The sequence below is a fragment of the Erithacus rubecula genome (assembly GCF_903797595.1).
Source record: "Erithacus rubecula genome assembly, contig: scaffold_209_arrow_ctg1, whole genome shotgun sequence".
In the NCBI taxonomy this organism is placed as follows: Eukaryota; Metazoa; Chordata; class Aves; order Passeriformes; family Muscicapidae; genus Erithacus; species Erithacus rubecula.
The window spans coordinates 134,112-199,221 of NW_027636105.1; the positions used below are offsets into that span (position 1 = coordinate 134,112).

Genomic DNA, 65,110 nt, shown 5'->3' on the forward strand with positions numbered 1-65,110 from the left:
ACGCTGCCCTGGGCTGTCCAGCGCAGTGCGGATGGATCAGCCCCTGCTCTGCTGCTCCTTGCCAGGGTCTCCCCCTTGCAGGGACCTTGCAGAGCACCAGCCATGCTGTTTGCCCCCAGCCTGCCCATGGCCAGCCTGGGGCTGCTCACGGGGGTTTTCTCTGCTAAGCATTGGCATGGTCAAGTGTTGTAGAGAGAGCCTGGCCAAGGAGCCTGGAGCCCCCAGGCCCTGCCCTGAGGTGTCAGCGCTGCCCCAGCAGTGCCCATGGCCTGTCCCTGCTGCAGCCCTGGCACTGCCACCCCCAGGGCTGTGCCCTGCCCTGAGAGCACTCAGGCCCTGCAGCAACACGAGGGGCAGGAGGGCAGCAGGGCAGTGGCACAGGAGCAGCACTGGAACACCAAGTGCTGCTGCTGCTGGGGACAGCTGTTGTGCCAGCACTGAACTACCCCATTTCTGCATAGAGACGCTGCTGCTGTAGCTCCAGAGGAGGTAACGGAAGGGGGATCTCTAGAGAAATCTTTCTTGAGAGGAAGATCCTTTGGTACACAGCTTCTCCTAGACCCAGTTTGTGGGCCACACCAAAGATAAAGAGAATAAAAATTTCAAAAAGGACAGAAAAATTGGCAATGCTTTGGGAACATAAATGAAAAAGTAAAATAAAGATAAAACCACAGAGAATCATACCAACTAGTTTTTTCAGAGGTGACTTTTATTACAAATGATTTGCAGAAATAGACCAGCATTATAATGGTTCTGAAATGCCCCAGTCATCCGTCTCCACACTGCAGCCTTGAGCTCCTGGTTCCTCAGGCTGTAGATGAGGGGGTTCAAGATTGGAGGCACCACTGAGTACAGAACTGACAGGGCCAGATCCATGGATGGGGAGGAGATGAAGGGGGGCTTCAGGTGAGCAAATGTGACAGTGATGAAAAACAGGGAGACCACAGCCAGGTGAGGGAGGCAGGTGGAAAAGGCTTTGTGCCTTCCCTGCTCAGAGGGGATCCTCAGCACAGCCCTGAAGATCTGCACATAGGAGAAAACAATGAACACAAAACAACCAAAACCTAAACAAATACTAACAGCAAGAAGCCGAAGTTCCCTGAGGTAGGATTTGGTGCAGGAGAGCTTGAGTATGTGTGGAATTTCACAGAAGAACTGGCCCAGGACATTGCCATGGCACAACAGCAGGGAAAATGTATTGGCCACGTGCAGCAGAGCATTGAGAAAGCCACTGGCCCAGGCAGCTGCTGCCATGTGGGCACAAGCTCTGCTGCCCAGGAGGGTCCCATAGTGCAGGGGTTTGCAGATGGACACGTAGCGGTCGTAGCACATGACGGTCAGGAGGAAATACTCTGCTGAAATAAAGAACATAAACAGAAACACCTGTGCAGCACATCCTGTGTAGGAGATATTCCTGGTGTCCCAGAGGGAATTGTGCATGGCTTTGGGCACAGTGGTGCAGATACAGCCCAGGTCAGCGAGGGCCAGGTTGAGCAGGAAGAAGAACATGGGGGTGTGCAGGTGGTGGCCGCAGGCTACGGCGCTGATGATGAGGCCGTTGGCCAGGAGGGCAGCCAGGGAGATGCCCAGGAAGAGGCAGAAGTGCAGGAGCTGCAGCTGCCACGTGTCTGCCAGTGGCAGCAGGAGGAAGTGGCTGATGGAGCTGCTGTTGGACATTTGCTGTGGCTTGGCACAGGGATCTGTAAAAAAGTTAATCATGGAATAGTTCAGTTTGTAGACAATTTAAAATATCCCAGCCCAGCTTGTTGACTCTTTCCCCCCTCTTCCTGCCCAGAGTTCTGATGCTTGGAGCTGTCCCTGCCAGCAGCTGCTTCTCTGTGCCAGGGCTGGCTCCTGCCAGTGCTGCCAGATCCCAGCCCAGCCCTGGGGGCTCAGCTCTGCTCTGCAGACCCCTCCCAGCCCAGGGCACTGCCCAGGGCCAGCTCTGACTCTGCATGGTCTGATGGCAACATCAGAGAAACCCTAAGGAGGTGGGAAAAGCAGCACTGATGCTGCCCGTAAGGGACTCTGTGCTGATTCCTGTCTTGTGCTGGTTTATTGAGATCTGAGATTTTTTTTTTTTTTTTTTTTTCTCAACCTGAACTGTGAGATGAATATCAGTCTGCTATTTCCCATCCAGGCAACCCAGAGCAGTAGATTTAATAACAGCTCCTGCCTTGCTATGCTCCCTGTATAATCTAATTCAAAATATTCGGGAGTGAAATGTCATGCTAGAGTCATGACACACGAGTCCTGAACAATGCAGCATCCTCACCACACAAGGAGAACACTTCCAAGCCTTACCAGCTGTCTTCTTCAACCAAGACCTTGTTCCCCACTGCTGTCAGCAGCTCCCAGGGCTGGCTGAGAGCTGTCCCTGGCTGGCAGCAGAGTCTCTGTCCCAGCACAGTGCCCTGGGCTGCAGGACCCTGCTCTGCAGGACAGCCCTGGGCACCCCTGGCTGCTCTAGACAAGAGAGAATCAGAGAATATATTCACAGAGTCTGTAGGCATTGGGATGTTCCAGCTTTAGGAGATCACTGCAGGAGCTGCAGCTGCCTTGTTCTGCAGCCAGAGGCTTCCCGTGTCAAGGGCTGGGAGTGATTCTGCCCAAATCACTTCTGAGCATCTTCCCAGCCCTGACTGATTGAAGCTCTCTGTGCCTCTGTGCTGTGCCTGGGGTGGCTGCAGGCAGTGCCCCATCCCTGCTGGGCTGGGAAAAGAGCTGCTCATCAAGAGAAATGTGCTTTTGAAGCTTTTCTTAATAGCTAGGATGGCACTCTGTTCCAGGAGCCCAGCCCAGCTGAGCAGCACAGACACAGCACAATGACTTTTAATGACCCTCTTGGGGTTTGTGCTGAAGCCCTGAACATCAATCCCTGAGAGGGAGCTGGAGAAACTTTCCAAGAACTCCAAGTCAGAATCAAACTACAATGTTTCTTTAAGTTTTAATGGGTCCCACTGAGGGTCACAACTGAGAAAGTGTCTCCAAACCACAATGGGAGTCAAGAACTGGAGGCAGAGATGACAGGTGGGGACAAAGAGAAGCCAAGTCTTGGTGCCCTGGGGCACAGCAGGATCTGTGCCACCAAGTGCTCTGAGGAGACACCTTGTCCTGAGGCACTGGGGCCTCCTGGCACAGCCCCAGCCAGGCTGGGCACTGTCACCCCTTGTGCTGCCCTCAGCATCCCCCCACATCCCAGTGGCCTCAGGGATCTGCTGGGACCAGTCCCTGGAGAGCCTTGGTCAGGAATGGCCCTGGGGCTCCTTCATGCTCCCAGGGACTGCAAGTTTTTCCAAGGACTTTGGGTTTTGCTTTTGCCTTGGAGTTTCTGAGAGCTTTGTGCAATCATGGCCTCCAATTATCTGCTTTAATTAGTCTCTTGAGATCCTTTGTCAGTAACAACACTCAGTGGGGCTCATTAATGCTTCAAGGTACTTTAGATTTTTAGGGTACTTTCCTTTTTCCTTCCTTTGAGTCTCTGAAAAAAATTTGTGCAATCATGGCCTCCAGTTCTCTCCTTTAAGGAGTCCATGAGGAACCTGTGTTGGGGATGGACCTCAGAGGGACCCATTAATGCTCTGAAATGCTTTGGGTTTTTCTTCTGACTTTGATTCCTGGAAAGGTTTGTGCAATCTCCTCTCAGGTGTGAGGTTTCAATATCTCAGCACCAAAGGCACCATGAGGATCACTGGGATCAAGCAAGTCCTGACAAAGCAAGTCCTGCCTTGATTTCCCTCTGGTCTTGTATTCTTCATTTGGGAGATTCCCCGATACTGTTATGAAGAAATATTTCAAAGAGCGTCTAAGAAATTTACATTCCTGTTTTAAGGGGTATAGTTTATTACTGTTCTCTTTAGAGCAGAGGTGATGCAGCATTCTGTGATTGGTATTGAGTCCATGTTCTCTCCTCAGGAGTTCTGTCCTGCTCAGAGAAGCTGTGTCTTGAGGTCTGACCCACTGTGGACAATCTTGCTCCACATTCCCCAACCCCATGTTGTCTGTCTTCATTCACCTGGGACCTGCTTTGCTGGATAACTGACTGCAGTCGGGCCAAAAGATGTTTTCTTGGTTTTTTTAAGTAATCCAAAACTTTTTAGTTTCCCCATCAAAAAGAGACAGACTCCTCAGGTGTGTGCCAAGCCCAAGGTGCCACCAAGGATGTTCTCCTTCTCCAAGGCAGAACCCTGCAAGGACTGTTTGAGACCTTTGCACTCCTTGGTTCCATAAGGCATTGCTGTATCACCATGGACTCTTGGTTCCATGAGGTTCCATACATTTGCAATGGATCTTTGGTTCCATGGGTCCTTACAGTGTCACAATGCTCTTTTTGGTTCCATGACACTTTAATCTGTCAGGTGGACTTTTGGTTCCTTGACATTCAGTACTTTAAAAATGATCTCTGTAGTTTCAAAGTCTCACAAGGTTTGGTTCCATGAGGTTCCTCAGTATCAAAAAGGAATCTTTGGTTCCATATGGCCCCACAGTGTCACCACAGTGTCTTCTTGGTTCCACAAGGCTGTGCAGTGTCACAATGCCCCGTAGGTTTCATGAGTCCCCACAATGTCTCAATGGACCCTTGGTTCCATGAGTTTCTTTAGTGTCACAATATTCTCCTTGCATCTGCAGTGTCACAATGGTTCCTTGGCTTCACATGGCTCTGCTGTGTCACAATGAACGCTTGGTTCCATGTGGCCCCACGGTGTCACCTTTTTCCTGTGACAACCACCAGCAAACCCCACAGCCAGGTCCAAGTGCCTGGGAAGAAGGAGGAGGATGGGGGACATTTGGAGTGATGGTTTTTGTCTTCCCGGGGCACAGTGCTGTGGGGTGGAGTTCTGCTGTCCTGGAGATGGCTGAACACTGGCCTGACCATGGAAGGGGGAAGAGACAACAACCTCCTTCCTTGGAACTACAACAGCAGAGAGGTCAGGCTAAGGGCTGGGTTTAAAAGACTGTCAGCAGCACAGGAAATCTCAATCTGAGAGGAAAGATGTGTGCTAATGTCTTTACAAATCATGATGGGTGAAGGGATGCGTGTTTAGGCCTTTGAAATAGATCATAAGGTTTCTATTGACTTTTGGCAGCAGGTTTGTTACTGGGCCCAGACAGTTTGGCTCCTGAAACAGACAAGGGTCTGCACAAGGATGAACTTCTGAAAATTGGGGTGGAAATGCCAGGTTCAAGGGGGCATATGGAACAGCAGGTTTGGGGAGGCTGTACCTTCCTATTACCTCAGCCAATGGGGAAAGGAAGAGGGCAACATGCAGCCAGGAGTTTAGGATAAAAGGAGGCTGCACCCTCTGAAACCTCAAGAGAGGAAAACCCCGTGGGTGTGTGCTCCAATGAACTCTCTCTGTTTATTCAAAAGAAGTTGAAGGATTCCTCTGTCTCATTTTTGGACATAAACTTCTGGCATTTCTGGATTTTCCTGACAATGGCAACATGGAATCTCATGGAACCAAGTGTCCACATTTCCATGGTGCAACCTCATAGAGCGCTGGAGACCATTGTGTCACAATGGGAACACATGGAACAAAGGCTCCATAGTGACACTGCAGGGCCTCATGGAATGAAAGAGGTCATCCTGATGGAATGGAAACTCATGGAGCCAAGTGTCCACTGTTTTACAGCAGGTCCTCATGGAATCCAAGAGACCATTGTGATGCACTAGAAATGCATGGAATGCATTGTGACAAAGCTGGGCCTGATGCAACCAAGGAGACCATTGTGATGCAATGAAACCTCAAGGAATCAAGAGTCAATTGTCAACACATCAGGCTCTCATAAAACTAAAGAGAACATTGTGACACAAAGGATTCTCATGGAACTGAAGCCCCATTGTGAGAAAACATGGCCTGATGGAAACACTGGGACATCTCCAGCCTTGGAGGAAGCAAGTGTCCAGTGTGGCACAGCACAGCCTCATGAATCACAGGAGAGCACAGTGACTCCATGGGATCTTGGGGAACCAAGAGTCAGCTGTAAACACAGAGGAGACTCATGGAACCCAGGAGGTCATTGTGATTCCACACTGTCACAATGGAGCCTTACTTCTGTGAGAATCCATTTCCCCACAATGTTCTCCTGGGTTCCAAGCTGTGCCTCGATGGCCCCTTGCTTCCACAAGCCATGGCACAGTCCCACTTGTCCCTGGGTTCCATGAAGCTGTGCCATGTTCACAACTGGCACTTGCTTCCATGAGATTCCATTGTGTCACAATGGTCCCCGTGTTTCCATGAGGGCTGTGCTGTGTCACAATGGACACTGGATTCCACAAAACCTGGCAATGTCCCAGTGGCACCTGTGTCCCATGAGGGCCCACTTGGTCAAAGCAGATCCTTGGATCTGTGAGATTCCAGGTTGTCCCAATGGTCTGCTGAATTCCATGAGGCTGTGCTGTGCCACAATGCACACTGAGTTCCACGTGCCCTGGCACTATCCAAGTGGCACCTGGCTTCCATGAGGCCCCACTGTGTTTCCAGCTGACACTTGGTTTCCCCAGACTGCCTTGTGTCACAGTGCTCTCCTGGCTGCCATGAGGCCCTGCTGTGCAATAATGGAGCCTTGTTTCCACTGGGCCTGGCAATGTCCCAGTGGCACCTGTGTGCCATGAGGCCTCATTTGGTCAAAGTGGATCCTTGGGCTGATGTGGATGAGGGTCCATAGTGATGCAGAGTCCTCAGGCAAGTGCAAAGGTGAATACTTTATTGCAAAAACCAGGCCTTTTAAAGCAATGAGACCATTATCACTTGCACTGTTTTAAAGCATAACAAACATACTGGCTTACCTTCTGTCCATCTGTAATTAAAGCACCCTCAATTGTCATCTCACCTTTTGCTGCTTCTTTTGCCTCTCTGCCTCCCCAATAATTTCCTTCCTGCAATTCCGAGCTCACCTTCAAATGTGCCTTAATGTGTATAATTGGTACCTGCTCAGGTAGCTGAACTGCTTCCAGCAGCTGCAATATTTCCTGCGCATTTGACTTTTTTCCCTTGTGAGTTTAACAGTCTGCTTTCTATCCAGATGGCTCCATACGCATGTACAACTCAAATGCATGACTCTGTGTAAATTTTTATTTTTGTTTCTTTGTGATTTCTTAGATGTGGGTTAGAGGGATTATCTCAGCTTTTTGTTCAGAGGTATCTATTGACATGGGTCCAGACTCCATTACCTCTTTGCAGGTCCTAACTGCATACCCAGCATGTCGCTTTCCACTGATGACATCGCTGCTTCCATCAGTGAACCAGATTTCTGTGTAATCCAAAGGGGTGTCCTTCACATCAGGGAGGCTGGAGTAGGAGGCTTCAAAAGTCTCCAGGCAGCTTTGGTGTACTGGTTCCTCTTGATTTCCACTAAGGAAAAAATCTGGAGTGATAATGTTAGTTACTACTACCTCTATATTGTCTAGTTCCACCATGGTGGCTTGGCATTTCAGGAATCTTTGTGGGGAGAGCCAGTGCCTGCCCTTTACTTCCAGGACCTCAGACACTGTGTGAGACACCAGTACAGTCATTTTCTTGCCCAAGGTGGATTTGTGTACATCTTGAATATTCAGCACCACTGCTGCAAGGGCTCTGAGGCATCCCGGCCATCCCTTGGTTGTTGCATCCAGTTGCTTGGAAAATTAAGCAGCTGCTCTCTGGTATGGACTCAGGTCCTGGGCCAGTATCCCCAGGGCAATTCCCTGCTTTTCACAGGAAATCACAAAGAATGGTTTGCTTACGCCTGGGAGTCTGAGAGCTGCAGCATTACAGCATTACAGCATTCTTCAGCTGCTGAAAGGCCCACGTGGCCTCTTTTGTCCACTGGAGGCCTCTGTTCCCATTTGCAATGAGCACATACAGAAGTTTTACAAGCAACCCATAGCTGTGTATCCACAGCCTACACTACCCTGTCATTCCTAAGAATGTCCACAGTTCCTTTGCTGTCTGAGGTTTTGGGGTTTAACATATCGCTTCCTTGTGATCTTGACCTAGAGTCCATTGTCCCACACTAATTTCATAACCCAGATAAATTATCTTTTGGTTCACTACCTGGGTATTTTTCTTTGATGTCCTGTATCCCTGAAGTCCTAGAAAGTTTAGGAGGCTTACTGTCCAGGCTACACATGCCTCTTTCATCTGGGTGGCTACGAGGATATTGTCCATGTACTTCAGTAGCTTTCCTTCTTCTGGGGAAGCCTCCCAGGATTCCAGATCTTTGGCAAGTTGTTCCCCAAATGGGGTAGGAGAGTTCTTAAATCCCTGAGGCAACACCATCCATGTGAGCTGGGATCTGTGCCTACTTTTAAGGTTTTTCCATTCAAATGCAAAATTTTTCTGGCTCTCCTCATTGAGAGGGAGGAAAAAGAAGGCATCTTTCAAGTCTAAAACCAAGTTAGCTCTGGTGTTAGGCACATTAGCCAAGTGTATGGGTTTGCTACCATGGGATAGAGATCTCAGTTATTTTGTTAACAGCCCTTAGATTCTGTACTGTCCAGTTGACTCATATGGTTTTTGGACTAGTAAAATGGAAGTGTTCAACTCAGATGGGAACTCTTTAAACAACCCAAATTGCAAGAAGTTTTCAACTATTGGACTAATTCTTTCCCTATCTTCCTTTTTCAAGGGGTACTGTTTAATTCTAACTGGTTGTTTTCCTTCCTTCAGTTGAATTACTACAGGAGGTGCATTTTTCACTCTCCCTGGTATTTTGGAAGTCCACATTCCTGGAAACACTTGATTTATTATTTCTTCACTAATTTCTCCCTCCATATCAGCAGCTGATAACATCAAAATTAATCCCTCTATGCACTGTTCATTTACCTCCAGAATAACTTCCACATTTTAAAATGTAATGGTTACTTGTAATTGTTCTAACAATTGTCTCCCCAAAAGTTGTCTCAGGAAACTGGGCAGATAGAGAAATTTATGAATATCCCATTGCTTTCCAAGCCTATGCCTTAATGGTTTGCAGAAATATACCTTTTAAAGTTGGCCAGTCCCTCCTATTACTGTAATATAATCCTTCTCCACAGGTGCCATAGTTTTATTCAGAGCTGAATATGTCGCCATCGTGTCAACTAGAAATTTCACTTTTTTTTCCCTTTCTCCCCAGCTTTAACTTACAACCAGTGAATCTCCTGTGAGATCTCCTGGTCCTCCTCAGTCTTCTTTCACATGTGCAATCACTTTCCCCTTTTCCCAGTCTCCCTTTTCCTGAGGGTCACTCCATCTTCATTCTGGACATTAATTTTTCCAGTGACCATATTTCTTACAGACCACACACTGCTCTCTGCCCAACTGGAACACACCTTGTCTAGGTGATCCCTGTCTGCATCTTCCTCTCTCCCTCTCTCTTATGATAGCCACAAACTTCCTCATTCCTTGTTTATATCCTTCTTCCTGGTTACTAAAGACTCTCCACACCTTGTCCACCAGTCTCTCTAAGTTCCTCCCATCGTCCCCCTGAAGTTTTGGAAGTTTATATCTTATGTCATCCATAGATTGTCCCAGGAATAAATTGACAAGCTGTTGTATCCCTACATCAAACCCAGGATCCAGTGATGTGTGGCAGCCCATTGCATCCCTTAATTCATCGAGAAATTTGGATGGTGACTCAGAGGGCCCCAGCTTGATTCAATATAAAGCTGACCAATTAATAGTTTTGGGAATGGCCTTTTCCATCCCCTTTGCAAACCACTCCTGATAGCTTTCCAACTCTCTCAATTCAGCTGATGTGTTTGGGTCCCACTGTGGATTTTGGAATGGGAAATAATCTTTCACATCCAATTGCTGTGTTTTGTAATAATGTTCTGACAGATCCACTGCTGTTTTTATAATTAATTGTTTTTTGGTCTTGGTCACTGCATCCACTAATTGCATATGGTGCCAATCTGGATTGTGTTGTTTTGTTATATATTGCAGACATTTAGCAGTGCTCACTGCATAATTTTTAGCAACCTTTTCCCATGCCTCCACTTTGATTGTGGAGAAGGGAACTTTAACCAATATCATTTCTCCCTCTGGTCCCACTGTCTCTCATACAGGTGCCTGAAATATCTGTGTCTGTTGTCTAGTCCAGTGTGTGGTCAGAGGAGAGTCTGCATCCTCATCCCTTTCCTGTCTTATGTGGGGAGACTTGAGCAAACTGTCCTCCAGATCTCATTCCTGAGCCACAGTCTGGTAAACCTCATCTGATTTTGTACATCTCTGCCCTATACTGCACGCTGAACAACACCACTTAAACTTTCCTCTCTTATTCTCCTCCTAGGGCCTATACCAGAGGGTCAGTTGGAGCCTTGATCCCACAGTCCCTCTGCCATTCAGGGTCATCTCACATGGAGAGAAGCGTATCGGCATATGATAGCTCTCTCACTTCTCTCCTAAGAAATAGCAAGAGCTGTAATAGTGTGTTACAATCCAAAGTTCCACTAGGTGAATACTTTGCTCCATGGTCCACGAGTCCTTGCAGAATCTAATAAGGTCTCTCTGTTTGCTGTACCCCCTTGCCCAGCAACATCTTTCCAATGTGCAATAATACAGCCTAGAGGAATTGCTTTAGGGATCCCCTACTTTGTTCAGTTCCCAGTATCTCCTCCTTCTTGTCCTGTCCCTTTTCCACCCAAATCTCTCTCTGCAAATTCTCACATTTCTTTCCCAATCTTCCTCCCACACACACGCCCAGGTTGCAGGGATTGAATGTGATTTTCCACACACAAACTTTAGGATCTTAGGTTCAAAATCAGCTTGGTTAGGATGCCTCCATTTACACTGAAGGTAATGAGCTTGCCATCTGTCAGAGGAGCAATACCAACGTTTTTCACAAGTCCTACACTGTAACAGTAACCATGCCAACCTCCAGAAGCTCCAAAATGCCCCCAAAACACCAGCAAAAACAAGCTATTTTACTTCTTCTCTCTTGAATATCCATATCCTCTTACACAGCTTGTTCCCAATCCAGTTACCAACCTCCCTGCTGAAGTTCTATATATACTTTCCAGATAAAATTGAGCATTTCCTCTTTCTGTACAATAGTTCACTGGATTCAGAAATTCCCAAGGATCCGGCCCAAACCACTGAGGGAGAGGGATCCTTTCTATTCATCTAGCCACAATTCAAAATATGCTCAAACCACCACACTGTAACTCTGACAGTCCACAAATATGAGCCCCTTGTATCTTAAATTCCCAAGGGTCAAAGACACAGCACTGCAGGTAGGAAGTTCTTTTAATTTCTCTTGCCAAGCTTACATTGTCCTTTCACCCTACAGTGGTCCGGTTCCCCTCTGTATTCAAAACTCTCCTGGTTCACGCTGAAGCCACATGGAAAGAGCCTGCCTACACAGCTGGGCTCTTTCAGCTTGGGGTTGATCTTCAACAGCCACTTCTGAGCAAACTAAAACAAAGCAGCCAACAACACAAAACAGAAATTACCAGTTTGTTGCAATCATAACTTTTGTCACAAGTTGTCTGCATTACTCTAAAATACACAATCACCAGCAGTGGCAGGGGACCGGTTAAGCCAGAACACCGAGTCTTACAGGAAATATCATCCCCCACAAACAGGCATTCCCCCCACACAACCCAAATCCCAAAGCCAAAATCACTGCAGGAAAGGATATCTCTCTATTAAGGGACTGTGATGAATGTTATTAGTGCTAATTAAATTGTAATTATATTAGCAAAATTGTTGCTTCATATTAATGGAAAATAATGGTTACAAAGAAAAAAGGAAAAGGAACAAAGTAGATCCTCCAGATGTTCTGTGGCAATATTAGAAGAAGCATGTAGATTTAATAATAGCATCTAGAAATAAAAAGTTTAGACCTTGGAATGGGCCAAATTGGGATGATTCCAGGCATTGCACACTTGGATGTGGGAACATATGCTTAGTTACATAACCCCAAGCATAGTGTGCTTGTGCTACCTGAAAGGTTAAACAGCAGACACGAGGAAGACACAGAGACTTCACTGTAAATAAAGACCCCTGAAAGGATGAGAGACCCCTAACTACTAGTGGAGCATGCACAACACAACATAATGATGTTGATTTTGGGTATAGAAACCAGGAGGAGTTTTCCAGAACGTTCTTTATTAACATGTATTAACATACAGTATGTAAGTGAGATTTTTAGCTTGATTGTTTTGGTATGGGAGGAAGGGCTAACCCCTACCCGTACCCCTGGTCAGTGTAACCCCAGTTGGTTTTGCTTATGCTTTATTTGAACCTCAATTATACTAAATTACTCACTACAAAATTTTGTATATACTCAATTATATGCATGTAATATACTTTGGTTATATTAATTTATATATAATTGCTGCTCTTTAAAATTGCAGCTAAATTTAATCTTGTTGTTTGGTTTATTGGACAAATAGAACATCATTCACAATTTGGTGTCGAAACCAGGGAACTCAGTCCAAAGGAAGAGTAGCTAGTTTTGGGAAAGAGCTCCCCACCATTGGTTAAGGTGGTCCCAAGACTAGACCAGGATCTCTTGGAGAAGGAGTTCCAAATTAAAATAAAGCATAAGCAAAAGAAGCTAGCAATAGGATGCACACTAAAAGAAGGCTCCTGGAGGAGTGCCAGCAAAAGGTAAAGTGCCCATAAAATGTCTTGTACACAAAAACCGCAGGAAAACAGACTGTGTAAGTACCACGGGGTTGGGTAAAGGGGTGGCAACTGTGTGCTTGTGTGTGTGAGGGAGGAATATTTGAGATGGTTCGATAGCCAAAGCCAGTGGGGCCTCCCAGTACCAAGTTTTCAGTTCTCCATGAGGAGGCTGGCCAGGAAAAAAGGGAAGCAAAAGGGAAAAACAAGTGAAGACCCCGGGAGGGACTGGGAGGGAAGGTCCCAGCCCAAGAACTCACAGAAAGAGTCTTTAAGGAGAAGAGAGCTGGCTGACACTCAAAGAGATGATTTTTGAGGGAAATGACTAAGTTCAGTTAAATTATCCTTTAGAAGAAACACAGGTGAAAATTGTATGTGGTTAAAGGGTTTGAAGAAAGTGGCCAGAAAAGTTAGGGAAAATAGATTGAGAAGGGAAATTAGAGAACTAGGAGGGGAACAAGTAGTTGGCAAAAGATAAAATATTGTAAATATTTTATGTGCAAATATTGAGTGAGAAAGTTGAACCACTAAACAAATGAGGGAGAGCATGGGACACGAAGATATAAGGGATTTCTTAGTCTTTTGCCACCAGAGACGGGTCAGAGGAAGAGTAAGACCTCTGACCAAGGGGTTGTGAATTATGAGAAAAATTCACAAGAACCCGGTATGCCTGGGAACCAAGAGGGGGGTTCCCAGTAGGGGAACAGTATTCCTCAGGACAGTCCACTGGGGATCATGTTACAATACTGGGTTAAAAGGGAATCCTAAAGAGGAAAAAGCAAGCAGAAAATGATCCATTATTTTATGTTTGAATAAACAAAGGAAAAAATCTATGCAGACAATTTATATTGGCCAGAGTTTAAATCATTTGAAGATTAGATTTGTCAAGCTTTAAATCTATCCGTGAATTCAAAAGAACCTCCTAACCATGAGAAAAGTAAATATGCAGGCCTGGGGGCGGGTCGTGGAGGGGGGGGGTGGAGTGAAATTGCAGTCTATTTTAAGAATCTTTTTAATATTTCCAATTTACAGAGGAAGAGAGAGAAATTATTAAAGAGTCAGGAATAGAGGCTTGGAAAAGAGATCAGCAGGGGCCAGAACAAGGAGATCAGATATGACCTCTGGCAGATCCAAATTGGAATAATCAGGAGGTGGAACATGGGCAGAATATGAAGGATTTCAGCTGGATGATAATCCAAGGAATTTGGGGAGCAGTGTCTGGGGAAAAAAGTGTGGGGAAAGCTCTGAGTGAGCACCAAGAGAAAGACGAGTTTCAGACAGAATGGCTAGAGAGACTAAGAAAGGATTTGCAATTAGGGCATAGACCCTAATACAGCAGCAGGGCAGGTCCCTTTGAAAACACAATTCATAGCTAAGTCTTGAGGGTATATCAGCAAGAAGCTGTAAAAACTGGAAGATTGGCAGGATAGGGGGCTTCAGGAGTTATGGGAAGCACAAAAAGTTTATGTTAGAAGAGATAAGGAAAAACAAAAACAAGAGCCGGGATTCTAGTAGCAGCAGTCAAGGAAACACAAGTAACCACAAACACAGCAAACTTTTCAGGTGTCTTGGGTTGCAGAAATACAAAAATGTGTATTCTATCACCATGTGTTGAAGCTGGGTAGGGTAGTGACCCTTATATCTGTGGCACATACTATCTGCTAATGGGCAATCTTTAAGACTAGGTGGGGCAATCATCTTTATCTTTTCCACAACCCATCCTCCCTCCAGGAAGATATCATCTGCTGTTGGGCCATTAAGTCCCACTGTATGACTGATAAAATTACATCATCCCATTGGAAGATGCTCCAGCCAAGGGGAGGAGCCAAGCCTTTCCTACCTAGATAAAAACTGAGATTTTGAACAACAAGGTACCTTCTTTCCACTCGATTCCAGTGGAAAGCCCGACCTTCCCACATCATCTCTGGACTTTCAGAGGAAAACTGCACTTTTTCTACAGGAGCACTGCTTCAGCTGAACCACATCTGTCACTCCAGGAGGGCTGCAGCCACCTTTTAATTGGACTGCTACCAACACTCTGACTGATGGGGTGTCAGGTTGTATTTTGACTCTGTCAGTGTTTTGGGATTGTTCTTTGTAATACTGTATTTCTATTTTAATTTTCCTAGCAAAGAACTTTTATTCCTAATTCCCATATCTTTGCTTGAGAGCCCCTTAATTTCAAAATTACAGTAATTTAGAGGGGGGGGGGTTTACCTTCTCCATTTCAAAGAGAAGCTTCTGCCTTTCTTGGCAGACGCCTGTCCTCCAAACCAGGATACAATGGACCCTTGGTTCCATGAGCTTCCCGAGCATCACCATGGTCTCCTGGGATCCGCATTGTCACGATGGACAACTGGTTCCATAGGACCCTGCTGTGTCACAATAAACCCTTAGTGCCATGAGATTCTAGAGTGTCACAATGATCTCCCTGGTTCCACGAGGCCTTGGAGTGCCACAATGGCCCCTTGGTTCCCTGAGTTTCCGTAGTGTCACAATGGTCTTCTTGTTTCTGCAGTGTCATAATGGACCATCAGTTCAATAAGGTTCCTATGTCACTGGTCACTGGTCACTCCTTGGTTCCATGTGGCCCTGCTGTGTCACCACAGCCCCTTGGTTCCAGGAGTTTCTGTGTTGTCAGTAATGGTTCTTTTGTTCCAATGAGGCGCTGCTATGTCACACTGGACCATGGGTTCCATGAAGTTCTCCAGTATCACAGTGGCCCCTTGGATCCATGAGGTCCCACAGTGTCACCATGGTCTCCTTGGATCTACATTGTCACAATGGACCATTGGTTCCCTGTGGCATTGCTATGTCACAATGGTCTCCTTGATTCCATAATTTTCCTCAGTGTCACAATGGAACCTTGTTTCTGTGAGGCTCCAAACTGTCACAATTGTCGCCTTTCCATGAAGACAGTTGGTTCCATGAGGATACAAAAGCTTTGCATAGACACTGAGCAACAACTTCTTAACACACCTGGGGAAAACTGTCTGCATTCAAGAGAGAGGTTCAAGGTGATGATGGCACAATCAATTTCCATCTGCAACAGAGATCGAGGGAAAGGATGGGGACAGAGAATTCAGTTGGAAGACTCAGAGAATTCTGCTTACAGAGATAATTTCTGGTTATACTGTAGCTTGTAGAAAGGTGATATCATTCCAGGCAGCCTGTATTGAGCATTTGGCTCCTGAGTAGAGTTTGTTGTTTAGGCTTTTCCCTGGCCAGCTGCACACGCCCGTCTCTCTGTCCCCCCAGCATTTCTCAGCCCAGCATTGCTGTGCCCTCCCTGGGCTCCCTGCACCCAGCGCTGCCGGCTCCTGGCACACGGAGCCATGGCATGGCCCAGCCTCAGCTGGGACACCTGGGCCACCAACATTCTGCCCTGGCAGGGACTGTGCTGCTTCCTCATCTCCAGGCTGAACCTTCCAGGCTGTACTTTGGGGAGGTTTCCTTCTCTTCCCGCTCCCCAGGAAAGCTCTGTGTCCTGCTGTTCACAAAGAGAGAAGGGCTGGTGGGAGATGTGGTGGTCAGAATCTGTTTGGGGTACAGTGACCATAAAATTCTGGGTTTTTCCATATTCTGTGGAAGAAAGAGAGGCATCAACAAAACTTCTACACTGGACTTAGAGTGCACGGCCTTTGGCCTATTCAGGATGCAGATTTGGGCATAACTGAATCAGATACTGCTTTTGTGTAAGAGTCAGTTCAAAGTTTTCTCTGATCTGCCTCAAGACCATCATCAGAGACTGAGACCCCAGGATGCCACCCCTCCCTCTGGACCTGTGTGGGAGCACAGGGCATACCCCTGGCCTCCTTGGGGGTCTCAAAACCCCCCTGGCAAGGGTCTCAAAGACCTCTGAGTGAGACCCTGGTGTCACAGGTGTGGAATTCTAACTCCTGGGGGAAGGTGTCAGCACAAAGGGAATGGAAACAAGCTACCAAAATTAGTAAAGTGTAGATTAGACCTTCAGAACGTAGATAAATAGATTTTTTGGAATATTTATGATAAGGGACACGTGGCCAAGATGGAGAATTTGGGGGGTGGACACCTTTTCCTCCTTCTTCTCTATGTCATCCATGTTGGGTGATATGTTGACACTCTTGGATTGGACGGGGTCAGGGCTGGACCATTTAATAAAATTGTATTGTATTGGGAAATTGTTGTGAACATGTAACACGTAGTACAAACTATCTAAGATAAGCCCTGCCTTCACCAGGCAGATTCCACCATGGATGCCAGGCTGAGCAGAGTGCTGCTGGCCAGGCAAAAAGTCCCTGAGATATGAAACAATAAACAATCCCCAGAAAAAGAGAAAACTGTCTCCAACAATCTCTTTTCAGCTGCTTCAGAGAAAACCAGGGTTTGAACCACTTCATTTCCCTCTGGGGTGATCTTGGGGCAAAGGAGAAACCCCAGACTGGGGCATCTGGCGTCCCTGGGTGGGCAGTGACATCTGGCATCCCCCTGGCTGGGCAGTGACATTTGTCGTCTCTGGATGCACCACAGTCCACAAAGGTGGGTGCGGACCCCCCGAAGGGCAAGCTCAAGAAGATGCATAGAGATGGAGGAGACCCCCCAGGCAGAGACATTTGGCACGGACCCTGGTGGATCCTTGTAGCCTGCAAAGGCAGGTACAGATCCCCAGAAGACCAATCTTCAGAAGAGGCACACTATTAAAGAGGATTGCGGAGGAGATTTCTGGCCCTCTGCCAAGAAAAGCCAAGTTCCAGACGCGAATCGGAGAGGAGGTGTCCCGGGAAGCCTCGCTCTTGTGCACTGCTGGTCGGTATCAGGAACCTCCGAATCGATTTTGGATGAAATGATTTTGGGTAAGATGGTTCAGAATCAGACACATCATAGGATTCCCACCTAGCCATGAGCAGGGGGAGGGAGGTTTATGGCTGCCTTGCTATCAGCAGGCGGAGAAAGCAATTAAAGTCCCTCAGAGACTGGGGAAAGAGACACATCATAGGATTTTCACCTAGCCATGAGCTGCAGGAGGGAAGTTTATGACTGCCTTTCCAGCAGCAGGTGGTTCAGCAAAGGCCTTGCCAGCAGCAAGGTCAGGGAAAAATTAAGTTAGAAGTATTTCCAAGCGAGTTACAGAATGTAGATTTTTGCTATTTCACCCCTTCAGAAACCCTGACCCCAGAAGGCTGGAGAGCGCTACAGGCGACTCCCCAGGCCGTGGGGGACAGAGGGGAGGGGGACGGGACCACAAAAAATGCGGGCTCGGTGCCGCAGGGATGTCCAGGGAGGGGCAATCTGCGGGGACTGGGACGCAGAAGGACAGGACCATGTGGGCGGCTCTCAGCCGAAAGGGGTAGGGAGTGGCAGCCTTCACACTGACCGGGAAAAAAACAGGGAAAAAGCGCAGGTTCAGTGCGTTCTGCTGCAGGGGTGTCCAGGGAGAGGCAACCTGCAGCAGCGGCCGGGACGCAGAAAAGTGGGAAGTGCGAAAAGACACAGACAGACCTGTCTCCAGCTGTCAGAAATGCTGGGGGAGGAGATGAATGCCCTGTTTCAGGGAAACCTGAGATATCTACATTAGAACTGGCAGATTCTAATGGGGAGAGAAAATTTATGCTTTGAAAACTTAAAGGAGAAAAAATTAACAACTTTGAAGCAATTGCAGGCCGCTGCCCGGACAGAGCCGGACAGAGCAAACCCAGGCACAGCAGCGTGAGGTCACAGCCCAGGCTCACCGAGAGAGGGGGGGGAGGCACAGCCACCCTGCTCCAGAGGCTCCAGCAGCACCCCCACTGCTCCCCCTGTGCCTGCACAGACCCAGTGCTGCAGACAGGAGGGGAATGGGGGATGGAGAGATGCCAAGAGCTGCTTTTTATCTATACTGTGGAGAACAAACAGAGCAAGGGAACAGGATAACAGACTCAGTTTTATTTTCAGTTCTTGTATGTTAAACTAAAGGTGTTTGTTTTGAATTGTTGTTAAAAAAAAAAAAAAAAAAAAAAAGATGCTGAAATTTTAAGAATGGTGAAGGTATTTTAATAGTATTAGGTATTTTAATAATTGAAGGTATAATAAGGTATTTTGTATTTTATTTGAATACATATCATCTATATTTAGTGATTTGTTATTGCTCAGATATAAGTGGACATTTATCTAAATGTCAACATTGAGTTTTAATTTTTCTATAGTTAATTGTTTTAGAGAAGCCAGTTTATAAGTATTTGCAATACTGTCAGTATAAATCAATAGATTTCGAGTTGGATTTTAAAATTTAAATTTAGTTTCTGTATTTAATGTTAAAAACACTGTAACAAGATTGTATGAATTTTATATCACAGAACGATTTTGTTTTCTGTTTCATTGTTTAATCTGAAATCTTTCAACCTTTTAAGTAAGTTTTGGAAAGCCTCCAGGCGTGTCCTTGAATCAAATGTATGAAGATAATCAGCTAAGTTGTGAACTTAATGTTTCTTTGTTTTCTTTTTATTAATTCTCTCTTTTATTTTGGCAGGTCTTTTGTGACCTGGCACTGTGCTATCTTATGGTTTTGAATATTTTGCAGAATTCCAGAAAATTATTTGAGCTTCATTCTCAGAAAAAATTCCTAGTGTTATGGTTTTCGTGAGTTGCTATCACGGAAGCACTGCAGTGTCTTGCCATGTTCAAAGTATCTTACCCTAAAGATGAATTTTAGAGAAAATGAGTTGCTAGAGGAATTTGATTTCTTTTTGAAATGTTTAATTGTAGCTTTGTTGTTAAGAGTTGTCGGTTTTTTCTTTAATAAGATGATGTCAGGAGTTCTCTTCCAATTAGAGTTTAGGCTCTGGCCAAGCCTTGATTCTAACTGAAAAAGAAATTGTGTAAATCCAGGTGTTTTCTGCATCAAAATAATATTCCAGTCGTTTGGATTGGCAATTTGACTTATCAATATAACAGCTGAAGCTGACTTTGAAGTGAATTTGGTGCTCATTTTCCGGAGATGACCATCTAATTCCTCATTGAATCAAGGTTTGTCAGCTGTCTGCAGACCCTGAGGTGATGACAAAGTTTTTTTAAAATTGATGATTATCTAATCTTGTAAATGTATGTCTGTTGTTTAAAGTATTGTTAATTATTGTATTGTGTTTACTTGCAGAAGATTGTAAACTTTGGGTTTGTTTTTTTGTTGAAATAGTTGAAATAATAGTAGAAGGGAAAATTCTCCAGTTTTGATCAAAAATTTAGAGACAGGGAAAGTTGGAAAGCTTTCAAAGTAAGCATTTGAGGGAAGGGTTCTGCTTATGTCTCCACAGAGAGAGGATGGAAATGGAAGGCAGTGAAATACATGAGACAATGTCTGGACAAAATGCAAGCAGAAGCCAATCCTGGAAGAGAAGGAAGCAGCTCGCAAGGCAGTTCTTCAAGTTTCACCAGCAGGGACGCATGATATTATTTACACAGTAATCAATCAAGGACCAACTGAATCTTTTTCCTCATTTGTTGACAAACTTACACAAGCTATCGATAGACAAATTACAGAAGAAACAGCCAGACCATATCTGCTGAAGACCCTTGCATTTGCCAATGCAAATCCAGAATGCAAAAGAGTCATCAGTGCTTTGCCAGGTGAGCCATCCTTGACGGAGATGGTCGAAGCCTGCAGCAAGATTGGAACACCACAACATATAGCTTCAGTTGTCAAGGAGCAAATGACAGAAGTTCTTCAAGAACAACATGAAAAGATTTTTGCATATTTCAAGAAAAAAAAGAATCCATCTGAAATACAATGCTACAACTGTGGGGGTTTTGGACATTTTAGGAAAAATTGTCCTCAATCCACAAAGACTTCCAAGCTACCAGAACTTTACCCTAGATGTCGCAGAGGAAGACATCTGGCAAGTGAATGTTGTTCTCTGACGGATGTGGACGGAAAACCATTGCCACTGCCAAAAAACACAAAGAAAAGTGCAGGATCACCTTGTGCTACTACAGAAATGATGGCGGTGCAACAAGGAACAGCAACAACACCGGCACAGACAATACAGTTGTTGGGGAACGTCAATCTGACTCCCTCAGCAGGGCGTTAGGGGACATCCCCTGGGACAGGGATTTGCTGCCACCAGGAATGCAGTACATCCTGTCAGCTTCAAAAGTGGTTTGTTTTTTTGAATGAAGAATCTGCATCTATACCTACAGGATTCAAAGCACCGTGCAGAAAGAGACAAGATTTTTTGATAATAGGCAGAGAGCAGTGCAGCATTTTTGGACTGACAATATATCCTACTGTTGTTTCAGCAGACTGCTTCGAAGAGCTGACAATTTTAGCAAGGGCTCTTCGACCCCCATTGACAATTCCACAAAATACTCAGCTGGCAAAAGAGATAGCTCTGCCCATCACATCCATTGGAGCATCAAGCAATGCTGGCGATGGGCAAAGGGCATCCACACTACAATGACCATGTCGAAGTACACGCGTTATGGTTGAAGTACATAACCCGTGAACAGCCAACTATTACTTGGGACTTGATATACCATAACAGGAAAACAACCATCACAGGGATGGTGAACACCGGACGTGACACTCATTTCATATATTTCATATATTTTCTGACCTCAATAATGGAACTTGATTGTACCTTTGGACCAAATCACAGGCATTGGAGGAAGTTCTGTATGCCTCCAAAGCGAAAATTCAATAACATTCACAGGACCTGGACAGAAGACAGCTATTACTCATTCATTTATCATGCAAAAGCCATTCACTGTATGGGGAAGAGATCTCCTTTCACAGTGGAACATGTACCTGACAAAGGATTTTTTTTGGTGAAAGAACAACTAGAAAAAGGACACATAAAACCGACAAACAGCCCTTGGAATTTTACAGTGTTTGTCATTCAAAAAAAGTCTTCTGGATCGTGGAGATTGCTTCACAACCTCAGAAAATTGAATGAAATAGTGGTGGAGATGGGACCTCTACAGCAAGGACTTCCATCACTCACGATGATTCCCAGAGACTGGCCTCTTGTTATTATTGACCTCAAAGACTGCTTTTTCAGTATTCCACTTCATGAAGACAATGCTCACCGGATGGCATTTTCTGTTCCATGTTTGAACAGAGAGGAGCCGATGAAGAGGTATCATTGGGTTGTTTTACCCCAAGGCCTCAAGAACTCGCCAATGATTTGTCAATGGTATGTGGCACAAACTTTGGCTCCAGCAAGACACAAATATCCCAAAACAAGAATCGTACACCAAATGGATGATTTGCTCATTGCTCCGTCAACAAACCGAGAACTGCAAGAAGTCCATGCTTGTGTGATCGAAGAAATACAAAAAGCAGGACTCGAAGTCAGCACTTCAAAGATTCAAGAAATCGCACCCTGGAAATACCTTGGATGGAAAATCACCGAACAGACAATCAAACCTCAAAAATTAGAGATCAGCTCAAAAGTCAACAATCTCCAAGACCTGCAGCAACTCCTTGGAGAGATCAACTGGATGAGATCAATTTTGAGAATCACGAATGAAGACCTTTCATCGTTGTTCGATCTTCTGAAAGGAGACGACAACATCAAATCCCCCAGGACACTTATGCCAGAAGCACAAGCAAACTTGCAAAAAGTTGCAGAAATTATACAAGACAGACAAGCACACCGATATGTGGATTCTTTACCATTCCATTTAGCAGTGTTGGGAGAAGAAACACAGCTATATGGTTTGATTTTTCAGTGGGACAAACACAAAAAAGACTCTATTTTAATTATAGAATGGGTTTTCCTATCTTACAGATCTTCAAGGACAATTCTTACAGATTTAGAAATGACAGCACAAGTGATAATAAAGGAAGAACAAGGTTGATGACAATGACGGGCAGGGACTTTTCAATGAACAATGCAGCAAGGACCACAGATTTCTACAATACCAATGAATCAAAAAATGAATGAGGCAGCAGCTTGGCCTCAATCTCAACAAGTAACACCTTTGAGCAGACAAATTCCTATAGAGACACACAGACCTGCAACAGCAGCTCAAGATACTTTAGTTGATTGGGCAAATATTAGAATGGACTTGACAAGAAGCAGAGAATGTCCTGCAATTGGGACTGGTGAAATAGCCATGCCAGTGAATTATGACCCACAAGGACAAAACCCAAGATGGCAAAAATTAAATCATGATTTAGTTAAAAATTTTATTAAGGCAATTAGAGATTATGGATTGGGATCTTCATATTTTAAACAGTTTTTAAAAGGTATTTTCAATGAATATGACTTGACTCCATATGACATGAAATCTCTTGTGTCATTGATACTTACTGACACACAAGGACTTATGTGGGAGCACAGATGGAGAAGAGCTTTGGAGGAGCTGTGAAATAAATACCAAGGTGATGCTCATGCTAACCTCACCATGGCAGAATTAGCAGGAGACCCTCCTCACAATGATCCAGCACAACAAACCCTCAGGATTCCAAGGGGAGTGTTGGCAGACATCAAGGAAAAAGGATGTGAACTTCTCTTCAAACAAGATACAAAAGACTTAAGGACTGACAGTGAAACATATTTGTTTATATGCTGTTGTATCTTATCTTTTGTCAACTATGTTAGGTAACATAGTGGATTGACCAGTGATGCAGCCAAGGGAGAATGTTTGGGAAAATTTAGCATGGACAGTGGGGTTGGAAACAATTTGTTTGAGGCATTCCAGGCAAAGAAGCCATTTTCAACATGTCTGGTGGGATTGCCAGTGAAAGAATGGTCCATTCCGGAGGGCATCCCTTCATGGGTGATGTGAGTTGTGACAACTCCAGTGGACGGATGGCATGTGTGGGTTCAATTTCTCCCTGTGGCCTTTTTCAAACCAAAAGAATTAGAAATTTTTGGTTCGACAATGGATTTTTGAATTATATTTGATGTTTTAGGGGTGACAGAGAACCAAGCAATGGATGTTACTCCGAATCAGAATGTATATAGCAATTATATTGTAGTCTCAAACAAACCATCCTTCTGAGTTCTAGCACAGTTATCGTGCCTGGATGGTCTGTTTGACCTTTTTGATCTTTAACCTTTGTAAAAAGAAATTTTGAAAGTAGGTTTTTATATATTAGTGGGGCTTGTTACTATTCTCATTGCTTTGCCATGCATCCTCCCATGCACTCAGCGCGCCTTGAACAAAGCTGTGAAAAGGGTGCTCTTGGTGCAAGCAGTGGGGGGAGATGTGGGAACCCAGGGCGTACCCCTGGCCTCCTTGGAGGACTCAAAACTGCCCTGTCAAGGGTCTCAAAGACCTCTGAGTGAGACCCTGGTGTCACAGGTGCTGAATTCTAACCCCTGGGGGAAGTTGTCAGCACAAGGAGAATGGAAACAAGCTGCCAAAATTAGTAAAGTGTAAATTAGATTGTTAGAACGTAGATAAATAGTTTTTTTTGAATGTTTATGATAAGGGACACGTGGCCAAGATGGAGAATTTGGGGGGTGGACACCTTTTCCTCCTTCTTCTCCATGTCACCCATGTTGGGTGACACGTTGGCACTCTTGGATTGGATGGGGTCAGGGCTGGACCATTTAATAAAATTGTATTGTATTGGGAAAATTTTGCAAACATATAATACGTAGTACAAACTATATAAGATCAGCCCTGCCTTCACCAGGCAGATTCCACCATGGATGCCAGGCTGAGCAGACCCTGCTGGCCAGGCAAAAAGTCTCTGAGATATGAAACAATAAACAATCCTTGGAACAAGAGAAAACCATCTCCGGCAATCTCTCTTCAGCTGCTTCAGAGAAAACCAGGGTTTGAACCACCTTCGTGTCCCTCTGGGGTGATCTCGGGGCAAAGGAGAAACCTCAGACTGGGACATATATCAGGAAGACTCAATACTGGAGCTGTCATGAGTGTTTCTTTTATCTCCTTGAATCCTTCCTCATCTTGTTTGGTCCATTTTAATCTATCAGTAGTGAGCTTTTCATATAGGAATTTTACCTTTTCACTATATCCTTCAATACACTGTCTGCAATATCCCAAAAGTCTCAGTAGCTGCCTTATTTTCCTTTTTGTTTGTGGGGAGGGTAGGGCAACAATCTCTGCTACTCTTTCAGGGTCTAACTTCTTTTTCCCTTTTGTTAGCCAATGTCCCAGATATTTAACCTCAGGTTCGGTAAACTGGAGTTTTGACTTGGAAACCTTTAATCCTTTGTCCCCTAGGAAATTTAGTAATGCTATGGAACTTGTTCTTATATCTTCCTCTTTTGGACCTGCTACCAGTAGATCATCCACATTTTGTAAAAATTTGGTCCCTTCTACTTGCACAAACTGACTCAGCAACTGTTGGCTGAACAGGTTTGGTGAGTCTAGAAACCCCTGTGGCAAAGGAGTCTCCTTGTGTTGTTGCTTTCTGTTTGTATCTGGATCTTCCCATTGAAAAGCAAAGTAGTCCCGACTGTCTTCGGCTAGGGTGCAGGCCCAAAATGCATCTCTTAAACCTACACTATGCCAGGTATCTTCAGGAGAAACATTATTTAATATAGTGTATGAATTTGAGGCAGTAGGAAATAATGTTCTAGTTCTCCACTTCACAGCTCTCAGTCTTGTACTAACCTGTAGCTACCATCAGTCTTCCGTACTGCCGAGACAGGAGTGTTATGTCTAGACATGCAGGGTTTCAAAGCCCCCTTTTTCAATAGGTCTTCTATTACAGGTTTCAATCCTTTCCTTCTTTCCATAGGAATGGGGTATTGTTTAATTCTAATGGGATCCTCTGGCCTATCAATTTCAATGTGAATCTGCTCCATTTCTAGTTTTCCAGCTTCCATTTGGGTGTGCCAGACTTTAGGATCTATTCTTTTCTCATCCTCTATTGTTAATTTATATGGACTTACCATGAGCCGGGATCCCTGTACAATCAGACTTATTTTCAAAGCTACCATTAAATCTCTCCCTAGCAAGTTATAATAAGCTTCCTCGACTAATAGCATATTCCCTAAACAAAACCTGGTCTCTGATTCTATTTCTACATCTTTAATTACTGGAACCTTGAAGGGTTCCCCTTTTGCCCCAATAACCACCATAGTATCGTTGCTTCTAGTACATCCTGGGGGCAACTGCTGAACAGTACTTTGCTCAGCTCCTGAATCCACTGTGAATATGAATTCAAGTTTTTGGGTTCCCGTTCTCAGCTTTACCAGGGGCTCTCTGGATGGTCTGTACCCTAAATGAGAAAGCCCCTGACACGTCTTATCTTCCTGGAAAATCTTCTTGTCTCTCATCCTCTTCTTACACTCTCTCTTGAAATGGCCTTTTTTCTTACAATAGAAGTACTCTGGTGCATCCCTTTGATTGTCTGTGTTCTTCTGGGAGGGGCTTCGTTTCTTCTGAGGTTGACCGTTCTGTGTTGGTTTCACATTATCTTGGACCCTCTCCTGCTTTTGTGCTTCCCTCACAGCTGCTACCAACACCTTTACTTGTGCTTTCTGCTGCTCTTCTTCCCTTCTCGTATAAACCTGCTGCACTTCTCTAAGTAGGTGCTATAACCCTTTTTCCTGCCATCCTTCTATTTTCTCGAACTTCCTCTGTTATGCCTTCCCATGGTCTCCCAACAAACTGTGTTTTTAAAAGGACTTCCCCGACTGGGGAATCAGGGTCCGTTCCTGAATACATTCGGAGACTTTTTCTCAACCTCTCCAACGATTCTGAGAATGGTCTTATTTCTGCCCAGTTTGAATTTTGTTTCATGATGTAAAGAATGTATCCTATCAATCATATTTTCTAAATTAAACCAGTTGCTGTGTGCCCAATCTTCTCCCCCTTGGGAGGGTCTGGTGTTATATTTAGCTAATAAAGTGAAAAACACAGCTTTATCTTTAGTATTATGATTTTCAGTAATTTTTGCTAGGGGGAAAAAAACACTTCAGGGAGTTCAACACTTAGTTACACGCACAACTTTCACTGTGCTCAGCCCCCTCTCTTCCCTGGGTGGGTGAAGAGACCACCCTGCTTGGGAGGCGCTACTGTAGTCACAAAACCAGCTTGTCTCTTCGTGATCCCAAGCAGTCAAAAAATGAAACAAAACAAAACAAAAAACAAACCAACCAAACAACCAACCAAAACCCCAACAATAACAACAATAACAGAGTGTGCACTATGAATTTCAGTTGTTTTGTGAGGGGGAATGTAAAACCACTAAGGGAGGTCAACACTTAGTTACACACACAGATTTTGCTGTGTACAGCCCCCTCTCTTCCCTGGGTGGGTGAAGAGACTAGAGTTACATACACAAACAAAAAACAACAAGAACAGCACAGTTCTGCCTTAAGCTCGGAAAGAATTTTCTTCAGGGGAAAGTGGAAAAAACTTTTTATTAACAAAATACAAAAGAAACACTTCCCAGCACAGACCCAGATTGAGATGAACTTGGCAGATCTTCGCCGGGAAGGGCAGCAGAGCTTCTTTGGCAGACTTCCAGAGGTGGTCTCTGAAGTTCAGATGCGTGTCCTCTGGAGCCGGTGCAAATCTTAGGGATGGGGGGGGAGAAAGGGAGAGGGGCAGTTTAGGCAGCCGGGGGGAGGGAAAAGCAGCTGAGCAGCTGAGGGGAGGGGGGCAGGGGGGCAGCAGAAGCAGCGGCCAAAGCAGCGAGCAGCAGAAGCAGCGGCAAAAAGCCCCAAAAGCCGAAAAACACCCAGCTAGATAAAACAGCCCGGGGGAGGGGCCAGCAGCTCCATGGTGGGGGGTAGGGAGAGGAGCTAGTCAAAACATAACCCATAACATGTACCAAGAGATCTTTTGTGAATTTCTGAAGACAGAGCCCTCAAACGAGCGTAGGGATGCTTTTCACGCAAGTGCGTGCAGTTTGCGGGAAATCTGAAATGCCCCCCTTGCTTTCTAGTCTGACTCACCCTGTCGAGGTGGCCAATTAGGTGTGGCTGAGGCAAGACATCCTTCTCCTCTTACAGACTACACAAAACCAGCAGCCCTTCAGTGTGTCAGAAATCCTGTCCGTGACGCCAATTTAATGTCACTATCAGCTCAACCTGAGCGGGAGTCGTGATGGTTCTTTTGACCCCAGGGTGTAAAAGACAAAAAGCAAGATACTCAGGTTTTATTCAACAGAAAGCAGTAATGCAGTTTATTGTGTGTTAGCAATTCAGTTTTGTGATAGAAGAGACAGAGAAAGAGAGAGAAAGAGGTAAAGGAAACGAAGTAAAAGGGGAGAGAGAGAGAGAGAAAGGATGGGATATAGCTACCAACAGATGGGATGCATCCTTGTGGTCATCCGATGATAGATGCATCTTCAATCCATCAGGGAGAAAGAGATCTCAAAGTCTCTTTAAAAAAGTCACTTTTCATAGTACTTTTTCAAAGTGAGTGGTCTCTGGCCAAAAGGTGGGGAGATTTATGGACTATTGTATGAGGAGATCGTCACTCCATGAAACAGGTGCAGGAACAGGGTGCTTTCCCTGCTCTTGAGAGCAGCGTACCATGGCAAGCTCCAAGCACACCAACAAACAGTCCCTTGGCAAGCATTCACCTCAGCCAGGCCAGAACTCATGTCCAGAGTGAGTGGTGGGGTCCCGGGGTCTCAGTCTCTGATGATGCTGGCGAGGCAGATCAGAGAAAATTTGGACCAACTCTTACAGGGAGGAAGGGGGAATCCTTCTTCAGCCAGCTGCAACCAAGCTGCTTTTTGGAGGGACAGGGGCTGGCTGTTGTGGAGCTGGCTGGGAGGGATGCAGTAGCATAGGCCTGATGAGCTGTGCCCATGTCCCATAGGAATGCAAGAGTACTACCCCCCAGAGTGGATCTTCTTTGGCTGCCACCAGGGCCAGCCAGCCACCATCTGGTCCCTGGGCATCCTGCTCTATCATCTGGTGTGCGGGCACCTTCCTTTCAGAACCGGAGAGGACATCGTCCGGGGCCAGCTCTTCTTCCCGCCCCACGTGTCTCAAGGTGGAGATGTGCCTTCAGGGCACGGGAACAAGAACAGGTTTGGGAGTGGGCAGTTGGCACATCAGCATCCTGTTCTTGCAGCTAATGAGGAGGTTGATCTCCTGGGCTTAGCAGGAGGAGGTGGCACGTGTGTCTCTGTGCTGCTCACCTCCGAAAGGGAAGATGGATGGGAGGCTTTGGGTGCAGCTCTGAGCACTCCTAGTGTGGCATGGGCACTGTGGAATCTGGGAGAGCATGGCCAGGAGTTATCCAGCATTTTCTGGTTTCTCTCTGCAAAGTGCCAGCACCTCATCAGGTGTCTGCAGACAGTCATGCCTGGAAGACCTTGTAGAGCATTCTTGGCTGCAGAAGCCCCACCTGGCCCAGGAGACAGCAGAGATCCATCCCTCTGCACAGTAGGATGCAGGAGCCCAGGAAGTTCCAGCTGCTCACGTCTCGTGGTGCTCAGAGAAATCCCCAGAGCTTTTCCGTGTGGCCGCGGCACGGAGCAGAGAGCGCGGCCCAGGAGATACTTCCATGGGTCCCCGGTGAGTTGTGGAGGGAGCAGCTCAGGGCTCCCCATCTTATTGGAGAAGTCGTGGCACAGTGTGGTGAAGTTGCCCCGGACTGGAAGAGGGAAACATCCCCCTGCAGCTCAATGGCATCACGATGTCCCTGCAAGCCGAGGCACAGCTGGCGTGTTCTTCTGGAGCACGACGTGGAGCTGGAGAATGCCATCCTGGAGCTGGCTGCTGGCGGGACAAAGCCGATGGGCTTTGGTTGCGACCCCTTCCCGGAGGACACACTCTGCACCCCGACAAAATCGATGAGTTCCCAGCTGGCACAGGGGTGGGGACGATGCTCGTGCTTCCAGACATGGCAGGGCTTGGCCTGGCCATGCGCTGCAGGTTCCCCGCTCGGTGGCAATGGGGAATATTAATCTTTCTGCCACCTGCCCAGCTGCTTTTTGGCGGGACAGGGGACGGGTGTTGTGGAAGGGGAGCTGGCTCCTGGCCTTGCTGACAGTTTCTGCCAGCATGCCTGCCACAGACTGGGGTGGGGGCAGCCAGCCTGACCAAAGCATCCATCTGTGTGGATGGGGAGCAGCAGAGAGGACGGGTTCTGAAGCCATGCCCCAGCTGCTCTGCTTTGCAGGCCCTTGAGGAAGAGATGGACTCACAGGTGGGAAAGGTGGGGTTTGTCCCCACCCGTGGAGAGGTTTCATTCTCACATGTAGTGGTCAGACCTTCCCCAGGCCTGTGAAACTGTCATAACCTTTGGCGCTTTTCCTTGTTTCCAGGTCTTGTTCGGAATTCACTTTGATGCAATTGTTCTTTGTTTTTTCCAGGAAGATTGCACCCAGTGCCTGGACCGGGTGGGGAAGCGCTGGCGCCATCCGTGGAGCCCGTCCAGTGCCGGGGCTACCCCGGGGGGCCACAGTGTGTGGGGACATCCCCTTCAGGAAGGACGAGGAGCTCGTGTGGGATCAGCTCCTCTCCTGGCAGCAGGTCTCCAGAGGTGGGTACCCGGCTCCACAGCACAGGTGGCAGAAGGGCTTGGGGCAGGGGGCAGCGGGCACACGAGAATCTTGCTCTTGCAGCTGCTGAGGAGGTTGCTGTGCCATGCTTAAGCAGAAGAGGTGGAGCGTGGCCTGCCATGCTGCTCTCCTCTAAAAATGAGAGAATGGTCGGGAGGTTTGGGCTCTGAGCACAGCCAGCAGCCTGGCCCACGCACAGGCCATGGTGGGACACGGGGGACAGGAGCCTGCTGCCACTGACCGTGGCTTTCTGGTTTCTCTGCCCAGGCTACCAGCACCTCATGCCATGGAAATGGCACCACTCGGCCTGCCAGTCTGGGAGGGCTGGAGGGCGGCGGGTGTTCACTTGCTGTCAAAAATAATTTTTTTCTTGTCATTATCATCATCATCAGAGCGTTTCTTTCATCCTTTTCCAAGCTTTTGGCCTCCCTTTTTCCAAGGAAATATTTTTCTGTCCTTCCTCCGCCACTTGGTGGCTTTTGGGATTGGGGGGGTTAAGCAGCCTGAAAAATTCAACAACAGCTCCTGTTTCCAGCTGCAGCAGCCCCTTCAAGAACCCTGAGCTTCCAGCAAGGTCTGTGTGTGCCTTGCAAAAGGGAGTGGCTTGGCTGGGATGGAGCTGTCAACCCCCTGCAAAAGCTGGGAGGAAATTAGAAGCAGCAAAATTCCATTTTGGCTCAAAGGCTGCCCAGATTCTTCATGCTTTCCCTGTATTCCAAGATAGGCAGGCAGGGCTGGACTCCAGCAAGGTTCAAGCTCTTGGTGCTCCCTGGCATCAAAGACATCAAGTAAACTCTTGTATGCACTGATTGCAATAAGGGAACTGAAGCAAAAAAGATGTCAGAACTGTCAGGCAGGTGAAGCAGCTGGGCTGGGGTCCCTTGCTGTCTTTTCTCCCTGGCATAGCTCAGCTCACAGACTCTTGGGCTGGGGGTGGAGCTGCTCTGCTTCTGCCAGCACCATGGCCCTGCTCTTGGACAAACAATTTTCTCCTAGGGGAGCCCTGCATACTTCTCCACACACCTTTCATAAAGGCCATAAAACCAACTGCAAACATTCTGCCTACAGCAGCTTTCCACACAGGGCTGCAGAAATCCAGGACAACTGCAAGTGAATGCTGGAAGGGTTTTGTCCTGTTCCTTCCAGCAGAATTCTCCATGATCTGATGCAATTTTACTCATATTTAACATGAGAGCTGTGGTTTTTCTATTAAAATGTTTGATGATGAATAACAAGCCTTGGGAGCATGAGGTACAGGGCTAACATGTGAAAGCATGAGCATATCCTCCAAAGTGATCCATTTAATTGTCCATTTTGTTACTCTTTTATTTATTCCACACTAATAAGGCAAGCCAAGCTTTGCTTGGAGGCAAAACAGGCATGGGATGCACTATGGTCCCTTGCAGGGTCAGCAGGGCTGGCAGTGACAAAACAGGCAATCTGCTTCATTGTGAGCTACTACAGAGCTACATCCCAATGTGGGATTGTTAACAGTTCTTTTCCTGCATGAGATACAAAAAGAAGGTCCCAAATGATCATGTTGCAAGCATGCAGTAAAGAACTGATCCTGCTATCCTAGTGAAGCTTTGGCAATTACACTCTTCCCATTCACCTTTATACAAAGACACTTCAGGTTTCTCCCCACACTTGCAATGCTGGCAGTCGCTGTTTCCCATTTACTGTTCTTCCCCAGAGAGTGATGGTACAGCTACTGCTTTGAAACAAAAGGCCCTGACATCTGGATATCCTGAAGGAGCATGAAATGCTGATTAAGTGTTAATATTGGTAGCTACCCAGATCTTCACTTACCAGTACTCTCAAGCACCAGCAGGAGGGCCAGGCATCATTCTGTCCGTGGATGTTCGTATTGTTGGTGTGCAAGAGCAATGACTTTGAGGAGGGATAAAAATGCCCCTATTCAAACAGTGGGTGTGCAAGGAGATGTGAAGTTTCACTGCCTTTTCTAGGATATTTTAGAAAGATCTAAGAGACTATCAGGGCATGGAGAGGGTCCCTGATTTTGTCTCCAGAGGAATCCCCATAGGACACATGCACTCTGCTGGTGATGGCAACCCCATAAGCTCACAGACTAGTTTTCACTGCAAACACGCCACCCTTCCTGGGCTTTACTAGGCCAGGACTAGACCCATAGCTAAACAAGCACATAGAGTTTGACATACTGTTTTCCCTTCAGAAAAACTAACACATTCACATACATTTTCTTCTGTAACATCAGAAGCTGGTAACCAGGAGGATTTTGCTGTCAAAAGGCTACGGTTTGCATTGGGCCCAAAAGTGTTTTTCCCAAAGGCAAAGCAAATTGAAATGTGAAGTTTAAAATCTTAAAATGATGATGAAAGGAAACTGCAAAATCATTTCTGGAAAGGCAGCACAGTCAATGATCATACAGCCCACCAAGAGCTGCAGCTGAATCCAGAATTGCATGTTCCAATTATTCAGGAATTCATTACACTGGCAAGCACTGATCCATGGTAACAAATGATCCCATTCCCCTGGGCTGAATGGATCCCAGGCTGGGATAAAGATTTGAGAAACCATTGACAAATGTTATTGACCTCACAGTCCACTCATCCTTCTGCAAACAACTGGGATTGAAGACACCTCTGAGACAGATCTGGGTCAGATTGCAAAGGAGCAAAGCTTTGTGATTTGGGAACACTTCTCTTTGTTTCTCTGCGCAGGCCTTTTGTGAGCACAGAATACATCTAACAAGAAAATTTAGACTATACAGGATCTGTTGGTTCCATTATTCCCCAAACATGTCAATGGGTGGCCCCGTTAAAATTCCAAGTTATAAACTTGGAATTAGCAGCACAAATGACACAACATGCAAAAGAGGAAGAGGAGAGGCCAAGTGAAGAAAGAATATGGTGAGACACTGGCACATCAAGTGAGCTGCACTCTGATAACCTCCAAACTATTAGGTCCTGGACTCACATCCTCTGCTTGTTTGTTTAAAAAATAATTTATTTAAAATATAAAAATCAAAACATGTGATCAGAATAAAATATATACAATTCAAAATAAATCATCAAAATTTAAAAAATACAATCAAGATACATTTATTAAAACCTTCAGCTAACTATCAGAACATATGTACATCTGTAGCTACACCGGCTAATGCATAAATCCTTTTCTTCAAAAACTCTTTGGATAGGCAGCAGCTTCTTCCTGAGCTCAGAGGAAAGAGAACTCTTCTGGACCAGAGGCAAGGACTATGTGGCTAAGACAATATAGGAAACTTCCAGGAAAACCTTCTTGGCAAGAGTCAGGTCTGCAAAGTGAAGACACAAAATGTAACAGAGGTCGCAATGCAAACCTAATGCATGAAGGTCCCCATTCCATGGGATACATTTCCTGGAAACCTCTAAATAGCTGCCCAGGGAAACATGCTCCTGCCAGCAGCCCCTTGGGGCAGGCCAGGGCCACACCCTGACCCACTTGCACAGAGCTCCCAGGGCAGCAGCCTGGCCTCTGGGCTGCCCTGGGACAGCAGGGAGCTCAGAGCCCTGTGCTTCCAGCAATGGCTCAGCTGCACATGCAGCCTCCTGCTCGCTCCTCTCCCTGACCCACAGATGAGCAGCCCTGCAGCTCCACGGGGCCCTGGGAGCAGCACAGCTCATGGCAGGGGGCACCTGCAGGGCAGAACTGTTCCCTGGCAATGTGCACAGGCTCTTCAGGCTGCCACAAGACCCTTCCTCCTGCCAGAGAGCGGCCCAGCTCCCACCTTACCTCTGTGTGAGGCTGAACCATGCTGGGCCTTCACCTTGTCCTCAGTCTGGAGTTGCTTCAGGCCCCCTGAACTAGGAAGGGCAGTGGAGAGAGCAGGGGCAGATGCACATCCTTCCTCAGTATTTTGTCATTTTTGGCACAGCTAAAACGTCAAATCCGGTGGTGTCCATCTCATCACTTGGTCAGCTTGCTGGAGAACACCAAGCCTTCACCAGCGCAAAATGCTGCAGAGCTTTACCCACACATGTGGGGGCTGGCTGGCAGCACACTTCTTCATTTTGGTGCCCATCACCTGGTAGAGGGCAGAGGTGAGCCTGGTGAGCACTGTGCGGACCTTGGCGCTGTGGAAAGACAGTGCCTTGTTCTCCAGCAAGGACCAGAGCACGGGCAGGGCGCAGCGCTGGATGACTTCAGGGCTCCTGGCATGAACTTCTTCCACCAGCTCTGCCGGGACAGAGACACAAGACTCTTATCACCAACCCCTATGTAAACAAAGATCTACCCCTAGTTTTGCTTCTTGGAAGCCTCTCTGGCTAAGAGCAGTGAAATAGCACACAGAGTCCCACGATCCAGAAATGGCCAAAGCAGCTGATCCTCCCCAAAACAGAACCACTAACTCCTCAGGACTAATTTCTCCAAATGGAGCCTCGTAACTGTGGCAGAATTTGTACATGTACTAGATCATTTCACAATCTGTTTCCGCATCAACAAAGACTGAAATGTCAACATGCCTTTTATTTCCATTTAGAAGTTTTCTAAACCCACACTGAAGATTTGGAAATGCATTTGGCATGCATTGGAAATAATTGAGAGATTTCTAACACAAAGATGATTCCATTTTGGTGACCCATGATGTCAAGTGCCAAAACTCTAATCTGGCTCTTCCCTTTGCTCAGTGGCACATAGTAAAAGGCAGTATTAGACCACACTTTCAAACTCTAGCCCACAGAGATGGGTGCTGCTTGACAGTTGGATTAGAAACATCACTGACTAGCTGGTGTCATTGGCAGAATGTTTTTGTGGTTTCCGACAAACAGCTGTTTCAAACCTCAGGGTGTCTTAGATAATTACCCAGACCCCATTGCTGTGGTATTTGAGCATGTCCACATTTTAATGGCATTTTCCCTTCCAATGTTAACGGCATTTTTTTACAATGTGCACTGAAATACCAGAATAGAGAGAGAAAAATGCTACACAAGGGTCTGAAATTTAACCAAAACACGAGTGTTTTCTCACATTCTCCCTGAAGCCTGCTCCCTGCTAATTTTCTGAACTGCACTATATGAAACACAGCCAAAAATTTACTAACCAACAGGCTCCTTGCATGCAAAATAACTCCAAAACTAAATTCCCTCTTCCTGGAGATCTACCTTATTCAAACACTCTTTAAAGGGCCTGTGACATTCCCAATCACTGAACATTGCCCTTTCAAGATTCCAATGAAGATACAAAGTGTATGAAACTTTCCATTTAGAGATGCTGGCACACTTAGCAGTGAATTTAGCCCCAGTTGAAGCAAGGCTATAAAGCATCTTGTCTACTGTATATTAAGATTATCATTTTTACATTCCTTGCTGACATAGCAAGCTCCTTGAGGAATATATTATCAGCTGCATTTGCAGCATTTTGGACAGCACTGACACAAGAAGACACTGTTTGAACATGCTCAGTCCAATGCCACTTTGACAGCACAGGCAGGGAGCCTCAGCACTCTGCTTCTGCCCCTCTGCCACCAAAGGCTGCCTTGCACCAAATCCGTGCCTCTAATCTGTGTGTTGAGTTTTGACCTAAGCTGTGACCCCCAGGCACTGCAGGGTTCAGCCTCAAAACATTCCAAGAATAAAACAAAAATTCTGTAAGGACAAAACAAATGGATCCCTGCAACAGCACTTGCCATCATTTTCCCTAAAGGATCATAGATGTCCCCGAGCTTCCAAGAGAGGAGCCAGTTGGGTATTTTTAGCCCCTGCCTTTCCTGCAGGTGGGTTCTGAGATGCCCCAGTGAGAGCTCAGCCCCCAGACCGAGTGCTGCCCCCATCTCAGGTGCTGCACAGCTCTGCAGCAGCCAGGGAAAACCTGCCAAACACACCTGCCATGGGGATTGGGCAGGAGGGACGAGCTCAGCACCCCCAATTTGGAGCAGTTGCTCTACTGTCCATTCACAGGCACTCCCTGTAAATACTCCCTGGGAAGAGCTCTTGTCTTAGAAGGGGAGCCCATACCTGTGATCCGCTCTGTGATATCCAGAAGAGCTTGTCCACTCAGTTGACCCCATTGGTGGCTGAACTCTTTCATCAGTGATACTTTGTCTACAGGAGAAACACACATTTCTGCTCACTCTTCTGAGGTCATAGGAGAAAGGACAGTGGGGAGGGAAAGAGCAGGGCAGCCCCAATATATAAGCTCAAGTAGATTTCTGCTGATTTTTGAATCCTTTTCTTCTTTCCTTCCAGCCTATTTGTGAGGGGTTTAAATTCCCAAAGAAAAGCTCTCCTTTCACATTTGTAAATGCAAAGTTTTCTGCTGTACCAGGAGCTATGTTAAACATTTCACATCAGGGACCCCAAGAGTTCAACCACACATAAGCAGTGAAAGGGTTTTGCATTCCAGAGCAAACAGGAAGAAGACCAGACTTGGGATACAGAAAGGCACTGGGTCAGGCAGTTCATGAGTTCACAGAGCAGCTGAACTCAAGAAAGTGGAAATTCCCTTGAAGATCTGCCTCTTTAACACTCCATTTTTCAGGCATATTTCCCCAGTGCAGCAGTTTCAGAGCTGACATAAATCTCTGCAGCAAAGGAATTTAGAGCAGCCCTTGCTTGTGTACAGCCACCCTGCCCCCATGCAACACAGCATGTGGAACAAGGCATCACTGACAGCTTCATTTCTATCTGTTTGTTTTGAGGAAATTAACTTGGTGAATCACAATTTTTCCTTTGAAAAAAAGACAAAGAAGGAAGGTGGAAAATAGGCAGCTAATGCCTACAAATGTGGAGCCTTCCAGGAGGCTGCTCTGTAGAACCTCTGATGGGCCAGTGTCCCTTCATGCCAACAGCAAAGCTATTCATTTGGAAAGTCAAATGAGGTCCAAGGAAACTCCAAAAACCCCTTTGCCTCTGAATTGTAGCAAAGCTCTAGTCCAGGACCTCTTCTCCAGACAAGCAGCACAGAGCCAAGGGCTCCTGGCACTTTTGGGAAAGGCTGACACATTCAAGCCTGTTGGGGGACTGGTGTCTAAGGACTGCACCTCCACAGCTTCTGGTGAATGTGAGCTGGAGCGTTCCACAGGCAGCAAGAGCTCTCCAGGCACTCAGTGTTCTCTTGTGTCAGAGAGGCAGAGACACAGCTGAGGAGAGTCTATGTCAGGGGTCAGCCTTACCTAAATGAGCAATGGATTCTTCCAGAGCGTTCACAGCTGCAGAATGAACCCCAGGATCCTTTGAGTTCAGGTTCTTTAGTATTCCTTCCACCAAAAGGACGATCACTGGGTTCAAGTCATCTTCCAGGATGGCTATGATTTCTGCCAGCACGTCCAGCGCCATCTGCTTCACTTTCTTGTGAGTGTCAGATATTCTCAGGACAAAATCATCAAAAATCTGTGGAGAGAAGAAGCAGCATGAAAGCTGGATTGAAATGTCCTTGTTTGAAGAGGGGATGTAGAAATGAGCATTCAGTACCCAAGAAGGGTAAACACTATCTTTACCACATGGAATAGAGACAGGGATGGAAATGAGAAGCTGGAGTTGTGCCTGTGCAAGACAGGTTGGAGTTTACAGAAGTATCCTTTTAAAAATACTTGGTTTAAATCAACCCAGCCTGATCCTTCTCTCAACCATCCAAACCCATGTTGTGTCTAGAGAGTAACTGCCATGCTTTCAGTGGCTGGATTCCCTTCACTTCACCCAGCTGGGGGTAGGAGACAGCAGAAGTTACACCAGTGGAAAATTCTGTCATCATCTGATGAACAGCACCAATAGGCAACTGCTAGATAAATACAGTTGGACTGAAAGAACTTACCCTGAAGCCTGGACCTGAATTAAATTGGTCTGGGTAAGAGGGACCAGCCTGTCCCAAACAGCCAGGATGTAGTGCCAAGACACACTGAATTAACTTTACTGCTACAAGTTGGGAGAGGAGCTAAAGGGAAGGAACAGTGAAGATATCCTACATACTTGGACAATGTTAGTGGCGACGAGCTTGGGGCTGCTTTTGCACAGGTCTAGGAGGAGTGCCACTCCTTCCATCCGTGCCTCAAACCCCTTGGCCTCCAGGAGATCGTAAAGCTTCTGGAGCGTCTCCGTTTCATCCCTGGCTGGAGGTAACGTGACCTGGGCTTTTGGACGCTGTAGGAGGCGTCCATCAGAGGTCGACTTCACCCTGGAAATAAAATCAAATTCTGACTTGTTGGTTATATCTGGTAATATCTGCCAGTAATTGTGAGCAAAACATCTAGAGGAGCTTTCCTAATCATGTGATCTCAAGCTAGAAAATCATGAGACTCTGAAAAACAACGTGGACCTCATAGCAATCATTATGGGAGACTGCAAGTAACATTCTCGCCAGTGCTTACTCAGGAAAACCAAGGATGAGATGCATCTGATCTATCTTCAGATGGCTTCCCAAGCACACAGGTCACATTGTAGTGTGGGGAAAGAGAGACACTACTGCCAAGTTTAAATGCCTCCTCATACAGGAGGTGTGTGTCTTATAATAAGAAAACTCATTACTCCAGAGAAGTGTCTCTGCACCAGGCATGACAATCTGGAACAGGAGCTCAGATACATCTGAGCAGATGAACAGGGGCATATCTGAAGGATCTAGAAAATCAGTAACAGAGATAAAAAGAGAAGCCAGACATCCCAGCACTACGCTCACATTAAGTTTGTTTTCCTAGAGACTAGATGCACAGCTAAACATACCCACTGGGAACAATTTTGGATCAACCTGCCTCTTCCATGAGCATGGGAAGGTTCTAGCTATGCTACCGAGACATGTGATCACTTTCCTGCCACCGCTGAGCATGACAGAGCTAAATATATCCTCTCTGTTATCAGAGGAGAACAAGTACAAGTAACTCTGTCATTGGCATGAAGAGACAGCAAGGACCAAATCCCTGTCTGAAATGCAGATTGCAGCACAGGGGGAAATCAACCAAACATCCTGTCCATCAAGCAAATTATTTGAAGGACAGGAATATCAAGACAGAATTGAGACATCTGTTGACCAAAGCTGCTCAGGAATTGCCTTGCTACTTACAACTCAAACTTGGTACTGTTTGAGGGTAAGAAAACTATGATTCAGCCAGGCCAAACCACTTGCATGGGAACTGCTTGTTTGGGGAACGGCATCTTGCTTCTAGACTGGGACTTTTCATCAAAACACCCAGCTGAAAAACACTCCACTCAGATACAATAAAACCCGGGTTGAATTTACTTGTCTCATATCTCTGCGGCAGAGATACGGCCCTCTCCTAGCTTGCACAACACTGCCCTTGCCACTGCTATGATTTTTCTGAGCTGCAACCAGTGGGTGTCTTTTTGTCACCTAATTTTTGTGGAAACTCCTCCAGAGAAGTTTGTTCAGTGTAATGCAGAAGTAGACATTATCATGGGGCATGTGTAGGGAAAGGAAACAATCTCTGGCCATCTCTGCCAGAAAGATTTTCCTGAGGAAAAGACATGTCCAGCCTGTCATGTGCTTTGTCACATCTAACAGAAGTGCTCAGTACCGCTGACTAGAAGGCAATGTGGTCTGGGGCTGCTTGGAGCCATCACTCCTCTTCTTCACAGGGCTCTTTACAGAGGGGAGTTCACCCTTCTGCTCTTCCATCCCCTACAAAGACAGAGAGAAACCGCACGGATCTTTAGAATATAAAATAGGAAATTCCCTGTTGAAAACACAAGTTAGAACCAGGATCACTACTACCAAGGCTTAGGGAAACATTTCCTAACTTACAGAAGGAAACAGGCCAGAGATTCAGTGATGCCAACTCTTTGTTTGCAATAGCCCAAGAAAGGTTATGGGCGCTGCCATACTGAGCAGCAGTTTAAAATCCCAAACTCATGAGTCTTGAGCATAAATGGGAATAATGCAAACTGGTAGGCAACGAGTGTTCTTACAGAAAGCAGCAGAAAAATTTGAACTCTTTGGGTTGAGAGGTGTTCCATTGTGTTGGAAGGTAGTTCAGTTCAACCTGGCTCTCCCTGTTCCTGCACAAAGGCACTCCCTTTTATTATGCAGATAAAAAAGAATAAAAAATTCCCTCCCAAACAAACAAATAATTTTGCACCGGATGGTGCTGAATTCACCAAGCTTCTTCCAGCTCCACAGTTTTTGACAGGAGGGCAATATTCCCAGAAGACAGACAGTAATTGTAGTAATTAGGATCGATTTGCACATTTTTTGCAGTTTTGGAAATGTTGTTGGCACTGCTGCTTCCAATGTCTTTTGCACACACTCTTATCTTCAGAAGCACCATTCTCACTTAATTGCTTTACTGGGGGCACAGTAGGGAGGGCGCAGAGGGGGGTTACCCTTAAATGTAAACCCATTTTCTCCTCTTCCCCTTTCCTGTTTGTGACCAATATTCAAAATATTCAAAAGCCCACTTTTTCCCGAATAATATCAGTTCCTCTGTGGTCTGCAGATGAACAGGGATTAACAGCTCATTCCCAGGAGCAAAATGGTTCAGCAGAAGAGGAACGATATAAAGACAGGTTTGGTATGTTTGATCTCCTATTAGCAATGGCAATACTTGCAGAAAGGAGACATTTCTCCTGCCAAACACTTACTCTCTTCTTCATTCTTTTCAGAATATCTTCCAGGTCACGGGCAGGAACGGATCGCTCCAAAAGCATTTTACCTTCTTGGTGATTCAGCAACATCTTCACCATCTCCTGTCCATAATGCCTATGGAAAGATGGAAGGAAGGCGAAGGAAGGCAAAGGAAGGAAGGAAGGTGAAGGAAGGAACGAAGGCAGGAAGGAAGGAAGGAAGGCAGGCAGGAAGGCAGGAAGGAAGGCAGGAAGGAAAGCAGGAAGGAAGAAAAAGAAAGAAAAGTGAACAAACAAATGAAGACTGTTAGCAGAAGAGGCTGATACCTTAAAATCATCAGGTGCAATCCTTGCATAAGAAGGCATTGCCTACTCAGTAAAGAGAGAAAGAAAAACACCATTTCATTCTGAAACTGTGGGTGTGCTTCTGTGGAATCAAAGGATCCCACAGAGCATGGAAACCCATCTGCTTTGTTATAAGATCCTATTAGCAGTGCCTTGCTGCCATTGCACAATAATTTGCCTTTCTTTAACTGTCAGGGAAGCCAGAACAAAACATCTCATGCTTCCTATTAATAATTCTATACTATATGTATGCACAGGGGTACTAGTTTCTCTTGTGTCCTTGGCAGCTATTAATGGGAATTTAATAATCAAATTAAGGGAATTTGGTGGTTTGGGTTGATTTTGCCACTAGGAAACCACAGTTTTCTTCAAGAAATTTGGAAGTCATCGAGCCACAGATAACAGTATTCTAGAAATTTGCAGAAGAGGTTTAGAAAGACTGAATACATTGGCTAAAGAGCCTTGAAATATTTCTAGGAAAGCCTTAAGTTAATGAGAAATAGATGTTTGGATCCTTCAGAGATGAACATTAGACAACACTTTGCCTTTGTATTGTGCACCTAAGACCAAAGAAAACTGTTTGACTGGCTAATCGGAGCTCTTTTGATCTCAGGAAAGAATCCTTCAAGTTACAGGAAGTTGGCAATGCTCCTTCAGGCTGGACAACCTCAGATTACCCAGTAGTCACTTCCACAGGCAACCCAGAGCAGTGGTCACAGCACCAAGCCTGACAGAGCTGGAGAAGCGTTTGGACAATGCTCTGGGGCACATGGAGTGACCCTTGGTGTATCCTGTCCATGGCCGGGAGCTGGACTCGATGACCCTGATGGGTCCTTTCCAACTCAGGGTATTCTATGATTCTATGGCCCTTACCCACACAGTGACAATATTTCCTGTGGTTTCCACTCTTTTGTGGTTTTACCTTTACAGACAGACCCTGACAGTTTTCCTGTGCTAGGAGGTGAACTGAAGATGGTTACCTTGTGTCCTGGTGACGGTCCTGAGCCAGTGTCCCTGCCGCGTGCACCAGCCTCCCAGCCCCGGCTGTGCCTGCGAGCTCCGTGACTCCAATTCTCTCCAGCAAGGACAGCAGCAGCTCGGCCGCACACTTCCGCACCTGCACGTGGCGGCTCCTGGGAAGGGAGAGCAAACACTGGGGCACAGGGACAAGGAGCAACAGCAGCACAGGCCTGGCCAGAGCGAGCTCCCTGTCATTGCTGGGGGAAGGAGACCTGGGCTCTCCCTGACACTTTAGACACCTCTAGAAGCTTCTGTCCTCAGATAAACCCAAAGTTAGCATTGCACACAAGGACTGCCTGCAAGGAAGAGGGAGGAATTCAGTCTCCCTGCACTATGTGATACTCAATTTCTGTCCCACAATTTACTCTGAGAAAAATTAAAGACAGAGATCACATATGAATTCTTTAGAAATGAAAGGCAATTCATGCTGACCCATCAGAGGGCACCAACTACACAGAGCTTCAGCAGGACTGAGGCTCTTTCCAGCCATTTATCCCCAAATCTGCAGACCTCTGGAAAAATAAAAGGCAGGGAAAACACGCTGTGGGCCGTGAAGTTGCAGAATATAAAGCAATGCAGCCTGTTTCTTCTGTGAGGCTTGGCAAGGGATACATCTGAATGTTTTACCCTATTCCAAAGCTGAGGAATGAGTGGCAGTCATTTTAGCCAGGTTGTCCTGTTCTAGAGAGTGTCTTTTGGCAATTATCAGGCCCAACACCAACACTCAAGGCAGCATTTGCATCAGCTGTTGCATAGCATTTGGCTTGTGAAGCTGTCTGTAAAATGATTCATCATCTCAAGGCTAACATGAAACACCAGTTTGAATTGAAAGTAGAGCTCAAAGGCCAGGACAGTCATACAAGACTCCTTTTCACAGGAGCTGCACCTGCTGTGCAGGCTGTGCCACACCCAGCACATTCTCCCCCACGTGCTCCATGGTCCAGCAAGTATCCTTCTTATTTATTAAGTTAATAGCATAATGAGGATTCATGGTTTTTCCCAGGGCCTCTGTGGTTAGTGCTGTGAAATATCAAAGAGCGCTCACAGCTGCAATTGCAATCTTCCCACAAAAGCATGAGGCTCTATCCTTAGGCTTTGCAGGCACTTTCACTTCCCCACCATTCACCACATTTAGGCAACTCTGACAGACTGGGAGAACTCCAGGAAGCAGCAGGAAGCTGAGTCATAGGAGGTTTAGGTTGGATATCAGGAAAAGGTTTTTCACCCAGAGGGTGGTTGGGCACTGCAACAGGCTCCCCAGGGCAGCGGTCACAGTACCAAGCCTGACAGAGTTCAAGAAGCATTTGGACAACAATCTCAGGCACATGCTGTGACCCCTGGGGTGTTTGTGCAAGGCCAGGAGCTGGACTCAATGATCCTGATGGGGCCCTTCCAACTCCCCATATTCTACAGTTCTGTGATTCTGAGAACTCATGGGCTGCAGGAGGGCAGAAATAAGGGCCAAGAGGAAAGAAACGAGGAGGACTGGAGAATCCAGTCACTGATCTGACAGAAGATGCAGGATACAGGACCCTTCCCTCCCACCATTCCCATTCTTTCTCTCATCCCTTGTCCCACCTGCACGCTAGAAGGCGAAGAATATCACTAGAAGAAGGACCTACCTGATTCCACTGTCCAGGAGAGAAGTCATTGCTCGTGCAGGAGTCACATTCTCCACCATGATCTTCAGGGTCTGGCTGGCTGCTTTCTCAACAAACTCTGGGGAGTTACGCAGCATCCGGAGAATGACCCGAACCACCTCATCCACCTCAGAGTCCATGTCGTGCTTCAAGGTGGCAAAAAACTCTCCCAGAGTGACAATGGCCGAGTAGGACACCTTTGACCGGAGGTTGGTCACCTGGGGAAGTCATGAGGGGAAACATAAGAATCACTTTGAAAAGGAAACCAGTTGCCTTAGACAAAAGTCCTAGAAGATGACAACATGTCCCACTGTGTCCACAGGAACATAAAAGCACAATAAGAGCAAAAGAGCACAAGCACAGAAAGGAATTTACTCTGGCACCAATTTCTGGCCTCAGACCTGCTTAGTGCAGGCCTAAAACTAAAAATTTCACTAAAGTGATTTACTTAACCCTTCTATAATGTCAATTGCTTTGATTTTAGGCCATTGTATTTGAAAAAAAAGAACCAAATAAAAGCAAGGGCTGCTTTCAAACCATAAAGGCACAAGCCATAAGGATAAAGAGTCATGTGCTCCTGTTCAAAAAAGCAACACCAGCAGTTGAAGCACTCAGCCAGGAAACAGAAAACACAGACCTAGGTCTACAGACTAATTTGCAGAGTTGAATTACAGCTCGGGCAGAGATTAGGACTCTGGCAAGTAATATAATTAGTATATATGCTTCTGCATGTGCACATTTCATTATAATGGCAGCTGACTCAAAGATAAGTGTCAGATACCTGACCTACCAGTAAATACAGCTACTTGTGCACACAGATCCTATAGATAGCTGACAGACATTAGAAATACAAGGTATAAAAACAGAAATGGAGGCAGTCTCTGAGCACACATGGAAATGAACAATCACATATCTACTCAACACACTGTGCATGAAGTACAGGGGACAATCCAGAACAATATTCTCACCTCACTGGTAACTGCCAAGCAAATGTCACGAAGTCTTGAAAGCAGGACTTCTGAATGGGACCCAGCCAGGTGTTTGAGGCTGACAAGTCCCTTCTCCTTCACCTCCCTGAAAGGCAAGTACCAAAAAGATTGATTTTTCTCTCCACCCAAGAATTAGGCAGCACCCTCTTAAATTACCATCCTGACAGCTCTGTCAAACAATTGGAAGTACTTTCCAAGGGGTACTTAATGAAATCATTGAGCTCCTTGCCACAGGATGCTGTGGCTGTCAAAAGCATACAGAAATCCACAAGGCAAATAGAGGGGTTTCAGAGTCTTTATTTATGGCTGTTTTAGAAGACAGCCTTTCTAAAATCTCTGTCACCATGTCCAGTCCCTATGTCACTGCTTCCTAGAAGCTGTCAGACTGGCCCATGCTGCTGCTCTGTGTCACCTCCCTGCACCTGCCCCTAAGACACAATGCCACCAGGCTGTTACTGGGGTATTTTCCTTCTTTGCCAGCCCCAGCAGGCAGCTCAGCAGTGAGAGTCTGCACTGGTACTCTGGAGCTGAGTTTCCACTCTACAATCTAGGCCTGTCTGCCACCCATTCCACTCCACCTCTGCATTCCCCAAAAAAGCAGCTGGATGACCCAGAAGATTCCACACCTGAGCAAGAACAGTTGAAACTCTACCTTTTCCCAAAATCCCCTACCTAAAACAATCCCCACAACAGCAACATGTTATTGAAAAGGTGCAAACAACTCTGTCTCTCAGCAGTTGCTCTGTGCAGACCCTGAGCTACAGGAAGGTGTGTGAGGTATCAGGGCTGCAACACAGGGCTGGAAACTGATCCCACAGGCACCACTGAGTGTCATCAAAATGACAACCAGTATCACCTAACATTTGTAGGCTTATCACCTCTGTGCTTCCTTCTGTCTGTGTTTAATTGTGGAACACATGGTGAGTATTGACCAAACATCTCAGGCCCATATGAAGCAGAGACAAGGAAAAGGCTGAATTCCAAAAGTGCAAGATTCCTAGAGGATTTAATTTCTATTTCCTTATCTTCAGACATGATCCCTTCAGGAGTACTCCCTTCAGGAGTAATGGGTCTTGAAAACACAGGCTAAGGGTCTTGAAAGCACAGCTCAGACCATTTCTCAGAAAGAGGAACTCCCTGGAGCTGCTTCTGGGACTCACATGCAGGAAGTCACAGGGAGACCCTGTCACCTGCCATTGCTGTCAGCAGTGGGACCAGAGAGAAATCTTACTCAGTCCCACTGGGCCAGTGCCCCAAGGCACCCAAATCTCTACACTCAGATCTGCTGCCCTCCTGCTTCTGCCTTCAGCCAGCAAATCATCTCATCCCACGGCTTCCCCTCTTCCCTCAAGATTCCCTTTGCAGCTCCATGGAGCAGCAGGCAAAGCAAGGAAACAGCACAGACCTGCTGCAGCTGGAGCACAGCTGCAGACCAAGGCCAAGAAAAGGCTGCTCTCAAATCTTGATCCTCTCAGTGCCTCTGGAGTGGTTTCCCCAGTGCCCTGTGGCCCTCTGGGCTGTTGGGCCTCAGAGGCACCAGCAAGATTCACTTGAACCGTCCTTAGCGCTGAGGGGGAGACAGAGTGAGCGGGGCCTTTCTTACCAGTCATCGCTGCGGAGCTGGGAGAGTGCCTGGAGCAAGGACTGCTGCGGGTCAGGAGAGGCTGTATCCTTGTGCCCATGCCCACGGAGCAGCTCCTCTCGGCGCTGGGCACCAGGGGCCCTCTGCGAGGTCACTGTGAGGAGAGGGTCAGCCCTGAGCGCTGCAGCCCCGGGCAAGGCCCCGCCATGGAGCGGCTGCAGCCCCAGCTCCAGCCAGGGCTCCACGGGCTGCAAATGGCTCTGGCTCAGACACCTCCCTGCTCTCTGCCTCCTTGGGCTCCTTGCTTTCTGACAGCCTCACAGCTGGGCACAGCTCCGGGCTAAACCTGGCCACTGCCCACACAGCCATTGCCAGCTGCCAGGTGCCACAGGCAGCACAGCCAGCGGCAGGTTCCTGAGGCCGCAGAGCTCCCGCTCCTGCCAGACAGGGCCGAGCAGCGGCAATGGCCGCCCCAGGAGGGAACCCCAGGGACCTCTCTTGTCCCAGCACCCTGATTCCCCCAGCCCTGAGGACTGAGGCACTCTGCAATCCCTGAGCAAAGACCTGCAGCTGCCTCGTGACAGCACCAAGCCAAGCCGGAACAACCCAACCCTGCTGGGCCCGGCTGAATCCCCATGGAGCAGCTCCCAGGGAACAGCCAGAGCTGACCCTTCACCCCTGACAGCACCTCTGCTCCCACTGACTTCAAATATTCTAGACAGCAGGCAGCTGAGTGCACACACATTTTAGCCTACTCTTGAGAAAGGAGTTGTTCATGGATTTTGTTCTTTCCTAGCATCAGGAATCTTTACTTTTTCCAAGGTACACACTGGCTGTATTTCAAAGATGCTGAGGTGAAATTTACTTGCTGTCAAATGAATTTGTGTGCCTAAGCTTTCTTTTGTGGAAAAATGCTATTTCCAGTCTAAAACGTTGATAAAAAAGCCTTCCAAATGCAAACTGAAGATAAAAATACTCAAATACAGATGTAAATTGTTGGCAGACGCACTCTCTTGATAATAATTTCTCCTGGGTTTACCCTAATTGAATTATTTGGAAAGGTAAAAAATTTACAAGGTATGAGAAAAAACAGATGATAAATGCATTTGAAATGAAACCCATTTGTCATCAAAAGCACTGTCAAAATTTCCTGTTGCACACTCAAAAGCTTATTTTCTAATGTGGAGATGAATGCATGTGAGCTGTCTAAAATGATGGAGTATAAATATGGCACAGAATCTAAATGAAGTGCTCTAGACTTGGTAGGGTTTTTGTGATACCTTGCATGTTCTCACAAATTATGGGGGAACTGTAACATCAAAATATTCAGATGGGAACTAATCTGGCTGTCACTGATGTAACCCTGTCACTGACACAGCGATGTCACTGCAGAAGTATGTAGACATCCACATCTAGATTCCATATGAATAGAGAGCCACAGTCAGGCTAGTTCTGGTCAATTCTGAACATGGGAGTAGCATCACTAGAAAAGAGCACTCCAAGTATCATTCCCAGCTCCCTTCTTATCTCACCGTACTTGGGATCACAGCACAGGCAGGCTACCCACAAAGGAGAGACAAGAGCCATTAGGGACTGTCTCCTGTGCATTTCCTGCAGGCAACAAACAGCCTGAGAGCACCAGGCAGCCCCTCCTGGCTCTCATCTGCTCCACACGGCCGCTGTATTTGGGTGTGCTGACACAGGAGGCACTGCTTGTTCCCTCTTGGCATTGCAGGCCGTGGGATGGCAGCAGCCAGGAGCCATTGGGCACTTGTGGGAGCAGCAGCACAATGGCACCAAGCCACTGACTGCCATGCAGAGAAAAGCTTTGCTGGGACAGCAGAAAAGCTGGCTGCAGAGCCGGACAGCAGCACAGGCAGAGGGCCCAGATGGTGAGTGGAGAACTGATTGTGGTGGTACTCGTAGGTGCACAGTGAGCACAGCCTGGCACACTGCTCCACAGCTCATCCCTGCAATTACAGCTGCCTCCTGGCACCAGCACTGTACTTTGGACTATCAGGATGGGCAAAAGCCAGAGCTTAGGCCTTTACCACTGCTTTATCCAGCTCAACTTTCCAGTGGATCTCTAAGAACCAACTGCTGCAGTACTACCAAGCTGGAGGAACTCAAAAGTAGATTTCTGTTCATTCTAAGGACAGGCTATGGACCAAAGAGCCCACCTGTGCTGGCTGAGGCAGGAGGCAGTTTGTGCTCCTTGTGATAGAACAACCCGTGTGGGCAAAAGCTGCCATGGAGCAGGCTTACCTGAGGAGTTGCATGGGACAGTGCCTTCCTCATGGATCATAGGCACACTGGGTGGTAAGGGCACCTTGTCCTGCTTCCTCAAGACCTTCTTCTTCTTCAAGGCATTACCAGGGTGTTTTCTCTGAACATTGGAAGCTGTGCCATTGACAGGTGGTAGGCTAAAACCTGCAGGGATCAAAGAGGAGCTTGTAAGTGGAGGGTGCAGGACAGGGTGATGATGCAATGGGCCAGAAAACTTGCTGGAGCTGGGTATCATGACTTTGTTATCCCAAAGTAGAATGCTGGCACACTAACATGGGACAAGGACCACAGAATCAAAGAATCTGAGAAGAGTTTGGATTGGAAGGCCCCTTTAACCACCATCTAGTCCAAACCCTGGGAGCAGGACATTTTCATCTATATCAGGTTCCTAGAACCCCTAGAAAACTGGCCTTGAATGCCTTCAAGGATGGATCAACAACAGCTTCTGTGGGCACACCTTTCCAGCATTTCATCACCTTCATAATAAAAAATTCTCCCTAATATCTAATCTAAATCTACCCTTTTCTAGTTTAAAACCAAACTGCAGTGATGCTTCCCCTAAGAAACAAGGAAAACCCAGTGTTGCTTTGCTTTTGTTTGCCTGTTTCAGAGGCTGGCTGGGGAAGTTCCCAAAAGAAAGTGCAGCTAACCCTGCGTGATGCCCTGGGGCTGGTTGCTGCCCCGAAGGTCCCTGCTGCTGCCCTCGGGGCAGCGCACACAGCGCTGCAGCCAGAGCCCCCAGCCGGGATTCACTCAGGAACGGGAACGCTGCTGGCTCCTGGGCTACAACAGCAGCACTATCCCGGGGCTCCAGCACAGCTCTGCAGCGCCAGCTGCTCAGCAGGGGCTGGGGGGAGAAGGTTCTCTGGTGTTTCCATTAGAAGGAGTTGAATTTGGTTTATTCCAGGTTGCACCTTGGTTGAAAAGTATTCTTCTGGACTCACCTTCCCTGGAAGCTGCTCTCCAGGAAAGAGTCTGAAGCCCCAGTCGACTTTGCAAGAGGAAATTTTCTACTCTGAAAGACTTTAGAGATGAAGGTGGGAAGCTGATATTCTGTTACTGACTCAGTGAGGCCTTGGGCAAGACACTTCATCTCTCTAGATTTCTCTTTGGGGAATGGAAATCAATCCTATGCAAGCTTCCGCTCAGATGCAAGCAGAACAGCCCCCCAGTCTGATTGCAACACTGTGCAAAGGGCAAGCAAGTGGTCAAAAAGGACCACAAGTGTAAGCAGCACTTACTTGCTTCAGGTGCATCCCCGGGCTCAACTGTCTGTGGAGGCAGCTGCAAGGCTGTTTTCTCTTCTCTCCTTTTCTTCATCTCTTTCTCAAAAACCTCCACATCCTTTGGCTCTAAGTTCTTTTCAGCCAACTTGCACAATGCAGCACGGATCTAGTTGCAATGGAAATACATCACAGACTGTAAGCAGAGACACACAAACCAGGCACTACACCTCATCAGGAGCACAGAGTCCATAGAGTGCCACAGACTTTAATCTACCTCCACATACATTCCAATAGTTTCAGGAGAATGTCTCCCATCCTCACCTTGGTAGTTACACACAGTGAGGTGGAATACTTCAGTCCCATAACATAAAGAATGCTTCAGGCATGACCTTAGCACCATCTGCAAACCAGTGACTTTGGCATCACTGGAAATAGCCAAGCAATTGCTCTGTAGCTGTCAAATACATTCCCAAGAGAGTCCCCATGCCCCAAGAGTGGAAGATTAGGATTTTCAGGGATATTTTGGGCCAAGCACTAAACAGTCACTGGAAAGGAAGTCTGCTCATCCCTGTCCTTATCCTTTACCTTTCCAAAGCCGTCCCTCAGGTCTTTGTCACTCGTAAGACTGCTGGGATGATCCGTCTCCTTGGCCTGGCTCAGTGGGAGGCCTGGTACTGGAAGCAAAGATTCCTGTAAATCTCTGGCAGACTTCGCCCCCCAAAAAACATCATGCTGGGCAACAGGCAAGACAGGTTCCAGACTGCAGAGGTCTCATAAGACACAGAGATGGTGCATGAGAGCAGCAAGGTACATACGCCTAGACCCTCTCCCAATGGATGGGCTATTGGTAGCAGATACGGCATTACTGTGTTGGCCAGGAGACTGAAACCTGCTGCATGATGAAGGTCTCAGCCCCCAATGCTGGAGACCCTCTGTGTTTGACAGAGAAGGGCAGAGATGGAGATTGCCCTTGACTGAGATTCTTATCTGCCCTTATGCTGATTTTAGTAAACATCTTCTTTCTGGTTCCTAAACAAAGTCCTGGCTTCTAATACCTGTATGCATTTAGATCAACATTTTATTCTCTTCCTTGGAATATTTTTGAGGACATCAGAAGAAAAGCTTAGGATTTCAGAAGTGTTACCCAAACATAAATTGTCTTCTTGACACTAGATAATTCATTTTCCCCAAGGATTTTAATTCTAAACTGTATGAGCTTGGGCCACTTTTGGGCTAGCACGACTAAAGGCTGATTTTCTTAATGCCAGTAGAACAATGTAATACATTCTGAAATACTCTCCAACATAGCTGTTAAAAAGTGGCAGCAAAGTAGAATAAACCAATGTTGTAATTCAATATTTTTTGCCTTTGCAGAATGCTCAGGTTAGTAAGAAAGGAGAGTTAGATAGAAGCTTTGAGGAAGGAGGGCAATTCTGGACGGAAGACAAAACCTTGGAAAATAAGAGCATCTGGGAAGTTGGCAAGGAAACTACTGACTACAGGGCAACCTCCTTGGGAACACTGCAGTCAGTCAGATCTGCAAAATGGACACCCAAAATTTAACAAAGGCCGCAATGCAAACCTAAAGAATCTGAAGGTCCCCATGCCGTGGGACACATTTCCTGGAAACCTCTAAATAGCTGCCCAGGGAAACATGTTCCTGCCAGCAGCCCCTTGGGGCAGGCCAGGGCCACACCCTGACCCACTTGCACAGAGCTCCCAGGGCAGCAGCCTGGCCTCTGGGCTGCCCTGGGACAGCAGGGAGCTCAGAGCCCTGTGCTTCCAGCAATGGCTCAGCTGCACATGCAGCCTCCTGCTCCTCTCCCTGCCCCACAGCTGAGCAGCCCTACAGCTCCACGGGGCCCTGGGAGCAGCACAGCTCATGGCAGGGGGCACCTGCAGGGCAGAACTGTTCCCTGGCAATGTGCACAGGCTCTCCAGGCTGGAACAAGACCCTTCCTCCTGCCACAGAGTGGCCCAGTTCCCACCTTACCTCTGTGTGAGGCTGAGCCCTGCTGGCCCTTGTCCTCCTCCCTGGCAGGGACCCTGGGGGCAGCGCTGCTCAGCTGCCCCTGCCGGGGCTCCCGGGCCAAGGCCCCCTGAGCCGGCCGGGAGCCCAGGCCTCCATTCCCAGCGCCGGCGTTCCGCACATAGGTCTCCATGCTGAACAATTCAGCCAGTTTCCGTGGGAACAGAGGCATCCCAGGTCCTATTGCACACCAAGGGCTCTTTCCCTTCGTCCTCTGGGTCTGTGCTGTAGATCAGGTACAAGAGAAGAAGTGAGTTAATTTAACTCATGCCTGTACTATCAACCCATCTAATGGATGGGGAATTCAAAGCTTATTTCAGTTACTGAAAAGATTGGCTGTTTTTTATTTTTCACGAAACAAGCATCAGCTGAATTTCTCTGAACAATGTGGAGATGGCAAGCCAGTAGAGAAGGGTTCTACAACTTGATGTGCTGCCCATTGCCTCTCCACTACTACAGGATCCCTTTCCTTCCAAGGAACTGGAAACTCACAGTGGTCTCTAGAATTTGACACAGTCTAGCAAGTAATTGTTTTCAAAAGTCATTTTCAAGGCCATTATTTCTGTAACTCCCACTCGGTTCTAACTTGGGTTTTTCATTTTTGGGATTTTGTTTATTTCTCTTTACAACAAAGGAAGTGCTCGTACACAAACAAAGGCATCACGTGTTATATACACAAAAAAGCTTTGCTTTCCCCATTAGATATCCCCAGTAATCTGCAAGCCTGTAACTGAAGGGAATAAAGTGGTCATCCACAAGTTTCACTTTTGCTCTGCTTTACTCTTTGAAGGGTTTATACCCTGTCTTCCTTCCTGCAGAAGCACCTAAAACTAACAAAAACATGACCTGCCTCAAGACATTTCTGATTATGCCTAATACAAATGAAATGTTGATTAATTGAAATAGCAGAGGGTAGGTCATTCTAAAATACTCTTCAACAGGGACATTAGAAATAAGAAAACTAATCATTCTTTACATGGCTTCACACAGCATAAAATCATAGAGCAGCCAAGCAGTAAGAGGGGAAAAAGGGTCTTAGAACTGGATACTTTTCTCCTGTAGAATGTTCCGTTCAGTAATAAAAGAGAGACAGGCAAAGTCTAGTGAGAACTGACATTTCTAGTTGAGAATGAGTCCAGCAAAAATGTCACCTTACTTACTGAGCAATACTTCTCCCCAGCTACACTAAGCCATCTACCTGCATATCAGCAATAAGGAGTCATTCCAAAGGGGCTGTACCCAGGATTTGGCAGAAATAACCCTGAGCAAAAAGACTGGTGGATCTTCTTCTGCATCAGCAAAATTATTTCTTCAAGTCTCATCACTCCTATCAGTTCATGACCAGAGATGGCAAAGGAACAACAACAGACTTTCACTGAGGCTTTCAACTTGAAAGCATTGGCTGACACAGATGCACCATTTTGTCTGGCACAATTCTACTTGTCAGGGATCAGGCAAGGCAGGGACAGGGGACAAGGTAGAAGGCATCTCCTCCCCCAGCCTCAGCCTGCAACACTGACCCAGACAGAGAGAGTCAGGCAAGAGATTTGTCATCGTGAACCTGCCATAGGTGGTTTTGGGCTTGTGCTGTCAGAGCATGACAAACTCAGAGCCTGCATAGGCTGCATCCATTTGGAAGTCTCCTTCTCCTTAACTGGAAAATTCAAAAAGGACTTTCTGTCACAGGAGGTTTCCCTCTTTCCCCAAGTGCAAAATGAATCAGTACCCATAATCTTCCTTCTGATGTCAAAGGGTCCAGCTTAGACCATGTCCCAAGGAAAGATTTTCTTTTACAAGGCCAGGAGGAAGAAGTGAGAACATTTCTCATTTCATGCTAAATGCCTTTTTTTTCTCTATTAGTTGTTACACTAGAAAGGCTGCATGGAGATAAAAAGCGTGTGCAGGATGGAGAGGAATGTTTCCTTTTCCTGCCCTGCATTTCCAGAGACTCAAGGTCCCACTCCAGCTCCTGCCACTCAACACTTCACACTGGAGGAATTTTCACTGAGTCACTGGAGCACATTCCCAGTGACTGGGCTCTGGGAGGTGTCCACTGAGCCCATCAAAGCATCAAAACAAATTTACAGAAACTTTTGAAAGAATGATATTTAACCAAGCTTTCCAAAAGTCACCTCTGAGTCAAGATTCCAATGGTCATTTTAGGACAGACGTGCCCTGTACCTACCTGCATGTTCAGAGCTCTCTCTGCTTCTGCTGCTGGATCTTGGCCTTGAGAAAATGGAGGACAAAAGAACATATGAGGAGGGAGAAAGTGAAGGGAGGGAAGAGGTGTAGCATGAAAGGAGACAAACCTTCCTAGCTTGGTCATTCTGATGAAGCAGGATATGCAACACATCAACCCAACAAGATTCAAAGCTGATTAATTGTCCTTAAGCTTTCAGTTGCTGCAGTCAGACACAGCTGACCAAGCTGCAGCTGAAACACAGCAGTCATTCTTCAACTTGCACCATAACTCCCCAATCCTGCTGTCTCTCTTTTTGGAGCCAAGTGACTCCTACAGCCTCACTGTAGCAGCAACAGCTGCTAAGCTGAGACACGAGTCTGTATGGAGAGCAGCTGCTTTGGCACTGCTGCCAAAGCTTGACTTTGCCTGCTTGTGCCTTACACTGGTGCTGATCTCATGCTGGATGTGGTCAGAGCACTGCTGTGTTCTGGGAAGGATATTCCACCTCCTTGTTCTTTGAAGTAGAAAAAGGCTTTTTCTACCTGTTATGCAAGGCATAGTGTTTCAATAAAAATCTGGTTTTCAGTCGGGGGTGGGGGGTGATTGCTTGTTAGGACCTGCCAGGGGCAATGAACAGACTGGTTTGGACTGGTCATCGAGCTGGCGAAGTTTGTGGATTGATATCCAGTTAGACTACTTGAAGCAGCTAATCACACCCCTGTGGAAAAGCACATTTAAAAAGGAAGGAAAGCCTGGGATTCTTCTTGACTTCTGGCCTCTGAGGAGGAAACTGGCCAGTCCCCACACGGCTGCATGGCCATGTCAGAGCACGGCTCGGCTGAGATTTCTGTCACCGTGGTGCCAGGCCACCGCCCTGGCCACCGGCACCGCCCGGCCACCGGCACATCCCGGGCCACCGGCACATCCCGGGCCACCGGCACCGCCCGGCTACCGGCACCTCCTGGGCCACCGGCACCGCCCGGGCCCTGCGGGCGGCCAGAGCTGCCAGGGCTGCTCAGCCAGAGCCGGCGTGGCCGGGGCTGTCTCAGCAGGGCTCACAAATGAACTTTGCTCACTCCGGGTCCAGCGCTGGGAGTGGCTCCGCGGCCCATGCTGGGCACGGCCCCGAGCGGCCTGGGCCGGCAGCGGCCGCCGCCATCCCTATGGCCGGGACTGCACAGCCGTGGCTGCCTCGGCAGGGCTCGAAATGAACTTGGCTCGTTTAGTTCTTTCAGCAGCCATGCAGAGAAGAGAAGGACAAAGCGGCAGCAGCGGCTTTTCTTGTTTTTCGGCGAGCCGCGTGAAGGGAAGGCGCAGGACGGGGCCGGCAGCCAGCGCAGCTTTGCGCAGTGCCGAGGGAGCCGGGTGAGCAGCAGCGAGAGGCACGGCAGCGATCTCTGCCAGGCACAGCCGGATGGCATCAACCTTTCAGCGCTGCAGGGCTCTATAGAACTGCTTCAGCTGATAAAGCTTGAGAACAAACAAACCTGGCAACACCCTTTGTTTGGGAACACCCGAAGCAGATAAAGGAAAGGTGAGGATACTTAGAGACAACAACATGGACACTGAAGTTAGTGAAGAGCGAGTAAAATTCTAGAGGGGGGGATTTGAGGAGATGCCTCAGTCTAAGGCTGAAATCCTCTTGTAAGGCTGTAGAGAAGATATAATTGATATATCAAACCCTTTTTTCCCCTGTAACTCATGAAAATACATTGGGGGGATGCAGCATTCTAACCACAGCCATGAACACAGGAAGCAGTGCTGAAGTGACCAGATGTTGAAGCAATTTTGATTCAAAGAGAAATTTAAATAGAGATGAGAAACCTTGCCCCAGTGATAGCAGTAAAAAAGCCTCTGTTCCCAGAGATGGATCAAGAGAACTTTTGTTTTATACTAGAAGAGCTCATCATTAAAATAGCACCCCAGTAAGTTGGCATGGCCCATGAAAGCAGCTGTGGGATAGCTGCGAGGTATGAGAGCGACTTTTCACACTGCGAGAACATTTTCCTTTCCCAGGTACCTGATTCGCTGTGACATTAAAGCCACTGGAGAAGAGTTTCTTGTGGAGAAGTATCCATACATGGCAAGAGAAACTCCTCTCCCCGAGTGAACTGGAGAAATACTATTTTAGAGCTGGTAAACTGACTGATTTGTCTCTGTACATTGTCAGTAGGAAACAAAAGAAGGTAGGAGGCAGAAGTGTTCTGGAGGTTTATTCTGATTTTTCTTACCTGTTTTATGTTTAAAAAGTTTTTCTTTGCATACTTTAAATTTTGTGCCTGTTTTACCCTCCTTCTCCTAATTGCTTATCTCACAAAAGAAACGTGAGTAAATATATTCCAGTGGGTGTGCCAGCATTTAGCCAGCACTAGACCCACTACACAAGGATATTCAGATTGCACTTGAAAAGCCCCACCTAAGCTTCTCAATTGGAATACTTCTGAGACTCTTTCTGTATTGTTATCACTCGGATAAACTTGACAGCTATATTTGCTCACACATATCCAAGCTCATATCTTTCCATGAGGTACTCTAGCACCTAGCCCTCTTTGCTTTTTAGCCCAGACCTAAATATGAAACATTGATGGGATTATACCCCAAAACTTATCTGGGATCTCATTTCACAGTGAGGGCGAGGCCAAAGCTCAGATAAGTTACTCCTGAAGTTTACTTTGGGATCCCTTTCATTCCAAACAGTTGGCAAATCACAGTGGTCTCGGGAATTTTACAATTACACTCAGGAAGCAATTGCTTTCCAAAGATACTTTTCATGGCTAGTGTTGTTCTGCAACTCCCACTGAGTTTTGGATTTGGTTTAGCAGGTTGTTTATACTTAATAAATAAAGTGCTGCACATAAACAATGACACCCATTAAAACAAGCAGCACTGGAATTTTCAGACACTTCTCCAGTAGCCAATATTTGTCCAAACATATTCTACTGGATGCTGAAGATGACAGTCAAGGATCACAGTATTCGGTGATCTTCAGGATCCAGATCCATGCAATACAGTTCCAAAATGACACCACAAACCTTACAGAGGGAATCGATAGCCATGCCCAGCAGAGAACCCATCTTGAGATGCTTCTAAGCCCTGCCTCCTCTGCCCCACCACCACCTCTGCTCTTGGGACAGATGGTGTGGGGTTTGACATGGAGCTAGATCATCAGAGATGGGCAAAATGGTGAATACACAGAGGTTTGCCTACATACATGGGACAGCTGACTGTGCATAAGAACCTCACGAGACAGGAAGAGAGCTGAACAGCACAGTGGAGCAGCAGACACCTTGGCTTACCTCATCTCCTGGGACTCTTGGAGATCCAGATGCAGAGAGCTGTGCAGAGACCCTGCAGCACTGCCAACATGGGGACGGACTGCCTTGTGGATAGGGGGGATCAAAGGTGGTCCCAATGACCCCTTCTTCACATCCCCACCACTGGAATACAGCAAGGATGCCTGGAAAGAGTGGTACAAAGTACTCAGATGAAGCTTCCAGCCTTGCCCCCATTCAAGGCTCAAGATATTTAGCCATATTTTGAAATGGCACCTAGCAGGAACAGACAAACTGATGGAGCAGCTTGGCCCAGGATGGGGAATGGAGAGGGAAGTGGTGAGGGAGAGCCCATGTCCCAGATTTGGCACCTCTCCCCTCAAGCTAACAGTTCTGGAAGGATGGCTACATTCCCAGCTGGAATCCACATGTTTGGCATCAGTATGTTTAGGGATGCCACTGCCTCCACTGGCCTTTTGGATGGTATGGGAATGGGTTTAGATCACTGTTCCATCCCTGCCCCTTAGGCACCTCACAGCCACTGCTGATCTCCAGCCACATCCCCACAAAGCCTTTCTGCAGGATGTCAAAACCTGCTTTTCTCAAGCCCCTCATTCCTTCTGCTGCTGCCCTTCCCTCTTTCAGTTCCCCAGCAGCCTTTCAGCCCAGAAGCTGCTGAGCTCTCGGGATGCTCGCTGCTCTCCAGCTCCCACACCTCCATCATCTCAAGCTCCCTGGTACCCAGGAAGTTCAGCAGAGCTCCCTGCCCTGCTGCTCTCTGGAAGGTCTCTGCCAGCCCAGGTTTCTCCAGGGCCCCCATGCCATGGCCAGGTAGGGGAGTGGAGGCAGTGGGAGCAGATGCACACCCTTGCTTAGTATCCCATCATTTCTGGCACAGCTAAACAGCCAAATCAGGACTTGTTCAAACTCCAGTGAAAGGATCAGATCCTGTCAGGGACACATTGGGCCCTTTCTCTTCAAGGCTGACATCAAGTACATGAGCCTTTGATTGGACATTCTCTTTACCAAAGCTGTTGTTCACCTGCCTCCTCCTGCACCCCACGGCAAACCAAAAACAACTGCAGGTGCTGGCCCTGCTGCAAAGGCAATCGTGTGGCTGGGCTCTGGGCTGCTCTCCCCATGGCCACCTCCCATCCCTTCCCTCTGGACAAAGCCATGCCAGGGCACACAGCTGCCCAGAAGCTGATGAAGTCTAGAAACAGCATCAGAGACAACTGTGCAGAAGGCCATGGCTGCACAACTCAGAAGCTGAGACAATCTGGAACTGACTTGGCAGGACTGCCTGTTCCAGCAAACACCTCTTTCCTTCCCAAGCAGACAGAGTTGACAGAACACACCACCAAGACATAGACATGGTTCACAGATACCCATAGGTTACTGAATGCACGAGGATTGCTTGGCCAGATTGGACAAGTTCAGCTGCTCTGACTGTTTGTTGGGGCGTTCTCAAATAAGGCAGAGCACGAGCCACATCAGAGCCCAGAAACCATTCAAAGACCCCTCCTGCTCTTAATACACAATGAGGATGTAAAGTCTGCACTACAGCCCCATTGCAAAGACAGCCTGAAGTGCAGTGTCCATCTAAGCTCTTCCTTGGCTCAGTTGCTTCCATGGGCTCACACCAAAGGAAAAGATCTCTGAGCTCTGCCTATAGGGCATAAACTGAAAATCTACTGCACAGGACTTAGCTTGGTCTCCTTACCTTATGTCCTTTTCCCTCAGAATTGAGCTCCCTGTTATTTCTTATGTCGTCATCACAGCCATTGCCCTTTTTCCCATTCTCCTGCTCTCTGCTGCACATCTTGTATGGCTTGGTAGGAGGAGAGCTCTTCTGGATGGGAGGCAAGGGCTTGGAGGGAAGGAGCATAGAGGGATTTGCCAGGGAAAATTTCTTGGCAAGAGGGTAGCCAGTCAGGCCTGCAAAGTGAAGACAGAAAATGTAACATAAAATAACGCGAACCCAAAGCATCTAAAGCTCCACGTTGCATGGGACACATTTCCTGGAAACCTCTAAATAGCTGCCCAGGGAAACATGTTCCTGCCAGCAGCCCCTTGGGGCAGGCCAGGGCCACACCCTGACCCACTTGCACAGAGCTCCCAGGGCAGCAGCCTGGCCTCTGGGCTGCCCTGGGACAGCAGGGAGCTCAGAGCCCTGTGCTTCCAGCAATGGCTCAGCTGCACATGCAGCCTCCTGCTCCTCTCCCTGCCCCACAGCTGAGCAGCCCTACAGCTCCACGGGGCCCTGGGAGCAGCACAGCTCATGGCAGGGGGCACCTGCAGGGCAGAACTGTTCCCTGGCAATGTGCACAGGCTCTCCAAGCTGGCACAAGACCCTTCCTCCTGCCACAGAGTGGCCCAGCTCCCACCTTACCTCTCTGTGAGGCTGAGCCATGTTCACAAAGGAACAGGTGAGTTAGATGACCTTCCTCCTTTGTCATACCATATACGTATCCAATGGTTGAAGCTCTAGAGGGACTTTTGAATTCTTGAGAAAAATTCTTTGTTTATATTTTTCATGGATCTAGCCTGTGTTTAATTCTTCTGAACACTATTGAGTTATCATGTCTGAAGGGAAAGGTGGAAAGCTCCAATGATAAGAGGGGAGGAAAGATTTCTTCTTGATGGTGGCCTTTTATGAATATCCAGTAAAGACCCACACAGCTGTGACTGCTATTTCTGCAAACCTCAAAGAGCTCTCAGCAAGCAGGCAGGCCTTGCTGGTGTTTTTATAGCACCGTAATATCATCCTCAGTGTTGGACCCAATCACCAAGCAGAGGAAGAACAGGAAATTCATCTGTAGTGAGACCCAACACTGATAGCTAAGAAAGAAACAGGACTTGCATCTCCTGACCATGTCCAATTTGTGGTCATCTGTGGCCACAGTCCCTGTCCTGGCTGACAGTATGAGTGTTTTGGCTGCTGTCAAAAAGGAGAAAGCAGAGTAAACTAATGACAGAATGTTGTGATGCCATGGGCATCCTTGCAGGATCACCTGTAGCTGTCAGACACCAACTCTGACACAGGGCAGCACTGACCACCATGGACCAATTTTCCCTGAAGAGTGATGGGATTTTTCTCCATTTTGGTCAGGCCTTTCAGCTCCTTTCTATCCTCACCTTTTCTTTCTGTGGCCTTTCCTTTTCCAGTAAAATCCATGTTTGAACCCGTGTTTCTGTCTCACCGAAATATCTCTGTTGAATTTGGGAACTCTCTGGGATAGACAGCGACAGGAGCTGGTCCCCAGCCCTGGAACAAGGTGGGGTGACTCCAATGGCCAGCAGTGGGCACAGACAGCAGAGCCAGACGTGTCTCCTGCTGCGTCTCCAGCCGCTGTGTCCGTGTCACCCACAACCTTCCCAGCCCCAGCGCGGGGCTGCCCCTTTGTGACGCGCTCGCCCCTGGTTCTCTCGTTTCCATGGCCACAGAACCCCCACCCCAGCTCCATCCCCATCCCCTTCCCAAGGGCAGCCAGCCCTGGGCTGAGCCAGACCTGAGGGTTTGACACTGTCTAGGAAGTTGATGCTTTCCAAAGCTACTTTTCAAGACCTTCATTTCTATAACTCCCCCTCATTTCTGGGTAGCAGTTTGGTGGTTGGGGATTTTGTTTATTTCTCTTCGCAACAAATAAAGTGCTGAGACACAACCAGGTGTTGGGAGTAAAACAAGCTTTGCACTCCCCAGTAGATGACCCCTGAACTCAGTTGGCCGATATCACTAGGGAACAAACTGACCATCCAAACATTCCACCTTTGCTCTGCTTCATTGCTTCAGGGGTTTATTCCCTGCTTTCTTTATTGCAGAGACACTGAAACACAACATAAACAGGATTTGCCTCAAAATATTTCTGATCTTGGCGCTTCCTGACAATTCAAAATTTTCTTAATGGAAATAGCATGGGGCACGTTCTTCTGAAATACTTTTCAACAGAGTGGTTAAAACTGATCATGCTTGATTTGGCAGAACTGAGCATGAGCCAAGGGACCAGTGGGTCTGATCTCTTTTCCTGCATCAGCAAAATTATTTATTCAAGTCTCATCTCTCCTACCTCCTCAAAGAAGCTTTTCACTCTTCATTCACTGCCCCCAGTATTTAGTGGGCCAATATGATCAGTGTGTCTGTAGGGTGGAAATTGGCCATGCAAAGGTTCTCCTTCATTGTGGCAGGGGTTTATTCCTGCTTTCTTTCCTGCAGACACACCCAAACCCAACACTGCAACACCAGCCTCAAAATGACTCTCATTTTGACTGTCCCTGAAAATTCAGAACCATCCTCAGAGTGTTATCTGTGGGGGTTAAAGTCGGGTGGACGGTCATCAGGACAGACTCAGGAGCTTGCTATATTCTGGTCATGAAGTGTAGTTTATTGTAAGGGCGTGGGTATATGAGGGAGTGAGTGTAAGAGAGAATAAGAGAGTAGAAAGAATAGAGCATAGAGAGAATAAGAGAGAGGATAAGAGAGCCATTTCCTGTTTACAATACAAAAAGTATTCTTCTATGCTGAATATTCTAATTTCAATTAACCAATCTACTACAAAATACTAATTTCCTAATATTTGCATGCAACCTATAGGAATTGCACTATGACCATGTTTTATGGCTTTCTTATCTATAAACCTTATCTCTAAACCTTTTCTGCCATACTTGGAACAGGATGTCTGTTAGCTCCTTGGTATTTGTGGCATTTGGCATTATCTAAACAAAGGAAGAGGCCTTAAACCTTCACATCTATTTCCTCGTCCCCAACAGTTTCCCTGTTCCCAGGGACAGGCTCCAGGGCTGGGCTCTCACTTGCACAGAATGAGGAAGAGCTGCTGCACTTGCCAGTGGCTCAGGGGGCTCACAATCAGTGCTTTGAATGCAGCTTTTGTGCACACTCTGCCTCCCTGAGCCGAGCAGCATTCCTGGGCATGGACACCCCTGCTGCAGCCAACATCCTCCCAGCACAGCTGCAGGAACGAGATTGCAGCAAGCCCTGCCTGAAGGAGTCTCCAGTCTGCTGCAGCCCTGCACCTGCAGTGGAATCACCTTGTGCTGCCATGGGGGAGCAAAGGGGGTGAGGGGCTCTTTGCAGATGAGGGTCTCCTCAATGTGCTGCTGCTGCTGCTCCCTGGGCCTGATTCAACAGCTGGTGCCTTCCCCTGCATCTATATGAGGAGCCTGCCTGGAAAAATGACACTGCCAGTGCAAGTGACAGCCACCCATCCCTGCCATGGCTCTGCCCACAGGGCGTTCTGCCTACCAAGCTGCTCCAGGTCAGGTGATGTTAGACAACATGAAAATATCTTCAAACAATGCATTTTCCACATTCTGGCAAAATCATGGCCACACAGTCCACATGTTGGGGGCAGACTGCTGTTGGCAGAATGGGGGCAGCCCCAGCAGCTGCTCTCCCCATGGCTGGATGGCCATGGCAGTGAAGGCGAGTCTCTCACCGTGCCCACTGCTGTGGCACCCAGTGCTCTGGAGTTGTTCCCACTCAATTCAGGGTGCTGCTACAGCAGCAACATCACTCCACAGATTAGATAACAAAGACTTGGAATGGTGTGAGAGTCCGTCCGAGCCTCTCGTCTGTTTCTGCCCAACGACCCTCGCCTGAGGCCTGCGCTGGCCAGGGATGGGAGGAACGCCAAGTGACTGTTCCGCAGGTGATGCCTACCAGGACTGGTTTCTCATGACAACTAGTCACGGGGCGCTGACTCAACAAAGCTCCCACAGATGGAAGAACAATGGACTGGTCAGTATGGGCTGCCCTGCGTGTGTTCATAACAACAAAGATGGTTTGGTGTGCCTTGAAGCGTCCTGTTTCCACCTGTTCCTCAGGGTAACGAGCTCCACATACAATAGTCCATAACTCTTCCCACCTTTTGGCCAGAAGCCACTCACTTTGGGAAAGGACTATAAAAGTGACTTTCTCAGAGAAGACCCCCGAGATCTCCCCAGATGGCAACAGACATCTATTGGCTGCTCCACGAGGATTCGTCTGCCTGTCTTGGTAGCTATAATCCCGACCCCCCTTTCTCTCTCTCTCTCTCTCTGTCCCACTATCGCATTTTGGTTGGCACTAAATAAAGTGCATTTCTGTAAAAGTAAACTGGTTTTGTCCCCTGCTGTGTCTTTTGTGCTCTGAGATCCATAAAAGAACCAGTCACGACTCTCGCTCGGGTTGGGCGGACCGTGACACCAATTCCCCCCAGAAATTCCCAAATTCTCCCCAAATTCCTCACCTGAGCTGGGGGGGGGGAGGGGGGGGCAGACTCGGCTCCAGCGCCTCTCTCAGCACCTGGGGAGAGAAATTTGGGCCAAAATCTGCCTAATTTTGGCAAAAATTGGAATTTTGGGAAAAACTTGGGGGGTTCAGGGGAAAATTTGGGAATTTTGGGGCAAAATTTGGGAAAATTTTGGAAAAAAATCTGGCATTTTTGGGCAAAAATTTCAGATTTTTGGGAAAAAGAAAATCAGATTTTTAAAGGAAAAATTGGAATTTTTGGGATCTCAGGGTTGAGAATTTTGGGGATTTTTGGGATTTCTGGGTCAGGAATTTTGGGAATCTTGGGAATTTTGGGGATTTCTGGGTCAGGAATTCTGGGAATTTTGGGATTTTTGGGATTTCTGAGTCAGGAATTTTGGGAATTTTTGGGATCTCTGGGTCAGGAATTTTGGGAATTTTGGAATTTCTGAGTCAGGAATTTTGGGAATTTTGGAATTTTTGGGAATTTTGGGATTTCTGAGTCAGGAATTTTGGGAATTTTAGGGATTTCTGGGTCAGGAATTTTGCTAATTTTTGGGATTTCTGGGTCAGGAATTTTGGGAATTTTGGGATTTCTGGGTCAGGAATTTTGGGAATTTTGGGATTTTTGGGGCAGCCCCACCTCCACCTTGCTGGGCAGCTCTGGGGGCAGCTCCTGGGGCTGAGGGTGGGGGAGGGGCCGGAAGCAGCGACCCCAAAACTGGAGCAGCTGAGGGGGGAGGGGAGCTGGGGGAGAGAGAGACAAAGAACAGGGTCAGGAAATGGATCTGGGGGGCAGGGAATCTGTGGGGCAGGAATGGGGTCAGAATCTATGGGGCAGAGAAATATATGGGGTAGGGAAATCTATGGGGCAGGGAATGTGTGGGGCAGGGAATGGGATCCATGTATGGAACAGGGAAATCTATGCGGCAGAAATGAGATCAGTGTATGGGGCAGGGAATGTGTGGGGCAGAAATAGGATCAATCTGTGGGGCAGGGAATGGGGTCAGAGGGGGTGGAGCAGGGAAATATATGGGGCAGGAATGTGTGGGGTAGGAATTGTGTGGCGTAAAAATGAGGTCAGAAAAATCTATGGGGTAGAAATGGGGTCAGAACCTGTGGGGCAGGGAATCTATGGGGCAGGAATGGGATCAACCTGTGGGGCAGGGAATGTGTGGGGCAGGGAATGGGGTCAGAGTGGGTGGGGCAGGGAATCTATGGGGCAGGAATGGGATTAATCTGGGGCAGGGAATGTGTGGGGCAGGGAAATCTATGGGGCAGGAATGGGATCAACCTGTGGGGCAGGGAATGTGTGGGGCAAGAATGGGATCAATATATGGAGTAGGGAAATCTGTGGGGCAGAAATGAGATCAATCTGTGGGGCAGGGAATCTATGGGGCAGGAATGGGATCAATGGGGAAGGATCAGGATCTATGGGTCAGATTTGGGATCTGTGGGGCAGGTTTGGGATCTATGGGATTGATTTTGGGATCTATGGGATGGATTTGGGGTTTATGGGATGGATTTTGGGGTTTATGGTATGGATTTGGGGTCTCAGGGTGGATTTGGGGTCTATGGGGTAGATTTGGGGTTTATGGGGTGGATTTTGGGGTTTATGGGATGGATTTTGGGGTCTCACCATGGCAGGCTGTGCACAGCAGGTCACTTGGGGGGCGCCGGGATCTGTGGGGCAGCTCCACCAACCCCTGGAGGTCACTCGGGGGTCAGAGGTCACTCAGGGGTCACTCAGGGGTCACTCGGGG

The 65,110-nt window shown here is 47.2% G+C and overlaps 2 protein-coding genes and 2 long non-coding RNA genes across 4 annotated transcripts; 1 reads left to right on the top strand and 3 right to left on the bottom strand.

Moving 5' to 3' along the window:
* Positions 1 to 696: 696 nt before the first annotated feature.
* LOC306815747 (olfactory receptor 14C36-like) lies at positions 697 to 2,555 on the bottom strand (the record flags this gene model as incomplete). Its single annotated transcript, XM_079332296.1, has 2 exons — positions 2,499 to 2,555; positions 697 to 1,700 (listed from the first exon to the last, which is right to left on the bottom strand). Exon 2 carries the CDS (start codon positions 1,675 to 1,677, stop codon positions 697 to 699), a length of 981 nt encoding a protein of 326 aa, XP_079188422.1. The 5' UTR covers positions 1,678 to 1,700; positions 2,499 to 2,555.
* Positions 2,556 to 29,316: 26,761 nt separating this feature from the next.
* LOC306815750 lies at positions 29,317 to 30,385 on the top strand. The gene is made up of 2 exons (XR_013777461.1): positions 29,317 to 29,981; positions 30,268 to 30,385. It is a non-coding gene; the product is annotated as an uncharacterized lncRNA (long non-coding RNA).
* A 3,444-nt stretch (positions 30,386 to 33,829) lies between these two features.
* Positions 33,830 to 57,146, bottom strand: LOC306815748 (TOG array regulator of axonemal microtubules protein 2-like). Its single transcript, XM_079332297.1, has 16 exons — positions 57,125 to 57,146; positions 53,829 to 53,872; positions 51,608 to 51,868; positions 50,200 to 50,288; positions 49,630 to 49,780; positions 48,368 to 48,532; positions 46,124 to 46,256; positions 44,500 to 44,605; positions 43,514 to 43,749; positions 41,852 to 42,004; positions 40,545 to 40,662; positions 39,482 to 39,585; positions 37,926 to 38,130; positions 37,133 to 37,349; positions 35,976 to 36,062; positions 33,830 to 34,197 (listed from the first exon to the last, which is right to left on the bottom strand). Exons 1-16 carry the CDS (start codon positions 57,127 to 57,129, stop codon positions 33,962 to 33,964), a joined length of 2,310 nt encoding a protein of 769 aa, XP_079188423.1. The 5' UTR covers positions 57,130 to 57,146; the 3' UTR covers positions 33,830 to 33,961.
* Positions 57,147 to 57,155: 9 nt separating this feature from the next.
* LOC306815749 lies at positions 57,156 to 60,313 on the bottom strand. The gene is made up of 3 exons (XR_013777460.1): positions 60,239 to 60,313; positions 58,824 to 59,038; positions 57,156 to 57,285 (listed from the first exon to the last, which is right to left on the bottom strand). It is a non-coding gene; the product is annotated as an uncharacterized lncRNA (long non-coding RNA).
* Positions 60,314 to 65,110: the final 4,797 nt, after the last annotated feature.

Coding starts and splice junctions, on each gene's coding strand:
- LOC306815748 (XM_079332297.1), bottom strand. Junction 49,781..50,199: donor TGAGGGACGGCTTTGGAAAG/GTAAAGGATAAG, acceptor CATTGCAACTAG/ATCCGTGCTGCATTGTGCAA. Junction 48,533..49,629: donor CGGGGATGCACCTGAAGCAA/GTAAGTGCTGCT, acceptor TGATCCCTGCAG/GTTTTAGCCTACCACCTGTC.